Genomic DNA, 71,524 nt, shown 5'->3' on the forward strand with positions numbered 1-71,524 from the left:
CGCAGGAGGGTAGGAAGGTGTGAAGACAAGCATTTGCTTTGTGCTTTGCCCCTTTCTCTGTGCCCAAGACCACAAGGATAAGATCATCACCTACCTCACTGTCCACTGGTAATTTCTCACCACCAGAGAAGGGAAAATTGGCCTCCTCAACACCCTGTAATATGGGTGGCCCAAATATAGGGCCCAAGAGAGGGCAGAAGTAGCATTTGCAGCCTTTCCCCACTGCCTGGCTGTGTGGGAGTCGCTTGATGTGTCCCTACCCATAAGCAGCCTGCTCAGCTCCTGCAGGTACCTGGAAGTGCTCTATTTCTCATAATGGGGAAGGAGAGCAGTCTTTGATGGTATGTAGTGCACAAAAAAAGGGTAAAAATATGATTCAGAGGGTTTACAACTTAATTAAACATTTTAATTCTTTATACATAGTGTAAAACTGAAAATCCAGGGTAAGTCCATTTGAAAACAAAACAAAACAAATAAATGTGAACTGTTTCACGTTGGGCTATGTGTATATTTATGTCGAAGACTGAACAAATAAATTAGTGGTTTCTTTTCTGATAATGTAAATACTCCCGAGAACACTGCAGATCCCAGCGAAGTCATCTGGACGGGGATGTAATGCGCTGCAGATGTGAAAGTGCTCGAAGGGAAGGAGGGAGCGTCCAAGCCTTTCCTGAAACTCTCCTAGCACCCTCATGACAGCGATCTGCCTCACTGTTGTTGTTGGCATGGCTTGTTCAGCAGCCGTCACAGCCCAGCTTCATAATTGAAGCTACAGGCCCAATTCATTAAAAGAAGATTTACTGGTGGTAAGAGGGTTTTGTTATAGATCTTGTTTTCATAAATGGGGCTCTACAATGCATTATGCATGTAATTTACAGCAGAAGGAAAAAACTCTGAGTTATGGGAAGAAGTGTATGTGAGCAAGGTTCATGGAGTGTGAATAGTTTAGTATGGAAATGAGATACAGATCTGGGGGAAAAGGAAGGCCATCTCCTCCCATCTGCTGGTGTCCCAGGACATCTGCCAGCCAGATGTGACTGTGCTGGGGCTGTTAAGGTGCTGTGTCCACCACTCGGCTACTGCTGCCATCCTGTGTGCTCCAGCAGCTCCAGGGGAAGGTGGAAGGCAGCAGTATGGCACCAGCTCCCACAGCTCTTTGCCTCCAAAACAGAGCCTGTCCTGTCTGGGAGAACTGCTTGGCTAAGTGCTAAGAGCCCCGATGATGTCTTTGTACAGAGTGACTTTCCAGCTACGTCTGGAAGTACAGACCAGCATGGTTACCAGAGGGAGCAGCAGCTATAGTGACCATGAAGAGACACGGTAGACATATTTGTATGGCATAATAGATGATACTTAGCTAATAAAAACCTGGACAATTTGGTTAGTGGAGTCTTGAGTACAAAGGAAGCCAGGGTAATAGAGATGAAATCCCTCCACAGGTCCTGATTCAAGCTGAATGGCAGTGTTCAAATCCCAGTTGCCCATGAGGCAGAATATGAACAGCATTGGTACTTACAGTGTGATCTATAAGGAAGGGGCAACACAACGGCTGGATCCAGACAGGGAAATCCAGAGGACAGACCAAAACCCCTCCAGTCCCGTTTCCTGTATTTTAAACTGCTTATGCTTATTAGCCTTTAAGTCTAAAGTGCAACAGAAATGACTAAAATACCCTCTTGCTTTATTGAACCCTTTAGGTTCCTGTTATGAAGAGAGCAGCTAAATTATTATATATATATATATATATACTATGTAAGTTTCTAATTTGTATGGGTTTTATCTTTCAAAACCTATGGCAATACTGACAAACCTAATGAGCAACGCACAACTTGGTACCTGCCCTTTCAGAGCCGCTCAAAATCCACTACACCCAGGGTTTAAGGGACTTATAGTAGTCAACAAGGAAAATTGTTGTATATTTCGATTTACGATACTATATTATAGTTATTTTGCTCTTGCAATATTTGATATGCTGTAGCGACACACAATTCTTCCAGAGGTGTCCTATACACAACCAAAGCAGTTTCCCTCTCCAGATCTTGCACATACAAAAAACCACATTTTTTCTGGAAACATTCACTCACATCTTTACAATTGATTCACTTACTACAGGAATATCACAAAGGCCAAGAAGTTTGTAGGTACTTTAATAAAAAGAAAGTGTGAGGTGAAGCATTTACTGCCATTAATTTAAGCTGTTCCTCCAGCAATCAGGAGCTAGTTTCCAGAGGCCCTGCAGGTGCTCAAATGCACATAAGATTTGACAGCATCTATTGTTTGTGCCAAGCATCTTTTAAGTGACATTGGAAATGTCCACAGAAAAGGGCAATTTTGGACTTGTACAATGGGAGTGATCATGCACAAAACTTGCAGCTAGGTTTAACTTGCCCAATGGAAGAATGAGGAGCAAAAACCTCCTCATGAGTCAGGAATTCAGTCAGCACGGTCAGCGTCCAAATACTGAATACTAGTTATAGACTGCTCCCAAATTTCATTTGACCAGAAAGTTATCTACTGTGTAATTCTGATTAAGCAAAAATGTTCAAAATGGTCATAACTTACTTGTGGCCAATTCACACACACAAAGTAATACTCAAATACAAGAAGTTTATTCTGTTCTATTCACGTGCCAACACTGAGGTACATGCATCCAAGCCACACACACCCACTGGCAAGCTACCAGCAATAGGACACCAGGAAAATCAGACTTAATGCTTCAAACCCATTTTAGGGCCATCTCTGTTCAAAGTTGTTATAAACGATCTGGACACAGGACTTGAAGGCATACCAAGTAAGTTTGCAGATGATGCTAAATTAGGAGGAGCTGTTGACTCCCTCGAGGGTAGAGAGGCCTTGCAAAGAGATTAGAGGGCTGGGTGATCTCCAGCCTCATGAAATTTAATAAGAGTTAGTGACGGATTCTGCATCTGGGACAGGGCAGCCCCGGCTGTACACAGAGACTGGGGCGAGAGGCTGGAGAGCAGCCCCGCGGAAAGGGGCCTGGGGGCTCTGGTGGAGGCCAGCTGGCCACGAGCCAGCCGTGTGTCCTGGCAGCCAGGAGGGCCAGCCAGGGGTGCGCCAGGGAGGGCATAAAGCTGGCACAGAGCCTCCAAGGGAGGGCTACAAATATGGCAAAGGATCTAGAGGAGAAGACATATGAGGGTCCTGGATTTGTTCAGCCCCGAGCAGAGCAGGCTGAGGGAAGGCCGCATGGCGGCCTGCAGCTCCCTCACGAGGGGAGCGGAGGGGCAGGCGCTGAGCTCTGCTCTCTGGGGACAGCAACAGGACCCGAGGGGACGGCATGGAGCTGGGACAGGGGAGGGTCAGGCTGGGGGTTAGGGAAAGGTTCTGCACCCAGAGGGTGGTCGGGCACTGGGACAGGCTCCCCAGGGCAGTGGTCATGGCACCGAGCTGCCGGAGTTCAAGGAGTGTTTGGGCAACGCTCTCAGATGCAGGGTCTGGTTTTTGGGTGGTCCTGTGTGGAGCCAGGAGTTGGACTTGATCTTTGTGGGTCCCTTCCATCCTAGGATATTCTAGGACTCTATGATGAAACCCATGATTTTCATTTGCAAACCTCTAAAGAACATGCAGGGGAGAGGAAGGTCCTGCTTTTCAAATGCAAGCTGGCTGTCAGCAAGCAGTCAACTTGGACAATCCCCTTCCCCCAGAAATGTTCCAGGGATCCACAGATGATGGCTGAGGAATCCGCCATTTTAGATCAACCACCCCTGACAACCCAATTTCAGGGCTGGGTGTTTCAACTGTAAAGTTAGAAAGAGATAAGAAGCCTGGATAATAATTTGCTTTCCAGCCTGTCAAAGACATATTATCTCACATAAAACCTCTACTAAAAGAACAACACAAAGGTTGCCAAGTAAAGTATTCAAAAGTTGGGCAATACCAGAAATAAGGTAATTATGCTCCGTTGTAGCACTTTGAATGACAGAGCCATGTTACCCTTCTACAGGCAGCTGGTGGGAGTTGCGAAATCGTCAGCGCTTGTTCTTGTGGGGGACTTTAACTTCCCAGACATCTCCTGGAAACACAACACAGCCCAGAGAAAGCAGTCCAGGAGGTTTCTGGAGAGCGTGGAAGATAACTTCCTGACGCAGCTGGTGGGCGAGCCTACCAGGGGAGGTGCCCCGCTAGACCTTCTGTTCACTAACAGAGAAGGACTGGTGGGAGACGTGCGGGTTGGGGGCTGTCTTGGGCAGAGTGACCACAAAATGGTAGAGTTCTCAATACTCAGCGAAGTCAGGAAAGGGATCAGTAAAACCACTGTCTTGGACTTCCGGAGGGCTGACTTTGAGCTGTTCAAAACACTGGTTGGCAGAGTCCCTGGAATAGGCTGCCCAGGGAAGTGGTTGAGTCCCCATCCCTGGAGGTCTTTAAAAGACGTTTAGATGTAGAGCTTAGGGATATGGTTTAGTGGAAGATTTGTTAGCGTTAGGTCGGAGGTTGGACTCGGTGATCTTGGAGGTCTCTTCCAACCTAGACTATTCTGTGATTCTGTGATTCTGTTGCAGTCATCACTGTAGCATCTGTACTCCACAGAAAACAATTATTATTTTCAAGCCAGTCTGTGAGATTAGCATATCTGTGAGTGAACATCCCATCCTACACTAACCCATATAAATCATGACTGCTAAAACCTGCTAGGAAATTGAGTGCTCAGTTTGAAGTGTGCTGCACCCAATTTTTCAGTATTTGCAAGCATGGCACCACATCTGCAAAAAGCACTGCTCCTGCTGGCTTTCAGTGGTGCTGCCAGAGTTTCTAAAGACTATTTCAATGGTATTCCCTGCATGGCACAGGGACAGAGGGACGAGGAGAATCCAGCTTTATGCGGTGGTACTGTCTTTACTATGCATGTTCTTCCCTGCTGCAGTGTGCGCACCCTTTCTGTTTGTGCTCAGAGAAGGCGAACTCTTGGAGATGCTAAAATTGCAGTCTGTAAATGTGCCTTGAAGACTGCTCTGGTGTTTTGAATACTGTTTTTTCTGGCTGATACTCTGCATTATGTCCTCTTCTTCTGCTATACTGCAAGCCTTCTCCTGAGAGTGAAAGAAGTGGCACCTCTGCTCCCCTCGGCCTAGCAGGGGCTCTCAGATATTTCAGGGCATGAGGAAAAAAAGCATTTTTCATCCTGAGATTGGATCCTGGAAGTAGCTCAACTTATTGAAAAATTTCCCAAGAACAAAGCCCAAGATGGATACCTGACGTGGGAAATCTCCTGCCCAAACATGTTTAAAAGTTTAGTGAAGTGACAAACAAGGAAACAAGGAAGACTCGGGTTTATAAGCAGAGCTGCTAGACCTCTCCAAAGATACATTAAAAAGTTTCTCCACATAAGGTTCATAACTAGTAAGCCAGGGACTTTTTTTTTTTTTTTTTTTAAAATGAAGGCCTACGTTTTCCTGTAGACATTCACTGAGATTAGACTGACACCAAGAGTTGCTCTGAACTAAATCCACAGCCAAAAAGTGATAGTCTCTTGGTTTATGTGAGTGTTCAGTCTGCTCAGATTTCTGTTCTACACTAACAATGTGTAGGACTAATTCATGGACTATAATTTTCACTTATTAAAACCAAGGTGACAACAAATATTCCCACAAATCAGCTTCTTTCTTTCCTCAGATGGCTACTTCAAAAATGTTGGTGTTCATTTGCAGAAGCCCTGTTTGGTATAAAAAGGAAAAGTGTTATCTTGATGTTGACTCCGTCTCTGAGAGCACTGCCTCTCTTTACCTGCTTTTCCCTTCTGAAGGGCTAAAATAGAGGAACCTAAAACAGTGGCTCGTAAAAGGTTCTGATTAAGATACCTAGTGGTAGGTAGATACGCTTTCATATTTATCACCCCCAATGCTGTTTCTCGTTCTCTGTTTTATGTTTGTCTCTGTTCTTTTGGATTTAATTTTCACTGATATAAGTTTTCTCTAAAGCCTCTTGCATTGCAGGAGAGATGAGCTCACTGAAGCTGTTTATGTAGATCTCTAAAATAATACTGGCTTGCACATTAAAAGACAGACATTGCTGGGCTGAAGGGCATTAGGCTTTTGATCTCAAAAAAAGAAGAACCTGGGTTTGAAGAATACTCATTTTATGCAAGTAAATCCGCACAGAAAATCTGTGTAAGAGAAATCTGTGCCCTTTAGAGACTGGGGAAAGCATCTAGCCTGGCTCACACAGAAAGCAGCCTGCAGTTTGCTGGGAGCCAGGCAAAGGGCAAGATTCACAGCTGCTGGACAGAAACCTGGCCTTTGCCATGGGAGGACAGGACGATGTTTTTGAGGAAGCAGGGCTTTTGTAAGTGTCCCTGGAGAGATGTTCACCCCCTCCCACCTCCAGTGCTGGAAGGGCACTGTCTGGTTCTCTGCATCTAGCAAATACAGACAATTATCAGGCTGGGTGTTCTGTTTCTTTCGTCTCTTCTTGTGGAGTAAGATTTGATTTGAGACGTTTGTTCAGAGGTGGTGACTGGCAGGCATTTCCCTGGAGGGCAGCCTGCGCTCTTACTTTGGTCAGCTCAGAAAAAAAAAGTCAGATAAATGCTTCTGGGGAGCTGCAGAGTAGACTTATCTAACACTCATTTGAAACAAAAGGAGTTTCTATTTGTGGAACTTGAAACCTTTTTCTGTTCATTTCTCAGGCTTTGGTCCAGCAGTTATGACTACATTTTCTCCCTCTTCAGTGCCTTTAAATGAATACCCTGCTTTATCATAGGCAGCAGGCAGTATTAGGTGAGGGGAGAAAGAGGGACAAGGGAAGAGTAATTGGTATTTGATTTCTATGTACGCAGGCAGATCTGAAGTGCTTGGCATTCACCTCCCTCCTATAGTCTGTGATGCCAAAGGGATTGGTATAGTTAAAAAATGCTGTGTTGTGTGACTTGAAAGAGGCTGGCAATTCCAAGGACTGTCTAATGAGCTGTGGCTGGCACGGCACAGGTAATGTGAAGGCAAAAATACACTCATGGAGATGTAGCACTAGTACCACCTTTTCCTACCTCCAGTTCTCAAAATGCTTCTCAGAAGGAAGTGGGTGAACTACATCCATTTTATAACACAAAGCGGTGTCCACCAGTGTCTGTTTTAATAATGTGTAAGCCGGTATTATTTTAAAGATCTACATAAAAAAGGCACACAAAGCCCATTGCAAAGTTCACTGAACATATTTACATCAGAATAAAGGGTGAAAAATTATCTTCATGCTCTCTTGAAACGTTCTTCATTCCTCCTCCCAGCTCATCTAGTGACATGCTTCAAATACAGATGTACACTTCCCACAACAGAGGTTCACTGAGTTCAAAGGCTGGAGAAAACCTACACTAAGCCTGGGCTTTAGATGGATTTCATGGCAAAATGGTGTTATTTCAGCAACATCTCTTTCAAATTTTGAGAAAAATGTATCAGGGATGGGTGAGGTTACAGAGCAGCTGAGTGATTAATTGTTTAGTTCAGTGGGTGTTCCCAGCCATCCTGGGACCCAGCTCCCCACAAGAGAAATGCCAAGACACAGCTTTCCTCCTCTAGCATTAAGCTAACTTCCCTAATCCCTTCTCAGCTATTCTTTAGCCATTTCATCACAATCAATAATGAAAAACAAAGCCAACCTCCATAGACTTCCTTTTTACTTGCTGCCTTAAAGCTATTTTCCATACGAGCATGGAATTTCAAATTTTCCTATGCTGTGTCTGAAACCACAGAACTGGGATCGGACAATTCAATTGGGGTATCAAAGGCAAATGGGATCATGGGTCACGTATTTGGGCCTGGGGTATAGGATGCCTGGCATGGAAAGAGCTATGGAGCTCTGGCTGCTAGGGTCTGCAAAGTGGCAAGAAGCTGTGGTTAATTCAGTTTTGAGAACAGCCTCCTACTGCTTTGCCTCCATGAGAACCATCACTGGAATAAAACCCAGGTTCTCTGAACTATACATTAAAAATTAGAGATTCTCTCTTGCCAGAAGAGTCCAGCAGCCCGGAATACATGTGACAGAGTAGCCTGTTCCCCAGCTGAGCTATGGTTTAAGATTAGCTGTTGTTACACCATTCTTCTATTGTCAGTGGGCAACAGGCATAACGGGTGAGTACAGACAGGCACTCCCTGTCTCCATTTCCAACCCTCGTGGCCTGAATTGTAGCCCAGCCTGAGAAGTGCCAGCACTGTACTTGTGGAAGATACTGGAATGGCGTGGTTGGTGGAAAATACTGGAATTGCCTTGTCTAAGTCATAGACAGGAAGGAAAAGTACTAAGAGTCAATTGTCTTGTGGTCCTATAAACAGTGGTCCTAAGCGAAGAGCCCCCAGAGCTGTCCAGGGTCATCGTGGGCTGTGACCCAGGAACCCCCCTGAGTTGGGATGCCTCTCAGGTATGACTTCTTGAGATTCAAAGATCGCCCGCTCGCTAACACCAGTGCCTACAGGGTGAGTAACTCACCAAGGGGAAATCCTTAGGCACACAACTAACTTGAGAACTCCCCAGTACCATGCAGTAAGTTTTGTGTGAACCTTACCGTTCCCAAATCTTTAATTAAGTCACTGTTTTAATCACAACTAATTTTTGTTAAATTGCTATATGATATCAACAAATCTTAAGAGCTGGTAGACATCACATAAATCCAATTTGTGTCACTTTATTAAATTGGTTGATGATTAGGTGTTGTTAAAAATCACACAATACAATCTTGTGATTTACTATAGAAGTATTAATAAATCCTAATTGCTGCTAAGTTTGAGTTTGTCTAAATTAATATTTGTGACAGTACACAAACCCAAGCTCATAATCTGGGCATGTATCAGGCAGAGCAGAGTCTGGCTATCACGCATTGTCTTTTTTTTTTTTTTTTTTTTTGTAGGTTCTCCGTTATGTCTCGGTCTCCCCTGCTAAAAGTATCTATTTCGTATAACTAATTTTATATGTGGTAAGAGCATGAGAAATTTTGTCTGTATCAATTAGAGTAAACTGATTATTGTCTCAGTTTACTGGCATGCCCATTTAGAAAGAGGAAGGAATTAAAAATGAAGGGTTCTGGCCAGAGTTCAAGATGTAAAAGACAACAAGCCAGGCATGAAAACGAGGGCAGGGAGGAAGGATGGCTACAGGAGGAAAGCGGGATGCTCTGAGGGGATTTACGGAAGTCAAATGTTGATGATGTTTTTTTGGCCAAAGTGGAACTAGAGGTGTTGTGTTCAGAGCCAAAGAGGATGCTGGTGAGACAGAGGTGTTTTAAAAGGTTAGTGGTGGCCTGTGGTGACACTGCTGGGTAATTTCACATACATTTTGTCAATCACTGGCTAGTCCTGTGACTCGCATAGAGTAGTTCTGGGTCCCCACACCTTTGGGGAAGTTGCTGAAGTAGAACCTACATGTCTTAGTGATGCTACGAGATGGACTGACCGTCTGTGAAGAGAAATGCTGATCTAGATGCTGCAACTGTACCTACACAAGCCTGAAGGGAGTTGCTGTGGCCCAGTACATGTATCTGTCCTAAGGACAGTCACAGTGAAAGTAGTTTCAGGACTGAGGTACACTGATACATGCCTTACAGGTAAATCCGAGGAAATGGGAGCTCTAGTAGAAAACCTCTTTATTTTTTTCGTCTCTTTGTGGGTCTGCCAAGCAATGCTTCTAACAAACAGCATGCCACAGCACCAGCTACAGCGCAGACAGCCCCACGTTTAACCCACCTGGCAGTGGGGGTACTTCCCCACTCCTCACCCCGATTTGCCTCTGCTCCCTGCCCAGACCCCAGCTGCACGTGGATCAGAGGACGTGGATCCCACCAGCTCCCAGCCAACCCCAACCTGTCCCCGCACCTTCCTGCTAAACCCCACCGCCGTCTCACCAGCTCCCCCCGTTCCCCACGCCGCTCTCACCGCCCCAAGGCCAGGACCCGCCGCGGTGCCGAGGCCGAGCGCAGCTCCCCCGGCCCGGCCCGGCCTCGCCCCGCAGATGGCGCTGCTGCCTCGGCCCCTGCCGGCCTCCGGGGGGCCGGGAGAGCTGCGGGCTTCGCCGGCCGCTTCGTGCTGGGGGAAGCCGTGGGTGGCCGCAGCTTTTTGCAAGGCGTGTATTTTCGCCTGGATTTACCCCTCCGTGAAAAAGCCCCGCTAGCCTGAAGGACGCTGGGGAACGCACCCCCCTGAGGAGGCCGCGCAGGCTGGGACAGCCTCTTTCATCTTGTCTAGTTTTCCTCTATGTAAACACCATGAAAACACCATGAAAACACCCCCAGGCATCAAGGAAGAGTCTTCCAGGACACTGGGGAATTTGCCACAGGGTTGCACTGCACAGGACAGTCAGGCCTGGGGGGTCTGTGAGGTTGTTACTAACCACCTGTAAGGGGGAAGGCAGGCAAAAAACCTCTCCAGGTAGGTTCACGAGCTGGCAGGAGATCAGAGGTCAGCTGCAGCCCTTTTAAACACAATACTTCTGAAAGGGGCTTGCGCTTTTTTACTTTTCTGTCTGGATGTGATAGAGCTTTTTTTGTTTCCCTTCTCAGATCAAGCTCTTTGCTTCACTGCTCTGCTATGATGAACACCCTCAACTATTTATATGGTTCAAAAGTACAGATGCTGTCTGAAAAATTCTCAAGGCAGAGTTTTAGGAAGTTGGTCAGAAGTCTTAGAAAGTGAATCATTGCATAGGGATGGGCTGACCTTTGCTTTTTTTTTTTCTTCGAGCTGCCTGCTGTGTGTTTGTCAGATAGGGATTGAACTGAGAAAGGGTCCTGGAGTTCAAACAGCTTCCCTGCTGCAGCGAGGTGGAGCATGGCACAGGATGCAGCTTGTCATAGATAGCAGCTGTGTGCATCGCGGGGCTCAGCTCCCCTCTCATGCTGCTTGCTCGGCTCCTTCCCTCTCCAGTACTCACTGACCAGAGGGGGGCTTGGGTGGGATGCGGTTTTCGGACCCCTTAACAGCTCTTCATCCAGCTAAGGGCAGTGTCCCACAGTGTATCCTGCTGAGTCAGCAGGAGAGGGCAGTTCCTGTCTCAGGGGGAAGGAGAATAAAAGAAGGAAATAAATCTCCTTTACCTTTGGGGGCCAGAGTTATACCTTGCAATCTGTCTGGGAGAAACCCATGTTACAAAACACTGCTGCCTCGCTGATGTAGTTAAAGCAGTATAATTTCTCAGCAGCTGTCAAAATTGTATGGGTATAAATACAGTAACCAAGCACTGAATTGTAACTTCAGCTGGAATAGACACATTGCTCTTCAGAACTCTGCACACCAGGCTTTGGTGGCTGTGTGAAAGGTTGGGACTGGGGAAAACTTGGGGAAGTAAGCAGATCAAAAAATGAAAAATGACTTTTGTGGGAAGGGAAAAAAAGAATTTTCAGAGGGAATTTCAGAGGCTTTGAAATGTACCCATAACTGTTTCATTGTTCTCTCTACCCCCAAATCCTCTTTCCAAAACTGTTATCAGAAACTTTGTCCAGGGGGTTATTAAAACACCACAGCCAATAAGCATTAACTAATAAACATATAAAGTATGCAGGAAAAAAAGACATGATGTTCACCGTGAACATCCTTTTATTACAAGAGCTGACAACACTCATGATATTTGCTGTTCTTTTTTTCAGGGAAACAGAAGGTATTTTTTACATGAGGAGTGTTTCTGTTAAGCCTACGGTGCAGGACTGACGTGACTCACCTCCCTGTAGTGTCATTCTTGTGGTGCAGGGGAAAGGGCCCTGTATTTTTGATGTGGTGTTCTTCAGGGTACCTTTGGTTGGAGTCACTGATTTGCATGAGAACTGCTCAGGGTAAGGAGTGTGCTGCAAGAACATGGAGATGTGTCTGCGCTGACAGGGAGAAGGAACTGAAAGGTAATACAGAAGGAAAAAAAAAAGCTTTGTGGATGCTTCTCAGCCTTCAGCACTCGGGAGGGGGCTGGGAAGGGAAGGAAATAAGAAAAGCAGCGTATCACAAAGTGAAGAGAGCGGTGACATTTTACAGCAGCCGAAGATCTCCACAGTGTTTGTACTCCTTTCATGTGGTGTTATCAGAGTTCTTTGCAAGGGTTTATTATCGTGTTCTCCCAGACAGAAAGCAGACAGCCATCCTGTGACCCACATCCTGAGTTTTACAGCCCTCCTTGTCCTGTGCCATCTGGGATATTTATAGTGTGACCCACCACTGGGAGCACAGAGGACTTCCTTTATACTCTAAATGCCGTGCTGCAATAATAATGAGAAACTAGGACAAATGACAAGCCTTCCTGCCCACAGAATGTCATAACCCTGCCACTTCAAATGACACGAGCTGGCTAGGTCACCATGCTGTTTGTTCAGTGGGTTTCAGATTGCCGGTTGTTCCTGCAGCTGTAGTGAAACTGAGGCTAAAGGCTGTACCTAGGGCAGCAGCGTCTAAACACTCTGCAGGCTAAGTAGAGTGGCAAAGGGTGAGAGAACCTAAAGATTGCCAGTTAGGGCAACAAGTGTCCACCCAATCCTTCCCAAAGTGTGGCTGTTAAATCAGTGATAAAGAAAGGTACAGCTACCTCTTTAAGTACAGTGCTGCAGAGCTCAGATGAAGTGTAGCTCCTCAAAGGGATCTAAGATTTTGTTGTTGTTGTTGTTTGTTTGTTTTTGTAAACATTTACCTTGATCTTGCTTATCTGTGCAAGAAATAATCTTATTTCTAGGGGTGAAGTAAGGCAGTTGGCTTCCTATCAGCCCTCCTCCTTTCTGCATCGTTTCCCTGAGGTGTGACGCTCCTGCGTGAAGAGTGCAAGGGGATTCCCAGGGGCTGTTTTTCTTTGCACCTGACAAGATTCAAAGCAGAACACGAGGAGAGTATACAGCTTTAACTGAATCTGGGCATGCATACCACCATTACCCTGCAAAGGTCAAACATGCTCTAGGGCTGTAAGAGTTCAGTGAGAGAGATACAGAAGATGAGGTGTGTGTTGTGTAAGATAAGAGTAAGGGGTTTTATTTGATTAGCAGAGGGTCAGGGCTCTGTGGACAGGGGTGAGTGACCTGGTGGCTCCCAAACTGATGCTGGAGAGAAGGCACAGAGCCCTTCAGCAGGTTTCTGGTTGCCTTAGCAAAAAAGCTTCTGAGTGAGGGCTGAGCAGCACGCACTCTCATCCACTGATTTTCAGGGTTGTTGTGAGTGCCTACAGATCTGCTTGGAGGGAGCATGAGCTCTGTTGGCCAGCCCCTGTCCCTGAGTGGTGGCAGACAGCAGGGCATCTGCCAGCCTGAAGCATGTCAGGAGAGCTGCCTGGCTGACATCCAGGGCTGGAAGCAACAGACGGCTCCCTGCCGGCGTGGGCCAACATCAGCCTCGCTACTGTTGCCCTCCTCATTGCAGGGAGAGTGGGTGCTGGTGGGTGGGAGCAAGCACAGAAAGGTCTCTGCTCTCGTACCTTTAGCAAATGGGACGCTTCTGTTATGTGTATTGCTGCTTCTGGAAAAAAAGGTCTTAAACTGTATCTATGCAGTGATGCAGGGACCAACACTAAGATGAAGAGTAGGAACACCACCACCAAAAAATAACAGCAGGTGGATAGAACTGGGTGCCTGCCCTTTCCTCCCCGCAGGAAAAAAAAAAAAAAAAGAAAAAAAAAAAGAAAAAAAAAAAAGAGGGGAAACTTCATTTCTAGATTAAAAATGGGTGGAAGTTGGGATTATGTCAGACTAGAAATTTTAATACTTAAATAAGGTAGGCAAAGAGAAGGCACAGTGAGTTCAGAATGGCTGAGCAATGGAAAGAAAAGGAGATTAAAACCACCACTGTGATTTCCATGTACAGCCTCCCCAGTACTGTCTTGTCTTGTTTTGTAGGTAGATTTGTGACAGGTGAGGAGCACCAGGATGAATCCAGTGTTTCTCCACAGCATATGTGTGAGCATGACGGTAAGGTCTAACCTGTTCGTGAGCCCGTGACAAAAGACAGACCTGCACATTCTAACCATGGGTAGCCTACGCTTTTGCCTGAAAAAGAAAGCTGGTGGTTTTGTTTTGTTTTTTTAATATTAAAATGATAGCTTAGCTCTCTTGAAGTCTTATCAGCACAGACACAGAGCATGCCATTCTTTACTGCAGCACAGCCAAAGTAAACTACCCCGGTGCCATATCAAGTTGTGCACAGGGAGTGGGAAGTGCTCTGATGTGGAGTGGGAAATGCTGTGACGCGGTAGGTTTACCCAGTGCAAATGGCTGGTTGCCAGTAAAGGAGGAACCGACTCTTACACGGAGGCAGAACATACCCTGAGGTTAGCAAACAAAGAACACAACTTGAAAATATGTGACCTAGGGTTTATGAAGATCTGTGGACGTGGAAAATAATTTTTTTTGCAAGTAAATATGTGAAAGTTAATGACAATTTCTGTACCTGCTGGTGTAACAAGCCAGCCACAATGTCAGCTCTTGTTATAGTGAAGTAGCAGCCCCCTGGAGAATACCTGCAGCCTTTTATCACTTCACCAATGCATTTATCTTTCTCAAGGCAATGCAAACATCAGAGCACACGCTCGGTTTTGCTCTGTAACAACATCAACATCACAGAGGAGCGTATCCATGCAAAACCTTTATTTGGAGCATGTCTCCTGTGGGACAGCAGCACCCCTCCAGTTTACATGTAAGCACAGAAGCACGGTAATTTGCATTGTGCAGAAAAAAATACAAAGAAGATTCTTAAAATGCATTCATCTTCTGACATAAAATAGAAATACTATTGAAACTGCTTGCCTCCATTTTCTCTTTATCCCTCCAGCTCTCTGCCCTTGGGCTACCTAGAGCAGAAAGCTGTGGAAATGAGCTAGTATTAGTTTTGGAGATAGGCCACAGTATCTTGAAAGTCAGCGTGGAGAATTATCTGCAATATGTAAGGAAAAAGACAGGAGGATACTCTGCCTGTTTTCCTTACAGGTTAGGAATAGCTTTTGGAATGGTTCTGATTATTTTCTCTACCAGTCCAGATCTAGAAAGAAAGCTGAGATTGCTGCTGTTCGTGGTGGAAAGTTCCTCCTTCGTTTTATAATCTGTATGTTATTTGTGGTTTCTCTTGGCTGGGAAATTTCATTTTTATTTCCAATCTCAGCCATGTGTCAGTCAATTCTGCCTTAAGTTCCCTTCACCCTCTCCCTGCTGAGCAGCTCTGCAAGCCATATTGCAAACATATTTTTCAGCATGGGTGGGAGGTAGCATTGTGGTTTGGGGCTTTGCTATTGATATCAGGATTTCCCTTTTTCTTTGTTTCAAACATTTTTCCCTTTAAAAATAGAGTTGATGGTAAACAGCTTTCGTTTGGTTCCCGGGGGAGGTGGAGCAAACACTTTTTCAAGCGAGTTTGAATGAAAACATGAAGTCACAATTTCCCAGCTTTTCTAATGGATTCAATGATACAATCACCATCTCATGAAATCTCCAGCTTCATTCTTTACTGGGACTGTGCAGAAGAATAGAAGTTTAAACTCTGTGGTCTACACCTGTAAGTAAATCTCACTCCAGTAAATTAGGACTGCAGCATCATGGCTTATTGCCAGGGGAATGAAATTAGGGGAGTGTTTGATCCTTAACCAAGAAAATATCGGTGTCCTGCGAAAGGACAGCTTTACAGAAAACATTCAAAAGGCCAACAATTAAAAAGCTCGCTTATTTCATCTGATGGCTGCTCTCAAGTAAAGATGTGCTTCTCAGATTACTTGCCTCCATCAGATTGTGAGCTTGGACAAAATGCCTACCTTGCAATTGCAAGAACTGCTATTTAAAATGCAAGAACATCTCACTTGTACTTTTCTCCCAATCACTTTTCTTTTGAAAAGGGGCAGTGAAGAAAATATCAACATTTTAACCAGCCATGAAGATTCGCTATTATAAAACTAACATTCGGCTGGCTGTCCGTGTGCTAAAGGCAACAGAGTATTGACCCAAGACATTAATATTGATTTATGATATTAAACAGCAATATTTAACTAAGTTCAAATATTTATATAAATAAGCTTTATGGGACTGGTTATTTTCAAAGGGTGCACACTTGACAGATTAATTTTATTACTTGACCGCTTTAAGCACATATTGTCCTTTTTAATTTATTTTTTTTTCCCCAGCAGCTGTTGGCTGTTTCAGGGTACAGAATATCTGCTCCCAACAGCCTTTCGTTTTCACATGTTCCATCAGGAGCGGAGTCAAGGGAACTTGACGGGTTTGATACATTTTGCAGTTGTTTGCAGTAAAGACTCATCTGTGGCATGAAACACAACAGTCTTTCCTATGCCTAAGGATTTTTTTTTGAGTTAGTAGCTGACAAGTGATGCTTGTTCAGGCCCACTGCTGGGCATGTCACCTACCAATGATTGTGAGTCACACGAAGGGATTTCCCTCCTCTGCCTCTCCCATCCCACCCTATTTAGCTGCAATGACAGTGGGATTTCAAAGTCATGGGAGCATTTCTGAGCACACTTCTGTCTAGTTCAACATGCCTCTAGCAAGGGCTGGGATGGGATCAGGGACAAACTCCTAACTCGTGCCCAGGGGAACCACACGAGGGAGCACTTTCACCTCCAAAAAATGACATTCCCATCAGGGAGTCCCCGAGTACCTGCTCACTTCTCACCTCTGCGCTGCAAAGCCAACGGGACTTGCCTTTCTTGGTCAGCATCTGCGAGCAGTGCTGGAGCCTGGTGACTTCTTTCTCAGACAGAAGATGAGAGCCTCAGGCTGTGGGTTCACTGCGTACCTTCCTGGCACCAGAGCTGGTACAGCAGCACAGCCTCCAAGTGCTGCTATCTCACTAAATTGGCTGTTTCAACAGGGTAAGCAGAAGGAGATGATGGCAGGTCCTAAATAGCTATCCATCCCCAGAGGAGTCTCCAGCGGTACAGCAACAGCACAAGCTGGATACACAACTCCTAACAATGTGCTTTTTGAGGAACTAGCTCTGCTCTTCCTCCTGAGAATAAACATACATGCACCGTTCCTCACTGCTGCTCTGCAGTCACACCACTGTGCTGCAGGAGACCCTAGGAACAGGCTCCACATCCTCTGCATCCACTCAGCCCTGAGCTCCTGCCCTTGCCATTGCCAGTGACAGCTGTTGCCATGACAGCTTTATTGAAACTGAAAGCCACCATTAACTAACTGTTTTTTAACTACATCTGGTGCAGAAGGAGCTTTCTGATGACTATTTGCAACTGGCTAAAGGCTTCTGGAAAGGTGTTCATCACTGGTATCATCCCCCAAGCCCATTCAGATAGCTGATATGGCACAGGTGCCATAGAAACACTAAGTCACAGTCATTCCTACATCATAGTAGGAAATACCTAGTGCGGTTAGACTAACACAGCACGTTTAAAGCAGTACTAACTCTAGTCTTCCATGCATTGGCAGTCACGTTACTGCAAAATAAAGCTCATAAAAGTTTTAGGTTTTAATTTCTCATTCTGGTCCAATAAAACCAGTTTTTCACTATTGCTTCTTCCTGTTATATTTTTTTTAAGATCTTGGCTGTTTACATATGTTGGAAAAGTAATTATTTGATATGCGTGATGAAACAGACGCTTAAGAATCAATTAACCCCTCCCCATCAGAAGGAAAAAAATGCAGAAAAAACTCATGTTCCACACAGACATGAACTGAAGGTAGCAAGAGCAGTGATATGTGACATTTACAGTTCTCCAGAAACCCAGAGTAAATTAAATCCCTCAAGTTATTGCCAGGCATCTCAGCTTTGCTAGTAAGTGGGATGGTAAGAACTGAAGCAATTCTTTTTCGGAAGCAGGTCTTTATGGACAGAATTAGCAGTGGGAAACATGTTTTGCAGCCACTTACCAGCCCCCAGATGTGCTAGATGGAGATAGATGACTGTTTTAAAACAAAGGTGAGTGTAATAAGGATGGTAGGAACAGTTTGTCAACAAGCATTGCTAGACAGCATGCACAAGAGTTAATAAAATAAATTATACACCAGTTTCTTTTCAAACAAGCTTTAAATAGTCCATATGTAACAGAATCGTGTTACAGACAAGAAATTCTTTCTGCCAAAACACAGGATGAGTGTTCTTTCCAAATTACAGACTTAGAAAAAAATATTTCAAGAAATCAGATTTTAGAAAATAAAATTATGCTACAAAACAAAACAAAACAAAACAAAACAAAAAGGATAGTAGAATAGACCAGTGATGCACATGAACAAGTCATCTGAAGAATGTTAGCGAACAGGTACTTACATAAAATGCACAGGAGTGGACATAAAGGCTTTAAAGACACAGATCCTATGCAGGCTAATTCAGTATCAAAGAGCAGAATGCATAGGCTTTATTATAAACTCTGTAGGTCATGCATTTGTGTGTGCAGATAAAATACATTAAAGCCATGTATTTGAATGCCTCAAAGAAGACAGCTAAACTCCTCCCCAGCACCACCAGTTAGCTGCAGGGAAGAACTGAACCCAGGTTTATTTATTTTCATACACTGGCCTAATCCACAACCACAATGTGCAAAAAGAAGTTAAGTGAAAGAAAGAAACCAGGTATTTCATCTGAGCTGCTCAAGGACACCGGGATGAAGATCCAAACCCATAAACCCTTTTTTTTTTTTTTTTTTTTGGTAATCACAGTCACTGGAATGTTATGGCAGCAACACCAGCCCAGACGGTTCTCAGCTGCGCTTCAGAAAGTGGCTCCAAGAAGAGCGATCCAAGGGTTGAGTGGGGAAAAAACAGAAATTAACCCTGTAGTACATACACGCATACATACACAGATGGCTCTTTTCCGACCAAACTAAGGGAGCACTACTGGATATGTGGCAATACGGTGTGTGCATTAAGATGCACAAGTGAAATCTGCTTGGGTCACCTTCACTCAGACGGATAAGTCTTCTTAAAATATAATAATAATAATAATAATACTTCTTTATACTTGCCACTTGTTAGCAATTGTTTACATCGTAGAAAAATAGATAGTATTCTGTAACAAGAAATATAGTTACTTTGTTAAAATGGGCTATTTTAAACCAGCTACTATTCTTTCATATAAAGAATTTCTAAACAGCAAAACAAAAATAGGTAATACTGAGTGCAAAACAGCCAGTGGTATACTTTGCATTGGTCTGAAACACTAGTTGCCAGCTACTATAATTACACGTTCTGTACATTGTACTACAAAAGTCTTCATCTTTTAGAAGCTTTGGGGTTTTTGCTTTTCTTCTCTCTAGGTGGCAAGTAAGTATTTAATCCGAGTAAATTCAAACTCTGGAAGTCAGAAATAATTTCACAATCAGCCTTCGCTACCATTGTCTCACATTCCTCCCCCGCTTTGTGCAGCAGCACTTTCTACTTATGGCCAGAAATCCTTTAAGTTAAACAAAGTTTACACTATAGAGACTTAGAAGTTTAGCTTATAAATTCACATTCTTTTCAAAATCATTTCGCTAATCTCCCACGTTTACATTTACACCAAAGAGAAAGCTCAAAAGCCTCACTTTATGCACTTCATCATTCCTGCTGAAGACTGAATTGCCAACTGTAGGCATTAAGTCTTAATGCTACAAAGCCAGATGGTCCCAACGTAGAAGTCAGACTTTTCTGCGGTCTCCGCAACAGTTTCAGAAACGAATAGCTAATTCCTAGTGGCAGTGGTAAAGGCATTATCAGTACACCATGAACACCACGAATGGAGGCAATTTCCAAGCATCAAAGAACAAAAACAAACAAAAAGCACCCAGAAAAAAAAATCACTGAAACATTCTTAGTAGAGCAGGAATCTCTATTCTCCTCTCCGTTCATCTCACACCTTTTCAACTTTGGTGGGGTCATATGTGTCTGAAAAAGACCAGAAAACACCATCAGTAAGGTATTGTGAAACTTATTCAACACTGATAGGTACAGCAAGCCATGGAAATCCATCATCTTTTTCCTGATTTTTATATAAAAAGGAAGCTAGAACTGGGCTGATAGCCCTAAAGACCCATACTATGTTCCTGACCCAAATTCTGTACTTACACCGGTGTAACCTGGGAGCAACGCAGATCAAATGCATCGAGATAAAACTTGGGAAGCCTTGGGTAGGTAGGAGCAAGCTCACTGACTGCTAAATGATTACACCTGTTTTTCAGATGCTTCTAGAGGCATAAGATTTGCCCTCCTTGTACTGAACACTAAGGACAGGGAAATGCTGCAAGCTTCCTAGCAGGGTGTTTAAGGCTGGTAGAAGTGATACAGCTCAGTCATCGGGGTCTTTTCATTTGATTTTGGGTCCCCAGCTCAAGATTCATTCAGTGGCGTGGCGGAAAGCACTGCTGTGTTACATCCCTGTTACATCCCTGCTTCAGTCTGCACAACCGCAGCTCACGGTTTGAACGTTACTCACTGAAGTGAGAACTGGCTTGCTAACAGTGGCCTTCACTTTTAGCCTACCTCTTGTCAGGTCACAGGACAGACCTCACTTTGCATTTCTTCTCTGAATCCCCAAGGACGCTCTTCTATCAGGCTTCTTTATTGGATTTATCCAGATGATGGCCATGCACTGAGCAGACATGGGCCTTCTCCTGTATCCTTTTGGGGCTTCACCTTGTGAGATGTGCCTGCCCTGCAGATGTCTTACCCTAGGTGCAGCCATGGAGCAGAGGAAGCAGGGCTACCTGTGGAGGAGTCTCGGTGCACACAGGGTCTGCACAAACTGGAGCTGCCACCCGCTGCGTTTATGTAATCATGTGTCTGTGCTAACCTTAAAAGCTCCTCCCGCAGGCTGCGCTCCCAAAGCATTGCATTTAAACAGTTGAGCATGAAGAGCTGCGCACATAAATATCACACTTCAAGAGTAAAACGCTCATCCCGGAGACTTTTATGTTGATGTGAGTGAATGTCTTCATTCAAACAGGCATAAAAATCCTCAGAGGGAGATTTCTACTTCTACATGCAAGCGTCCATCTGCAGCATCCAGACCCATACCAAGGGGGGACTGGCTAAGAGGGAACTTCTAGATGTGGTCCTAGTGGGTGGATTCTTGGGGAGGAATCTGTCATTGTTTTTCTGGCCTACTCTCCTCAAGCTGGCTTGCTAGGCCAGCTAAGAAAGGAGCCTGTGCCAGCAGTACCTATGTTTTCCGAAGTGCTTATCACTATTCAGCCTCTTCTGGTATTTCCAGACTTCAAGGGCAGACACCACATGAATGCAAAAAAACTCAAGGGAAAAATAGTGTACGAGGGCCAGTGCACTCCAGGACAACGCTGCATCTTTCGAAGCTTAACGCATTGATGGTGTGAGAAGATGTCTCCAAAGCAGCGATACTTTTTCAGTTGCAAATGTATTTTCCCACTTAACCTACAAGAACATACACAAATTCTCAACTACTCTGCATGAGGTTGACCTAAGAATAAAAATGGATTCACATTTCAGGAATCTGATTTTCCTGAGGCCTCCATGGCCCAATTCTCACGCACATTCACACTGTGAGAACTCACCACAACTTGGAGGTGCTCCCTGTTTGGGGGAGAGGAAATCAGGCCACAAGACGTGGAACTGCACAGCCCGGTTTATTCCCTGATAGCTTACCCAGATCTTCAGCATCTAAACCAAGGACACAAAAGGCCCAGGCTGCCAGGAAGACTCTTGGCTGCATCAGACTGTATCTGAGGGGCAAATATTGGAATTCCTGCACTGATGCACAAACATTTATTCAACATTTGGTTAAGCTAACTTGAAATACTCTCTACAAAACAAAGCCAGATGATTAGACTCACAGAAGCAGTCTTCAAACAGCAAAGGAGAAAAGACATCCAGTGCATTTGGGAACATTTGGAGATGTTTTTCTAAAGCCAGTATTTACACAGTAAGATCAGCTTCCTGCACTGCATTTCAGGAGAGGTCTTACACTGAGATGACTGTTCAGCTGCCCAGCTGCATTGTACATGTGAAAGCCTGCTTCTCCTAAAGCCTGTAGCCTCTAAGGCAAGCCCAGTCTGCAATTATAAGACTAACATCACCCTATCTCACTCCAAATAGAACAGACTTGAGAAATATTTATGCCCTGAAAGCAACAAATACAATGCTGTTCCAGGCTTAGCTCTCATTTTGGCTTTCACTGGTACCAGCGAGCTAGCTTGGAAGATGGAGCAGGAGTTAACCGAGAAGACAAACATCGGGCCCTTCTACACAGAAATCTCCAGTCCTGCCTCACTAAGGTCACAGGAATATCTTGTGGCTCTCAGCAAACCAGGGTCTCTGTGGGTGGGAAGGCTTCCCACCCCACGCGTTATCCTGCAGCACCGCGTGGGTGCAGCAGGAAGGGACAGCCACGCTGGCCAGAGGCAGGGAAGGCTGTTGCAGCTGCGAGGGGACTGCAGCAATGGGAGCGCACTGCAGAATACAAGCCTGGCATTGTCAGCAAGGAGGATAAAATTAGACCTAATTTACTGCAGAATAGCTCTGAGTACAAGGCTCCAATAAAACACACACAATCTGTTTTGATACATCCCTGAAGTCATGTCACCACAACAGTTATTTTCTTCACTCCGGCAAAAACCCCATGGGAGGAAAGCATATGAGAGGCGTGTGGGGCGTGCTCGACCTGATGGGTACAAGGAAGCTGAATTAACCCACTTGGAAAATCGGGTCTAGAGAATACAGTGCAGAGCGGAAAGAGACGCAGAGCTGTGGGATAAAGAAAAAGACACGGAGGAAAAGGCTGCAAGACTGCAGGAGTCAGTGCTTAGAACTCATAAAAACATTTTTTTTGGTCAGAAAAAAAAGAAATACTCCTACTTTAAAGTATGCTCGGTTTAGTTTCAGTCCCTCTGTACTGGAGAACTGTGAACAGATTTACATCGATGGGGTTTAATGAATAACCTGTGCAAGTTTCAAGGCAGAATGTCAGCTGTTGCAGACAGGATGGAAAAAGGGAGAAGGAGATTAATAGTAATTGAACAATTTTCGCACCATACATTTACTCACTCCAGTTCATGTAACGTAGCAGACAGGTGGCCTGGGACATTTATCCCTTTATGCAGATCTATGGCAATGACTGATTTTCAGTTGCTCAATACGATGCCATATGAACACTGCTTTGGAGAGAGAACAGCTCATGTTGCGTTGGGGATGCATATGGACTGCACAAGTTTATGTGCTCCTGAGAGATGAGGAACACCAAAAAAAAAAAAAAAAAAAAAAAAAAAAAAAAAAGGTGTTCACTGAAAAAGACAACTTTCCACTTGACCTGGGAGTAACAGTTATTCTCAACGTATGATCTGGAAAATATTAATGAGAGAGAGAGAATTTTCCAGGCCCCTTAATGTAGCCTTTTCCCAGAGGCTTCACAGAAGAACATCAGATTTTTATTTTTAGTTTCTCTTGAACTCTGATATAGTATGTGTCTACTTAAGTATCAGAGAGGGAAAAAATGCGTATTCAAGGAGAGGCTGCCACTAAATCACCACGTGTTCCCAAGCACTGGCACAAGAGTGACTGTCTTTGAACTCCGCTGTTTGAAGCTGGCAGTTCCCTGAAACAATCAGACAGAGCGCAGACCGCAGGGAACGCTCCAGTCTCTGTGAATGAGTTTCAATGTCACAAGTTAGCTTTACAGTAACTTGTCCTAAAATAGGATCGCTCGTTACCTCTTCCACAGGGAGAGCACAGGGGGTGACAACCAGCTGGGGATAGTACCACCTACAGCCTGTTACTATTTGAGCGTCACTACGTGGGCATAGGCAAAGTGATGGTGCCCGTTACATAAGAAAGCAGTACCCACTTGGATCTCCAATATCAGGGTCTTACCTAAAGAAAAATCTCTGTCCATCTTCTTCTTGTCCATTCCAGCTAAATATCCGTTTTCGCTGAGGGAGATAACACGCTTGGACACAGCTCCCGAGTTTGCCACTTTGCTTCCTCTCTCCTCTTGTGCCCTCAACAGCTTCTCCTCGTCCACCTCCTCTCCCGAGTCTGCACTTTTAATGCTCAGGCGTCTCATCCGGGACACGGAGTCAACTTCTTTCATGCGCACCAAGCGGTCCATGGCAGTCCGGCTCGGGGGAGACGTGAGCTTGCCTTGGAGCGTCTCAATCACTTTTGAGCTCCTTCTCACTCTCTTCTCCGAATGCTGATACACAGATGACTTGGGCACCGAGCTTTGGTCTTCGCCTTGGCTGGGACTCGCAGGTTGTTCAAACGCTTGCTCCCTTACCAACGTTTTAGTGCTGCCTTCACGGTGAGTGGCCTGGCATTCATCAAGGTATAACGATCGGTTCCTCTCTCCAACAAAGAGAGCGCTCTCTGTCCAGCCACACTTACGCCTGCCTTCATAAGAATCATCTTTTTTTCCTTCTTTGCCACTTACTGTGCTCTCCGTTGATGACTCAAAGTCCTGGGCACCATTTGCAGGGCTTGTGCCCGGATGAGGCCCAACGTGGTCATCTGGAAGGAGAGACTCCACTGCTATCTCTATGCCTAAAATTCTTGCAGCTCTTGCCTGCAAGGACTCATTCACAGGGATTTCCACTGCATTTGCATTTGAAGAGTGATCAGAATTGTTAGCACCAGGTCCTGGGGCTACATCAAGTCCCACAGACCTCAAATCTGGCTCAGAGCGCCCTTGGTTCCTCTTAGTTAAGGACAAGCGTACCACTGAGCCTCTCTCTAATACTGGATCATTCTGAGGAGCTGCACCTTTGCTGAGTTTAACAAAGTCTAAGTAATTTTGGTCTTCACTCATCTCCTGTAAAACAGGATTATTGAAAGGATTACCATGGTAGGAACTGCTTGGGCTGCTGGACAAGAATCTCTTGATAGGTCCCGCACGAACGGGCTGTTTGTTTGCTCTGTTCTTGGCTTCCTCTGCCCTCATTTCTGTTATCAGGCTTCCATCTGCTGGCCTGACTCCTTCACTGCTCCCTCCTGGCTGCGAAGAGCGTTGAGAGCCAACGCAGCCCGGCTCGCCACCATGCTCGGTCCCCAGGCTCCAACTTTCAGACTTACTTTTAACTCTTCCTGACTTAAACACAGGCACCTCTGGCACAACCGTTTCCAATCTCCCACCACGCTTTGGCTCCTGGTTCTCATTTCTGGACGTCCTTCTCTGTGGAAGGGCATGTGCCTGCGGAGAAGCCGCAGCACTTTCCAAGTCTTCTTCACTGCTCATGCTCTCCTCCTGCCCTTGCAGCTCCTTGTTAAAACTCTCTAGCTCGCTTATTGCATCCCAGGGACGGCGACTTACGGGCTTCAGAAGGAACTGCCCAAACAGCTCTTTACTGTTGCAGGGAGCGCCTGCTTCTCCCTTAACCACATCGCCCTTGGGAAGAAGGCCGTTTTCCCTCTCCTGGGCAGGCACGGGCTGGCTCTGGTGGCCCTTTGGCGAGGAGGCCTGCAGGACAGAGGTGGCAGTCCTGGAAAACGCGCTGTTGCTGGACTGGCTGAGGTACGTCTGACCCTTCATGCCGTAAGCGCTCTGCCTGCAGCCTCTCTCGTCAGAAGGCGACCCTGTCTGTTTTGACCCTGTCCTGGATGCTGCACATCCGAGTTGCTTTGGAGACAGCAGCTTGGTACTATTGGGCTGCCCAGGCTTTGTACCATGGCAAATCTGTGGGCTGTTAGGTTCTTCGGCAAAACTGGTCTGTGTCTGCTGGTCTTTGTACTGATCACCTGGCCAGGAGCCAGAGTATTTGAGCTCTCTGTGTTTTGCAGGCTGAATAAATCTGAGGTCATTCATTTGTTTGAACTCTTCTGGTCTCCACAGTTCTTGTTTTTGTAACTCATTTTTATTGGTCATGCTTCCTGTAAGCGCTTGTAACTCCAAGTCCGTTGAAGACATACTTAAGAGACTTTGTTCTTGCAAAGCCCCATTGTTATCAAACCCATTCTTATCAGGGCTCTGGGTTATGTTGTTGTTCCTATCTGTATCTGGCAGATTTGATTCTGATTTAACTGGGATGGAGACCAAACAAAATATAGTTTCATTCATTTTTTTCTTTGAACTCTTTTTGCTCTGCATCCCAGTTCCAGGTTCAAACTTTTTCACTTTTGTAACGGTCTCACAGGTGCTGTCCATATGTGAATTTCTTACAGAAAGCTTGCCTTTTGTGTACTCTGTGCTGGCTTCATTACGGGGGCTGTGATTAGTTGTGCTACGACTGTCTCTTTGGTCCAGCAAGGCACAATTTTCCTGATCTCGGATGGATGGTGCCAACCATCTGCTGCTGTGAGCGGAGCTGTCAGAATTTCTTTCTCCCTTTACAGAACCAGGTGAGTGTGATGCATCCCAAAAGGCACTGTTGTACTGTACTTCGAGATCTCTCTCTTGCGAAGTACCAGAACTGGGACTACGTGCATTTTCACTGTATTTCGTGTTGTCCTGCAGACCTTCGGGTGGTGCGATTTTAATATGCCGTATCCGAGGATCGTCAAAGGGAATATACTGAACAGAACGCAGGTGGTCAGCGGGGCGTCTCGGATGGCTCTGCTTCCCGTGAAGAAGATGGTTGTCTTTGCAGGGGTCGGCCCCCGTTTCAACACTATTTGCAGGCGGTCGTTGGCAGGAGACAACCCGCTCCGCAGCGTCCTGCTGGCTGCTGCTGGCATGCGTGGCATTGGTAGGCACTTCACTGGGGGAATGTGGAGTCACGGCTTGGTGGGGGGGGGGATTTGTAAGATGGGGGAGGTACATAGACCGGGGGCTCCAAACCAGAGTCTTGAACACAAGCATCTTGCCTTGGCTCGTGTGCTTTGGCTAAGTAGGGAACGGGTTCATCCTTCTGGTAGTGGTCCTGAAAACCACCGGGTTCAGCAGGTGCCCTGCTCTGTCGCTGCAGTTCATAGGATGGAGGCATCAGAGGTCTCCCATACTTGGGTTTCACCAGGGGCAGGAAATGGCCCCCCGTTTCGTGGTGTTTGGCCGATTCCATGGCCAGCCTGCTTGGGGGGTAGGAGGGGGCCTTACTTACACTGAGGGAGTTGTTGCTGTTGGTCAGGGAGGGCATTTCCACACACCTCATGCTCTCCGGCGACAGGACTCTCGGCAAGGACTGCGATTTCCCCTTGTTGTGAGCACTCAGCACATCATCTCGCAGGGTCAGCGAATACAGCTCTTGGAGCAGTTTCTCCCTGTCACTGTCCGACATTTGCCTTCCTACCTTTTTTGGCTGGTTCCAGCTTTCCACCCTCAAACTTTGCCACGTGCAGTCGCCAGGCGCCTCACAGTTCTCCGGCAAGCCACCTCTCCTGACGTACTCGGCACCTAGCCCTGCCTTCAGCTGAGTGTCCTTAGGGTGCCGGGGCACCCCGTGGGCTGCTGCCAGCCCTTGCATTTCCACGCCTCCTTTCTGGGAGTAGCCCAGCAGCACGCTGAAGTCTTGTCCTCGCCGCCGCCAGTAGGCCAGATCCTTGTCAGCCTTGGGCTGGGAAGACCACGCTAGTTGAGGCCTGTCATACGTCCTGAAAAAGAAAGGCAGTGTCACAGGCAATTTCCGCAGCTGCCCCTTTCCCTCATGGGTTAGGAGGTCGAATGCTGAGTTATGCCAATGGGGTTTGTGTAATTACTCGCAACCACAACACTTCATGATTTTAGTGAGAGGATTTAAGTCAGTCGTTAGCATGAGCAAAGGAATGGTGAAGGAGCTGGTGCTCCGCTGGCATGTTGTTAGCTGTGCAAAGCTGTTAGAAAGAGACACGAATGCACACAGTTACACGCTCTGCAAACATGTACAACCCTCTTCAATTGGCAGACAGAAATAATTACATTGAATTTATTTCTGCACTCTGTTACACCAAAGTCTATAAACTTTAAGGGGACTACTGGGATAGGCAAGTTTAATAGGAATCTAAAAAGTAGAGGAAAGGGGAAACAGGTAGAGGGCTATTTCTTAAGATATATTCTGAAAGAAGCACGATTTGCATCCTAGTACAAGAGCTGAAATTAAACGTCATTTCCTGCATTGGTTCTTGTTCATCTTTCTGAGGGAACAAATCTCCTTAAAGGGCTTTGGGCGAAATGATACATGCCACAACAATGGCCATGTATTAGAACAGCTCTGAGTGAGGTGGAACCAATACTTAAACCTAAAACACACCAAAATGTATAACTTTTTTTTTTTTTTTAAATAAAAGAGGGATGAACTTCAACAATCCATTACTGAAATACGAAACACATCACACATTTTAGTGCAGATTAGAAATTCAGAACACAGGTTTACATGAACAGAACAGTTTCTTCATGTGTTCTGAACAGACCGTAAACTATTTTGTATATTACCGCTGAACAAAATTGGTATCCTTTCATATAAATAATCTTCTACTTGAACCATGTTCTGCTATTCTTGTACCTAAGGTGTCCAACAGTGTAACTGCTGTTATAACGTAGCTGCCACCAGCATACGACTGGAATGAAAAATCAAAATTGACATAAATAGGACAAGGTTGTAGATAGAACCCAAGAATTTTTTCCTCTTCCCTCGACCTCAAGGTATATAAGCAGTATAATCTAGCTCATTTTTCTACTAAAAGCGCCCTATTTGAGTAGTAGTTTGTGAAAAGATAATATAATTTAAAATTCAGAATGAGAATTACATCATCCAGGTCCACGGTAATTTTCTTTTATGTATATTAACTTCATCCTCTGACTACAAAGTTTAAAACTAAGCTGGGATAAGGAGCATCTTGTTCACATTAACTCAACCAAATTAAGACTTAACATCTGAGCAAAGTGTTTTGCTTCTGAAGCACAAAGCACAGTTCAGTTGCTGAACCCCACAAAGTAATAAATGTCTTAATTAATCAATGAGATATAACAGGACGCCTCCTATATTGGAAAGTTGATTGCAATAACAACAAACATTTCTACGCATTTCAACATGTAAAAACATGCAACCGAACAAGAGCTGCCTTCTTCTGAGATTATCATGAGCGGATGGGGAGATTGCTCGTTCTGTTCTGTCAGATCTGCTAGGAAGAACAAAATACCTGGTGTGATTTCACCATTCATCATTAAAGGGACTATAAAAAATCCCAGAAAGTACAGAGTCATAGATTCCAAGATCAGAAGAGACTGTTACGATTATTTGGCTTGACATCCTGTTCAATGCAGGCCAGCAGAATTCCCTTCTGCTTCAGTGGTAGCAGGTCTTCTAGAAAAGCATCTAAAATCTTGATCTTTAAATTCCGGAGACGGTGAATCTATCACAATTATTGCAAAGGTTAATTCAGACTTAAAAACAAAGAAACAAGAAAAAATAATGAAACATTAAATATAAAGTGAAAACAAATTCTTATCAACCTAAGTATGAAAACACTGGGGGAAGGTGGTATGGTGGGCAATAATGCTGCGATTTGCAGCATCTGCAGCTAACACTGCAGGAATGAAGTGGGCTGCCTGTTTAAAGGATTTAATGGGAAATTGGGAATAGGGAAGGAAGCATTACTCAACTCTTTCCTAGGAAACCACTAAAAGAACAGTTTGGGTTAGTTTGCTTTTTTAAAGACAAACAAAACCCAAGCTCAGATATTCATTAAAGTAAATTTGCTCTAAGTTAGGACAGCTTCAATTACAGAAAGGGTGTTCCTCCATTTATTAAAGCTATTTGAAAGATTACATTTATTTTTAAAGATTAAAAGATTAATAGCTAGGCTCCGTAATAATTTTCTGAGCATGAAACAAACCACCATGTGACTGACAGTCACTGCAACACGAGTTCAGAAAAGACATTTAAAAGGTGGTATGTAGGGCATCTTAAACCTGATCTTTTCTCTGGTCTAATCATTCACGAGGCAGAGAATCTCATTCTCTCTAGTGCCTGACCCAGGAGCTGGAGATGATTACACACAGACTGCTTCCTGGGCCCTGTAAGCCTCTGGAGAGGACGGCACTGCACTGCGCAGGGCAAGGGGATGCTCCACAGCCTCCTGATGGACCTCCAGCCCAGCACAGCCTGAGGACTCCTCTGCTCCTGAGGGTGGAGAACATCTATGGCACTGCTGGGTGATCTAATGAAGCGGTGGGAAGGGGAAGCATCCCAAAGTCGCCTCAAGTTCAAAATGCTTCACTGCAGCCGCAGCAGTGCTACACGCCTGGATGGAGACTGCCAGTCGTGCTGTGGTCTTTGCATCCAGGGCACGCCATCAACAACGAGATTTCACGGTACCTCTTCCAGCAGCTACTGTCTGACCATGCTGCTGCCAATGCATGAGTCTGCCTTGCTCCAGGCTGCAACCACGCTGGTGCACGAAGAAATGTGCTTCTGGACACAGCGGCTTGCGGGAGCTTCACAGCTGGCTCTCTGGTGGCAGCCAGGGACAGAGGGGTCCCATGGGACCAAGAGGAAGATTTGAACACTGTGAACTTTTTCTAAAAGGCCTGCTTCTAACAGCTATCATGACTGCTGTCATAAATTGCTTTGAATTGAATCTATATAGAATTAATCTAATAAATAATTTTAAAAGCATCAACTATTGCTGGCTCTCAATGAATCTTAGGCCTCTGCAAGAAAGGAGGCCATCAGTCCACTCTGTGCTGCCTGCACGACCGCATCTCACCCAGCTGGTACTCTCCCAGCAGCAGGTCAAAGCTGCCCCGATGCCGGAGCAGGACCCACCAGAAGTAAAGGAGCATGGCTACAAAGTCAAAACTCTGCAGGATGAGGCCATTGTAGGGCCATCTAGCAATAGCATGGCAGTTTCTGTCCCTGTTTTTGGCTCCTGGTATGTAAAGAGAAGGCATTAGGCACCTAGCTGCTCAGGGTGCAGGAGGTACACACACCAGGACAGACTTTGGGCCCAGCAGAGAGGCACTGTAAGGAACTTTTTTCCAGGATTTGGCAGCAAGGAGTAAAAAAAAAAGAGCTCTGTTCTGGACACTGGCAACTTCTGTTCTATTTTGGGATCCTACCCTCACATACTCTCATCCACGCTGTAACACCAGTACAGTTGTCTAATTTTTGCAGCAGGTGATCTCATTAATGATGCTATCTACTTATCTCTAAATTCGCTAGCTACCAACATAGTTCCTCCCACACAAATAACGAAGCAAAGTGCATCTCCTCCACACTCAGATGAGAAGCAGGAGTTCTGCGAACCTCCTTGTCTCTACCCATAGGGGCAGCTTCCTCATTCTCCTTGCCTCACAGCCTCTTCCAAACCTTTTCCGCGTGGCCTCCTGATGCTCGGCTAAGCAAGAACAGCCAGGACATTACCCTCACCACCTGCTCCCCCATAACCTGCCTGAAGAACAACAGGGTGCAGCAAAGCACATCAGCAGAACAGCGGAACATTCCCAATGTGTGGAGACAACAGCATCACCTCCTGACTTCACAAACAATGTGGACAACATCACTTACTTTTGGGGTGCTCATCAGCTCTTCTACACCCAGCACTCTGAGCATGAGTGTAGGTGATTCTGGGTAAGGAGTCTGTGTCGTGCCCTGAGCTGCTGTGGAGCAGGTGAACGTCAGAGAAAGCAGCTGGGAGATGTGTTGCCTCTTTTGGCCCTCTCCTGCCACCATGCCAACTTCTGCCACACTGGGAAGGCTGCATCAGATGGTTGCAGGGAGCCTGCTAAGCCCAAAGAGCAGTGTCTGTATGTCTGAATCTCTTCTGTTTTCTTGCACACCCGTGATGGCAAGAAAGGGATGGCTGCTACAAAGGCTCCCCCTCGTTTGTAGCTGTGAGATCCTTGTAAGAGCTCCCCACAGGCTCACGGGCAGTTAGAGTTTGCTGCAACAATAAGATTTCTATTTGTGTTCAAGTGTGACAAAGTCATCTCCAGGGCCATGTTCCCCATTTTATGTGAAAATAAAAAGCAGCTTTTTAAAACCAGGATATAACATTTGACCATGCTGCAGACTGATGGGTTCCACCCCTTGCATTTTGAGGGGTTGTAAGGAGACATAATCTACCAGAGAGCTCTGTTTTTGTATTTAGCCATCCCTGGTGGCTGCAGACACCTTTGCCACACCTCAGACATGGGGCAGATGAGTGAGCCCCCACTGTGGCGGCCTCACCTGGGGCAGAAGGAGGCAGGGAGGCAGCCAACATCCCCTGGCACTGAAGCACGTTCTACCTTACCTGGTGTGGGAGCAGCAAGCGCTGCGGTCGCTGCCAGCCTTGCACAGCCCTATCTCCTTCACACCAGTTTTTCTCCACATTGTGAACTCCGAGACCAAGTGCCACCTTCCTCGACATCCCCTCTTTCCCTGACTCAAAGCCGTTTTCCCTGTAGTTCTTTTTAATTCTTTCCTCGCTTTATTGCCGTCCAGCTCCCAGCACACCACGGAGGATCCTCCTTACTACCTGCGAACCCGTGCCCTTTCCTGCCTGCTCCAGAGGGGACGGCTCCACCCGGGAGCCTTCCCCAGCCGGGACGTGCAGCTTCCAGCGCTCCCATCCATCCTTACTGCGGCAGGCAGCTAGGAGCCATCCTTGCTCCAGGCAAGCAACCTTGCAAGGGGAAGGGAGATGAATGGGGAGAGCAGCCAGGGGACACATGCCTTTGCCACGTTACTGAAGGTCTCTGTAGGAGGATGAGATCCCAAGGCTAGAGCGTTGCGTCCTGCTTTCAGTTTCAAGCCTGTTCTGCAAGAGGAAGGGGCTTTTCCTCACGAACCACCACCGTCACAGCTGGGCTGGCTTCCAGTCCTGCTCTCGCCCCTTTCCTTTGTTCATAGGGAGCACTCAAATAGCCACGGAACAATGCCCGAGCCGTGCTGTATACACACAGCTCTTCCTGCCCGGCCTGCCCCAGCCCCGCCGTGCACGTACTCCGCGGTAAGCCAGCGGCGGTTGTGCAAGCACGTTTTATGGAGTGACGACAAGAGCTTCCACTGGCTTTGAGCTGCTTTAAAAAGAAACACACAGGCACCTTCGCATGTTTACTCCACAAGAGCAGCCTTAGGAAAACCAGAAAGTGCCCTGTGGGTGGAGGAACACCCGCCAACAGCTGCATGAGGCTGAACCCACCACAAAACCAGGGCATGAATGTGGCAGAAGAAGCTGGGCTCATTTTTTTTAAAAACTACTCACTTACAAAAGGAAGAGCTTTTGCCCCTCTTTTTATTTTTATTGCGCTTGGACTGAGCTTTCCTGAGCCCCTCGGCAAGGCCTTTCTGTGACAGACCATATGAGTAAACGATATTTCCCCTCAGGTGGCCACTTCCCACCACCCCCGTATCCTCAGAGGCCTCCCCTGGCAGGAGGCGAGCAGATGTGCCGCTGCTTCGTGTGGACCTGCGGCACATGGAAATGGTCACTAGCAGGAAAGGATCACAGGAAGATGGTGTCACGGGTTAGGGACATGCTCAGTTATCCGCCCAGAACCCAAAGGAAGAGAAAGCAAAGCCATGGCATGATGCTGAAACTTACCCCCCTTCTGAAGTATGAAAAGTGGACAAACCCTGAAGGTCATGGTGGTAACCAGGACCCGCGCGCCTCCCTTGGCTCCCATGGCTGCTCTCGGTGCTGCTCGAGTTGGTTTTCACCAGAGGCTTCTTGCTGTAAGCTCTCAAGTCTGCTTCGAACCCATTCAGCGGTCTCTGAGCAGATCTGTTCCCTGCGGTTTCACGCCGGTATCCATCATATCTGTTCTGGTATGAAGCAGGGGAGTTTTTGGACAATTTGTATCCATGAGAAATCAGGAGGTCCTCGACACTGAACATATTGTGCTGGTTTCACTCACAGCTGCGCCATCAGAAAGCTCTTTCCAGCAGGACCCATCACTGGAAAAAGAAAATCAAACAAACAGAAGACTGCTTTAAACACGGGAAGGCATCCCTCATCAGCTGGTGGGCTGCTGAAGCCAAGCGTTTCACCCCTCGGCCTCAGCCTTCCACCCTTACAATAAAGCACATCAGCTGAAGTGCAGGCAGATGCTGCTGGGTCCCATGCTGACCTTCCCCTACAACACCCCTACACGTGCTCAGCCACCGAGCAGATGCCGTGCTGCTGACTCAGTCCATCTCGCCGACAAATTCAGCGCTGATTGCAGCTTTCAGATTTCACCCAAATCCTTGCACCAGAGGTAAACCCACCGTCTGACTCAGGCGTCTCCTTAAAAAAACAGCTTTCCTCCTGTGGCGGAGAGGTGTGCTCTGTGCTACGGGAGGAGGGGACGGGTTACAAGGCAACCTGCCTCTCCCAGCAGCTCTGCATATTCCCATTAAGAAAAAATGTTCACATGAAGGACAATATATGCATGAGAACAAAAATTCATCAGGCAACCACATGAGAAACCCAGGTAATACCATGCAATACCTTAGTTGAACAGTCTTTTTTACAGATTATTTTCCTTTTGGCCTAGGCTGACCTGCTGGAAACCAGTAATGCTCAACTAGAATAACACGAAGCCTCAGATTTCAAGCGTGCTCTATTTTTACAGCACGCTTTCCCTGTGAAAACCGACTGAAATCAACCTGAGATGCCCGTGTCTGCTGCGTCTCGATGATTCCCAACACACAGGACAGTCCAGATTTTTCTCTCCGGTGACAGTCCCCAATTCTTCACCGACTCCAGTGGAGCTTCAGCAAACTGAATTAGTTGGCTGGAAACAATCTCTATTGTCTGTACCCCCTCGCAGCTTGTTATGGCAATTACAGAATACCCATTCTTGTGTAGTTTTAAAATGGCTGGAAGGTAATCATCTATTCTGTAGGTTGTGCACAGCAAGGAACCGACCCGGAGATATTCCTCTGTGCTCGAACTGCATTACCAGAAAAAAAAATGGTGCATAAATGAGAAGTGAAACATGCAGAAATAGACTTGTTATGTAAAACATAAACCACTCAAGACAATTTTTGCTGCATAAGGACTTCATCCGACATGCCTGGTGAGTGGTGTGTGTCCTTCACACAGGTCTAGCAGGTCTACCTGAGGTGTGGTAGGTCTACCTGAGGGACAGGAGCCCAGCATTAGCAGCCACTCAAACGGAGATCGTCTCTGCAAAGACCAGGAAAAGCAAGTACATTTGATACACAGGGCTCTAGTGCTCTTCTTGGGCAAGAGGTAAGGGAGAACCCTCTTCACTGCTATTAACAATAATTTACTTTGGATGGAGCACGTACCGAGACGGCTGCTGCGCATTTATTAGTGTTACACCTCTCAGGCTAGCTACCCGCAGAAGCCGATGGGTTGCCTTAGTACCTAAACCAGTTTCTGTGGCGTAGTGCTCCACATACTGCAGCCACCTTGCAGCTCTCCAGCTTTATCCCCATCCACTTTTTGCTCACGCTGTCTGCTGGATGCCCTGTGGCTGCTGGGGCCAGCCCAGTTTGTGGTTCCAGGCACACAGGGAGCCCCTGCACTGCCCTGGCCCCAGGGCAGCTCACGCTGTAGAAAAGCAGTTTTTTAATGCAGAAGAACTTGCATGTTTTAAATGCAGAGCCACGATTTAGCCGGTAACCTGCACGGCTGCAAAAGTGGCTTTGCAGCCTGAGAGCCTGCTTAGCATTTAAACCGGTTTGGCTCTGAAGCTTAATGAATCTCTTCCCTTTTCACTCATGTAACACTACACACCCTTTAAAAACAGAGAAATAAAGCTCTGTGCCGAAAATACTTTAGGAGTCTCCCTTGCTAGGACAGGACTCCACATTCCCAGTGAGCGCTCCGAGTATCCGAGCCAGCAACCAGGCAGAAAACAGGGAGGAGCAGGACCCTTCCCTGCTGGAGGGAAGGGAAGGCTTTGTGGTTTATTTTTGAGTGCTGACCTAAAAAGCTGATTTTCCATCCGCCCCCCACCCTGGACTGTGCGAGGAGCCAGGTAGGAGCAGGGCAAGGGGAACAGCTGGCTGCTAGAGCTGTTCAGCCTCTAACGAGAGAAAGATCCAATGTGACTACCAGAGACGGCAGAAAGCCCATCGGAGAGCTCACAGGTGCAAGGAAGAAATGTGCTTTTCCTGCTATTATTGTCAGGCTGGAGCACGGCTTAACCCCCTCTCTGCCTCCTGCTGTAGCCACGGGGACATCAGGGAGGCAAAGGCAAGGGGACAAGGAACCCCCAGCCGTGGGGCTCGCTCTGATCCCCCTTTCTGGTGAGGAGGAGCAAAGCCCACAGGACATCAACCACGTCAGCACCCGATGCCCACAGGGGCACCAGCCAGCTTTCCAAAACTGGTTGCAGTGCTGGGATGCTCTTCCCACCCTCCCTTAGATAAATAAATCTAAAAAACTAAAATCAAAGGGATCGGACCGGCAGGAGTAGCAAAACCATGGCTGCGGTGCCATCCTGTAAATAATCCGTGAGACTGGGCCAAAGAGTAAAGGCTGTGCAGAGCTTCTAATTTGAGGCAAGATCAACAACGCTGCAAAACAGTTTGTTTTTCCAGCGCTCATTTGTTTTGTTTGCCAATGACATCAGTGCTTTTCTGATAGGGTTTGCTTCCTGAGGATGCCTGCTATCTTGCCAGGGTTTCCGACTTGTCCCTGTCAGCCGGCACAGCTCCGCATTAAGCTGCAAACGGGGGCCAAGCTTTTCTCTGGAAACTTCTCCACGGCGCTGTCAGATGGAGAGGAGCGAGCGCGGGCTGAGCTGCGGAAATCTGCGTGGCCCCTGCGTGCATGAACACAATGGGGATAATGGGGACAATGGGGACCCGCAGCCCCGGGAGCTGGATACAATAGGAGAAAGGCCATCAGAGCACCTTGTCACAGGGACAGTGTCCAAGAGCACGGATCCCGTTGCTGCTCTGCAGAAAAGCCCCAAAGTCTCCTGATAGCCCCTGAAGAAACCTGGTGCTGGGGCTTCTTCTGCGCTGCTCTTACAGCTTGTTCCTGGAAGGGGAATCGCACAGATTTCTGCTGGTGCTCTGCCTCTATCTGCAGGTTTGCTCAGTGGCAGGGGTTCCTCAGCCTTATTTTTGGGGGTGCCACCACCACAACTGGCAGAGATGGCCCAATGTCAACACCTGCAGCAGTGGCGACTGCAGCTCTTACCTCTGGGCTCCAAAAGGGCTTGTGTGCCACTACGTCCTCTGTACGGCACTCAGGGCAGGCTGTTGGCGTGCTCCTTCGCTTGGTGCTGATCCTGGGGGAGCAGTTCAGTGGGATGCCAGAAGTGACAGGGAACTGGCACGGAGCTGGCTGCCCTCTGTCACACTTCTCCCTCCCTCTGTTACTTAAAGTGGAAGGTGGCAACCCTTGAACTGTTCGAACGTGACCCCTGGAAGTCCTTCTTGCACACAACTCTCCCTGCCCGCCTCTGCGTAACCATTTATAATATTTTACAAGCACTTCCGTCCAACTTGACAGAACAGAAAGTAACAAAGGAGCATTATTCACATTGCAAAACGAAGCACATAACCATCACGAATTGCCAAAATCAAGGCACCCTGCATGGACAAACGACTTGCTGCAGTCTGTGATTACGTGCCTCCAGGCTACTGAAGTCTGCAGGACTCCTGCCTCTTCTGATGCACAGGGCAGGTGATGCTGGTCTTCACAGGCTTTATCTACAGCAGCTACCAGACACTGCTCTGACGACGGAGTTACTAACAGGCATCTGAATTACAAAGTGTATTATCTAGATGGGTCACACGTTAAGCTAGCTTATCTTCACTCACTTCTGTTAGAGTACGCAGTGACATTATTCTCATTTTATATCAGACACGTGCCAGACAGAAGTATTTTTATGTAGACAGCATAAAGTGAAAACAGCCCTCTCCGTTCCAGGAGCCCAGTCTGAAATGTCTGCAACCAGATTTTTCTGAAGCACAGTGTTAAAACTGAACAAGGAATGTTGAAAGCAACTGCTGCAAGAGCCCAGGGGTCTGCAAGTTGTGCCATGTGGGGCAATCCAGGTGCCCACACAATGAAGAAAAGCATCCCTCTGTCCACCTAATCCAATACCAACACTTTTGGCCAGACAGCCTGCATCTCCCTCCCACCCCATTAGTTTCTTACTTCTCTGCACGCCGGTGCCTCCATTCCTGGTTCCTTGGGAAACCGAGAAAAAGCTTCCCTGGGCAAAGCTGGGGCTACGCAGGCACACTCTGCTCACACATCCGTAGGAGCAATGAGGGCACCAGCACTGCACCAGAAGTTGTAAGATGCTGATGGATATGAGGAAAAAACCTTGGGAAAACAGTGGCTGGAATCAGAGACGAGTCTGCTGAGAACACGCACAGACATCTCCGAGCCTTGTAACCATAGATCCTGTTCCTGAGCGTGATGGCACCACAGCTCTCAACCAAGAAGCTGGAAGGTTTTTTTTCTTTCCCTTTTTTAATGTGGGCAAAACAACATTCCTTCTCTCCTTCCTCCTCTCCCTAGTTTTTCTTGGAAATGGTTGAATTGGTTTGGCTGACGCTATTAGAATAAATTTAGCCTGAGAGAGACACACAACCTGAAAGTCTCAGATGAAGCGATAAAAGCCTGACAGACTATAGCAATGGAGAACAGGTTCTTGTAGTTGAAGTTACAATACTAGATGGAACTACTAGCTCAGACTAAATATAACCCTGAGCTACATCCCAGGAGAATATCCAAGTCTTTGCCCATTGTAATCTCTCCTGTTTTCTCACTCTGTTTTTGCATGTGTGCATACGAGACAGCTTATCAAAACCACACACATTCAGTGAGACGTTTACCTTGATTGTTTCATCCTTTTGGAGGCATTTGGGACTGCAAAGGGCAGGCTGCTCTGCGGCTGTACCTGGCGTGCTGAGCCCCTGCCCTCTGCTCAGAACCACGGGTGCTGCAGAAAGAGCCGGCACCACATTCAGTTGCTGACAGACACACGTTCAGATGGTGAAGAAGAAATTCATGCCATTGAAAAGTCTGCAACAGTAACATTCACTATGATTGAATATCAGATAGTTGATGCAAAGCTAGTCCAGGACACAGAGAAAAGAGGTTAGGGGACATTAATGTAAGTCGGATGCATTCAGCTCAGTGGGGCCTAATTAAGCGTAGGCCTGGAGTAAGGAGGGAGCAGGGAAGTAGCAGCCTCCAAGCCATTAGCAAATACCTCCTAGAAACTCTCAGAGGATGGGCGAAGGGCAAACATTATCTAACTTCAAACAAAACGAGGAAAGAGACGGATCTGAGGTATCATAGACCAAACAGCCTGGCTTTGATACCAACTCAGACAGATTATTCAACCCACTTGTAAATACTTCTGGTAGGTGTTGATTTATCACAGAGCAGGAGGGAGAGGGGACGAGTGCGCGGCCCAGCAGTGCAATTTCCAGCTCCCTGCAACCCTGCAGCTGCATCCACTCCCACTTGATAAAGTCATAAGAAAACAGAAAACACAGACTTGTCAAGAGCAAATTAAGTCTAATCAATTTAATTTTCTTCTTCGACAGAGTCGGTAGCGTAGTGACTAGGGGGAAAATACGGAAGTTGCACATGGGAAGGAGGAAAACTTTTGATGGATGCATGTGACAGTCTTATATGCAAAACAGGTGAATACAATTTATGTATAATATATTATCGTAGGTGGATATACAAATGTTCCAAATCTGCACTCAAGGAATAGTGAGTAAATTAAATGTCAACCTGATAAGACACATAAGGGCTCTGCCGGGGGTTTTGCTCTATTCAGTATTTCCATTAATAACTTGTAAATTAGAACAAAGATTACAATTACATATCAGTAGGGAGTGCTACGAGCATTTTCAGGGATTACAATTAGAATAAAATCTTAATAAATTAGAGAACCGATCTGAAGTGAATGACAGATTCAATACAGGCAGGTGCAAAGCACCACGCTGAAGAAGGAAGATGTGCAAGTACAAAATGGAGCGGTACAGCAGAAGGGTCTCGGGGCCTAGAGCCACACAGAAAAGGCATCAAGAACAGTGCAGGACTTGGCACCAGAGGCGAGTACATTTGGAGATAACCCAAGAGGAGCATCTCGTGTCAGGCTGTCCTGCTCCTCTCCATGCCCCCAGTTTTGGGCCCTGCCTCCAGCTGCTCCCTGCCAGCCACTCGCAGGAGCGATAAAAGGTTTACGGAGTGTGACCCCTCGAGAAGAGGCTACAAGAAGCGGCCTTGTTTAACTGGAGGAAAAGGGAGGAGGGATTGGGGTGAGAGAATGAGACAATGAGACATGATAACAAGTTTCAGATATGTCAGGCTGCTAGCAGGCAGCGATAATCTTGTCCTGCTCCCTACTGATGTAGGAGCCTGAAGTGATTGTCTCAGCAGGCCGCACGGGAGGCTTAGGTTAGACATTAGGAGAGACTGTCTAACCACGAGGACAGTCAAACACAGGAAAGCTACAAATCTCCACCAGCAATGGTTTTCAAGGACAGGCTAAAGGGCCATCTATCAGGAACGGTGGAAATAAAGCAGATCCTAACCTAGACACAAGGGATTTGGGACAGAAACTAAACAGTTTGACATTCCTCCCCCTCCTCCCCGGCCCAAAGGTATTGTTTTGTTGAAATGCCCTATACCTGTAATTCTGAATATTTGACTAGATGCCGTCTTACTGTTTTCCCACTTGGTTCCTCAACTGCAGCTTGTTGGCCTCCAATCTCTCCTAGGGGCCTACACTCACACGAACAGCGCTGCTGTACCTCCACCAGGAGCCACACGCAGGTGAGGAGGACCAGCACGCGGCCCTTTGGCAGGTGATGGCCCAAAATGAGCACAAGGCACGAGAAACACCACACGTTGAAGGAGCCTGTGCACAGAAGAGGCAGCAGATGACCTGAGCAGAGGCACGAGGACGGGTCCCATCCAGAGGACTGGGATCAGATCTGGATGCACACCAGACAGAGCTTCAAGGCCGTTCCCACTGCAGCCAACACCACACCAAGGGTTTCAAAGCCACTTGTGTTAAATGCATAATCAGCTTTGCTGACCAGATGTGAAGACGTGCTAGAGTCATTGCTGGAAGATAATTCAGTGTTATGGTGGCTCCACATGCCTTTCCAAGTGAGTCTCTCTCATTCACCTCACAGAAACAAAAAAGGAATCTGAGAATTTTGTGTTTAATCCTCATTACCTATGGGCAGGAGGGTTCAAATTTTTTTCTGAAATGCAGAGGTTCACAGAAAGGGAAAATTATAGCTCACATCCTCTCTGCAGTCTTCGAGCAAGAAGTACTCACTGAAATCACCAAGGAACCAAGCCAGAGAATAAATGAATGATCCAACGTGGCTCCAATAAAATTAGGAAGTGGGGAGGAGGAGAGGAGTGAGTGTTAAAGAAAGAGTTTATCTGTCTGTAAGAAGGTAGTTATTCCTGTCTTTTATCTCGCTGGCACAGATGCATCAGCAAACCCACCAGGGCATGAGAGAGAGCACCAAGCGCCTCCTCCGCTGGGGGAGGCCGTAACGAGTGACTGCTGCTCTCCCCCTCTGCTGGGTTTCAGGTCAGATTTCAAGGCTTGCCTTCTCAGATTTGCCAAGAAAAAATGGCACAGAGCTAGATTTATTTTTTTTAAGTGCTGTGGGTGTTTGAGTATTGGGTTCACATAATGATGAAATACATGTCTGATGGTGCGTGGCTGGGAGTTTGTATCTGAAATAGTGTTGATTTTTAAATTTGCTGTAGCCTAACCCAGCGCTGACTGAGCATTCATTTGCTGAGGCTCCAAAGCATCCAAGGAGAAATAAAGGCATAAATGGGGAGAGGAAACGTCCAGGCATGCACAGACACCACTGCTCGTATTAGCTGGTTTTCAAAATGTCAACGGCTCGCTCCCACCGACGACTGAGCAGCACATTGCTACACTGAAATCCGTCCAGATTTTCTTCAGAGAAGGAGCAATTGTTAAAGAGCACTCTCTGCTACTCTGTACAGCAGATATAACGAGTTCTTAGACCAATTGGCAGCATATGGTATATTTCCCCAAATGACAGCTTTTGTTTGTCGCAAGAAGAGAACAAAATAGTGCATTTATTAAACAAAGCGTAATTAGCTAACTCTTTCCCTCCCCAAAAGGAGCTTCAGAGAATATTTTTTAGAACCCAGATGAATGTTTCCATGCTGTTATGACACTTCTGTACAGAGAGATCCATCAGGGTTGTGGTGGAACAAAGCAAATGCAATCACATTTGTTGTTCACATCTTAAAGTCAGGATGCTAAGGGCTAATCATCTCACCTCAAATACCTGTGGGCAAAGTGCTAATAAGCAACTCCCACACTAAGACTGCATGAGCGTGTTTTTTTTGTTTTTGTTTGTTTGTTTGTTTGTTTGTTTTTTTGTAATTGTTCTTTAACAGAAATACTCTCATTTGTATAAACCAAAAAAAAAAACAATGTCAATAATAACTGCATTAAATATGTAAAAGTACAAATTTCTAATAAGGGATCCATCACGAGGCTGAATTTCTTTGAGGTGACGGTGACATGACTTATAGAGCCTGGGCTTTGTGATCAAAAGGATTACGCACATTAGCATCCTACTAATCACAGCAGGACGGGCCGGCCCATCAGGCCAGGGCTCACGGAGGAGCGATCCGTAAACAAACACTTTCTCCCGCTCACAAATGCGGCTGGGAGCGGAGGCGCTCCAAGCTTGGCATGGTCTTCTCCTCTTTCAAAGAGATAAGGATTGTGTCTGCTGGGGTAAATAAATTCTCAGCATAGTCTTACACGTCTGTTTGTTTACTCATTTTCAGACATTACCATCCTCTCCTGTGCTGTTATCCCTTCTATATTACCCTTGTATGTATAATCGAGTGCCTTCTCTTCTGGATTGACCCTATGCTTCTTCCTGTATTATAGACGTCTTTGATCTTCCTTTCTTGCGCCTGTGTGTCCTGCCTTGTAGTCTCAGCAGGATTTCCCCCCGACCCCTTGCACTACCAGAAAATAAAAGCCAAAGTAGCACTTGAGAGCATTACTGTAGACAAAATTAAGACAGCCACTTCTCCTGTGCATTGGTAGGGTATGTACAGAGGGGTGAAAGGCGGCACGGCTCCTGAGCACAGAGGAGAACCAGGGACCAAAAAGGCCAGCAGCAAGCATCATGATGGGGGAAGAGGAACTATCCTCAAGTTTCAGAAATGGCTGGTAAATTTTCCCTTCCCTTGCCCCACCATTTGAGATGGTCCAAGTTATGGCTGACGACTTCTATTAATATCCTAATTGCAATGCACTTGGGTGACAAAGAGTCTGCTGCCCATTTTTGCTCTCTGTAGGCACTGCCGTTACCAAAAGAACTGCAGGTCATCTCTACATAGATGTGAAAAGATGCCATCAGTTCACATAGAGACCTTAATGACCACATCAAGACCACTGGAAGGCTGACCAGCCCCTTCCTTTGTCGCTGGAACCGGTGAGTAAGCTTCCCCAGCAAGCCCCAGTCCACTGGCTCTTAAAACAAAGCACAATAACAAGGTTGCAGAAAGTGAGATAACCCTTTCCACTCAAGCATTGAATAAAAACAACATCTGTTAAAAAACAAACAAACTGGTGTAATGGCTTCAGCAAGAGACCCAGAGGATTTTAGAGATGCAGCTCTTGTTTGGGTCAACGCATTGTGAAAAGCAAATTACAAGAGAACAATTGTTTCATACCAAGCTCTCCCACCCCTGAACTCCCTCAAGGTTAATTAGGATGGCCTTTGGCCAAATTAATTAGAAGATCTGGACAGGACTTTGCTCTGCACTCATAACGAGTTCCAAGGTGACCGAGAAGTTCAGAAATACATCACCTCCCAAATAAAGTCTGCTTGGCAAAAACCAAGCTCACATGTGCCATGTCATTTCTCTGGCAATCAGGAGCTACACTTAAAAGTAACCTTTTCCTAACCAGGCGGCTGAGGGCAGAAGATTTTCTGCATCCTTCCCACTGAACAATATGCCCTTGTTTATTTTCTGTGTGCTTTTTAGGTCACAAGAGGCCAGTGAAATTATGCATCTAAAGAACAATATACCACTGTAACATGCCACTTGACACACACAGCCAGGCAAGCTCTGAACGATCAGTATTTTCCAAGATCTGGCAAACATGCTGCAGCAAGGAGAAAGCATGAACATCACCAGGGTGAGGATGCAGAAATGGGGCCGAACCTTTGAAACAACAGCCTGAGCTGGCATTTTGCAGCACACTGCCCAGTGGGACACCCTAGAGAGCATCCTGCCTCCAGGGGAAGGAGCTGCCTGGGGCAGCAACCTGCCTTGGTCTCCTCCTCACTCATGCTGCCCTCGGCATCCTCGGCAAAGGAGATAGCTAGCAGGACCACACTTTTTCCTCCACGTACCTTGGCGTGTGGTAGAACTGCAAGAACATGACAGGGTAGGGCAGGTCTAGCCTCAGTGAATAGACACTGGAAGCGCTGGGACAAATTGAGGCTCTCGCAGCGGCTGCATCCCTTAGCTGCACAGCCTTTCTCTGTCATTAATACAATCGTTTTCAGTCTGAAGCTGGAAGGTTGCTATTTTCCACGTGCCTGTTCCCCACAAGCAGCAACAGCTTTTCTGGGCAGAACCAGCACTTTTAAATCAATGAAAAGAAAACGCTCCAGCTCACGGGGAGAAGCACTGCTGAATGCTTCTCGCAGGACACAATTCCCATTGTCACTGGCCATGATTTAACGTCTTGCCTGTGTGGATCAGCCTGAGCACTCAGTTAGATCATATTTTCACTTAAAGTCACGGGCTGGGTAACTCAACATGCAGGGTCCACGCCACAAAAAAGCTATTATTCTCAACTTCTGACAAAACAGGAAAAAAAAAAAAAAATCTTTAATAGATGCAGGAGTCCACTGGCACAGACCCAGGGGCAGATCGGGGCCGTAATTTGTAATTCTGAGCCAATTACCAAGTGACATAGCAGCGCAGATCCCTTCTGACATAACCGCGCAGAGCCCCTCCGTAACAGCAAGCGCTTTGAAACAAGGAAAAGGGAAACAAACCACCAGACCCCCCCGACTGCCGGGCAGACTGCCGGGCAGAGAACAGACCCCCTGCAAGGGAGTGGGCTGATGCTTCTGACCCCCGGTGCCACCCCTGCTGACACCCAGCACCCCGGGGACCCCTGCGGGCTGCTCCCGCCGCGGCACCCCCCGACCTCCGCCGGGGACTGAGGGGCTGCCGGCGGACACCCCCCCCTCACCGAGGGGTCCCAGCAGGTGCACAGCGGGGTTGCCGCGACCCCACCGCCGCCGGCAGCTCCTCTCCGAGCCCCCCCGGCCCGCTCCGCTCCCCCCGGCCCGGCCGGCACTCACCGCTCCGCCGGCGGCCCTCGCTCGGGTGGCGGCGGGGCCGCCGCGCTCCGCGGCAGCCGGGAGGCGCCGAGCCTGCGGGGCCCGCCACCCGCGGCGGGGCGGGACGGGGCGGGACGGGACGGGCTGGGATGGGATGGGACGGACTGGGACGGACCGGGATGGGTTGGGAAGGGATGGGATGGGACGGGAGGAGCGGGGCGGAGCGGCCGCGGGAGGCTCCCGGGGCTCGCCCGGCCCCCCAGGGCGTCTGGAGCTCGCTTGGAGGCTGCCGTCCTGCCCCCTCTTCGGGTATAATTCAAGGGATAGGGGCTTGGGCAAGCTGAGGTAGTGGGTGGTATCCCTGCCCAGGGCAGTGAGGTGATCTTTAAGGTCTCTTACATGTTTAACGTTACAGGCTCAGGGCAGGGTGGCTGGAAAGCTGTGCCGAGGAAAGGGATCTGGGAGTGCTGATTGATCCTCTCCTGAACATGAGCCAGCAGTGTGCCCAGGCGGCCAAGAAGGCCAGCGGCATCCTGCCTTGTGTCAGGAATAGTGCAGCCAGCAGGGCCAGGGAGGTGATCGTGCCCCTGCACTCTGCTCTGGTGAGGCCACACCTCGAGTGCTGTGTTCAGCTTTGGGCCCCTCACTACCAGAAGGACATCGAGGCCCTGGAGCGTGTCCAGAGAAGGGCTACGAAGCCAGTGCTGGGGCACAAGTCCTGTGAGGAGCGGCTGAGGGAACTGGGGTTGTTCAGTCTGGAGAAGAGGAGGCTCAGGGGAGACCTCATTGCTCTCTACAACTGCCTGAAAGGAAGGTGTGGGGAGGTGGGGGTCGGCCTCTTCTCACAGATAACCAGTGATAGGACCAGAGGAAATGGCCTCAAGTTGTGCCAGGGGTGGCTCAGAAAGAGCAGTCGGTCATTGGAACGGGCTGCCCAGGGAGGTCACCGTCCCTGGGGGTGTTCAAGGAACGGTTGGACGTGGCGCTTGGGGACATGGTTCCCAGTGCCCTGCTTTCACTGTTACCATCATTGCCCTGATTTTCTTCAGGCATCTCCTTTCACCTTCCAGCAGTGAGGCTCTGTGCCTGCAGCCTCTGGCATGTGAAGCATCCCCCAAGGGCAGCACCGCTGGTGGCAGGGGGACCTCCAGCGGGACCCCATGCAGCACCTCACACCCCAGCCCCACAGGGCACCCGTGCAGCTCCCGCAGCTTTGCTGATCAGGAAGCCCTGTATTTTGCCCATGGCAAAGCCTTGTGGCGGGCAGTAAATGAGCAGAAAGATTGGATTTTGTCAGAGCACAGCTTCTTGTGGGCGTGATGGTAGCACAGGTTTCCGTCAAAGAGGCCTTGCTGACACTAGTTAAGGTTTATTATTTAAGTATCTTGATTCTGACAGGCAAATTGGGAGGTTTTTTGTTTGTTTGTTTGTTTGTTTTAATACCTGTCTCTACTGTCTTGTATGAAAAACTAAATAAAAATCCAGGATGATTTCCTCATCTGCATGGCTTCAACTCGGGGCTGTTTGCTTGGCTGTAGGAGATGGTCCTGTTGAGATCTCTCCTTCCTGAGCCCAAACCTCCCTGTTGGGGGTTAGGACACAGAGCAAGGCCAGGAGCTGCTGCCGGACTGGGAGATGGTGGGGGGCCACCAGCTGGAGCAGCCCTTCTGGAGGAGGAAGCCTGTGTCATGTTCTGAACAATGTCAACGTGAAGGGAAGGGTCATGTCCTTGCTCTCGGGAGTTCACTGCCTGCAGAGAGTGCGATAAAAGCACACAAGGCAGCACAGCCCAAAGCCGTGTGCTGTTTGCATCTCTGTGTTTGGGGGTATTTTTGTTACACCTCTTCTGAGGGTACGTGGTGGGCTGCAAAGGGAGGTGCAGCACATGAATTAAGGCATTTCTGCAAATTTGTTAGGAGTCCTGCACTCTCCAAAGGTTTTCTTAAAGTCAAAAGGCCTTGAAATGAGAAACAGCTTTCCTCCTAAAACAAAGAGAGCAGCCACCTGTGCTTCTGGCTCTCCTGTTACAGAGAAAAGCCTGAAAACACGACCTGGATGTAGCTCTGTGGTCTGACACCAGAAAGCAAATCACATCGTTTTCAAGACGATCTGGGCATTCTCTCAGGCTGGATTCACAATTAGCAATTGTGAACAGCTGCAGCCCCAAATCCCATGTAAGGGGGGCTGAGCAGAGGACTGGTGTACGGCACGAAGACACTGGGGAGCTCTGAGTGCTGTGCTGGGCTCTGCCCCTCGACAGCAGCGTGGCTTCTGGGGACTTTTTTTGCCCCTCCTACATCTTGCCCTCAGCCTGCTAGTGAGCAGACTCTTGGGGTGGATGGAGCTTCTGGTTTTGCCCTAGCTCAGTGCCCAGATCAGTGGGGTCATGGTTTCAGGTGGCTCCTGTAAGACAGGTTGCAACTGCTCAGAGGAGGGCAGAGATGAGGATAAGCAGAGGAGGGAGGAAAGCAATTCTGCTTTTATGTGTGACGGCACTAAATGTGCATGGCCGGTGGAGCATTGCTCCCCTGCAAAGCCCACAGTCCTGCGGAGATGTCCCTCTCCCGGCCCTGGAGAAGGGGGCCACAGTTTGACCATTTTCTGTTTGGCACTCCCAACCTAAAACAGCTGTAAGAACTAAATTGGCTGCAAGAGAAACATACAAATGGGGTCTGCAGAAGAGAAAAGAGCCCTGAAGCATCTGGCACAGGGCTCGGCCACTGAGAGCTCCTGAGGTGGGTGAAAATCAGTGACATGGCAGGACAACAGAGGTCAGAGATGTTGTTGCTACTTTGGGTGCTCCACATGGGTCGCAGTGGGCAAGAAGGGCGAAGGAACCACAAGTCATAAGCCATTGGACGGCGTGCACAGCAAAGGCATGGGAAGGCTGCCCCATCCAAGCAGGCGGTAAGGCCATCCCCTGTGTCCCCTGTGGCTCCGCGTGCCTGGAGGGAGCACTGAGGCTCAGTTCCTTGGGAGTCAGTGAGCCTCGAGTCTGAGTTAGTGGCCGTTATAGGGAGAAATCATGGAAAGCAGGAATGCAGGAGAGACAGGCCAGATGGGGGAAATACAGATGAATTAATGCGCAGGGAGGGGAAAAGGAAAAACACGACGCATGCTGCACACCAGCCAGCTCCTCAGCCCCAGCACTGGGCTGGCTGTTGCTGTGTGATGAGTGAATGGAAGTTCTGGTCTGCTCAGTGCAAGTTATTGCTGCTTTATGCCTTTATAATTCACTTTGGCCTGAAAGCTTCCCTCACCAGGACTCCTCTGTGTTTTGTGTCCCATCATCAGTGTTGCTGCTCAGGGCCAGTCTGGGCCAGGACGGCTGTCCTGCCGTCCCCACCTAGCTTGTTGCAAGCTTTGGGCCTTGTATCTTTAGGTGATCTCGTGTCAGAGATTTCTACCTTGAGGTCAACCAGATTCCATCAAATTTTGGTGTGGTTTTAAGTGAGTAGGTACGTTAATTATTCCCTGACATGCAGTAACAGCATTTGTCTTAGATCCAGTTGCTGGGGATGTATTTAGGAACACACGCTGAAATCACCACATACCTGAAGTTTACCATAACTAACTAGCCACAGATGTGCTATTAAAACCGTGCTTATTTTTTCCTCTTGTCCGTCCTATATGGCATGTTACAGCCATGATATATGAAACTTTCTTAGAACAGATGCTATTCATAAACAAAACAGATATTACACTTCTGCAAGAAAGCACGTCACATTACTCCTCCCGCCAGTAATCACCTGTTTATAGAATTGGCACCTCTTCAGTTTGGAACAGAGGAGCTTCAGATATTTTATAGCTACATCAAGGGAAACACTAAGCATTGCCATGGAGAGGAGATGTTTTCGTTTGTCCTCTGCACTTCTTTAGCTGTATTTTGACCTGATATTTGGGGATTCGATTCCTTAACTACTTTACCACTTCCTAAGTGTCCCAGAGAAGTGGCTGGGATGGGTGTGTATGGAACACAGGGAAATAGTTCACGATAGCGGGTGGTGACTGCTCTGCAAGGAACATTTAATACACACCATTGGTGTGTGCACAAGGTGTCGGACCAGAGGCTGCAATAATTTGTCAGCAAACAGAGCATGGGGACAGCAGGGAGGTCTCACAACGGGCTCTGACTTTGAGGGAGGGTGCAGTGGGAGAAGTGCCTTTGCCTTGGTCAGTTTCTGGTGTCTGAGCTGTGGCTCTGTAACTCAGGCAATTGCTGGCTCTTGGACACTGTTTTTTTTGGAAATAGGTACAAGGCAGTCACCGACACACCGCTACATATGCTGCCAGAGAGCAGTGGGTCGGTGCACTGATGGAGTGTATTTTCTTGTGATATAAGGACTAAGTGAGCGTCTGTATCATATGCAAATGTATGGTGGAGGCAGAAAAAAATGGATAAAAAAATAAAAGAGTAATTAACCTGGAGGAAGCGTACACACACACTGCGTGTGAAGACACCTGAACATTGAGGAGGCTGCTGAAGAGGTTAAGAGGTGTGGCACGCCAATTACCCTTCAAATTTTAGCTGTTTTACATATGGGAAAATTAGGTAGTGTTTCTAAAACTTTTGAAGTGCTAAGTATTGTTAAAATAATCCTTGCAGCTCTTTCATTCAAGGCCTTGGCTCAGGGTGCTCAGGAAATATTAATGAGTTTCTCATCACAACACCCTGGAGAGGTGGGAAGTTCTAACAGTAATTACTCCCATCACCCAGACAGGGAACAGAACAGTTAGGCCTAATTTTTCAGAAGAGTTTTCTGACTAAAATATTTGTACAGTCGTTCAGCTGAAAAGCCTTCAAGAAGGGCTGGGAACTCTGTCAGGCCTCCCGGGAAGGTGGGACTGGGGATAGAGAAGGGGCTGGAGCAGGCAGGGGTGGATAGAAGGGGAATAGTTGTGCAGTAGCAAGGAATATTGGTGCTGGATCTGGCCTACTTTTCCTACTTTAAAATTTGGATGCCCACTGCCCTACAGAAGGCTGATCCTTGCCTTAGTTCCATGAAGTAATACGGATTTGATGCCTTAAGTACAAGGGTTTACAAACAGTACACTAGAGACATTATCGCATCTCTGCTGATGTCCACAAGGCTAGGTATGAAGGCTGTGATGGCCACATCATCGCTTCTGCTAATGATCCATGTGCCCCTCGTTAGGGAGTGAAGTCTTGCAGACAATGGCAAGAGAGGTCATGGCTGAGAAGACATTTGAGATGTATACACCGGGGAAGTGGTCTTTTTGCAAGAGCAGGTGAAGTTTTAGTTTTATTTCTCTAGTCAAAAAGCAGGGCTTGGCAAGGTCTGTGATCCCACTAACATCACCGTGGAACAGTCTGATGAAAGCACGCTTCAAATAAAGTAAAAGAAGAAGGGACTCTGGTTGGATCTCATATTTTACCACAAGATCTTGATGATCTAAATGCCCACTTCACTGTTATTTGGGGTGCTTGGCTGCTCCCAGCCAACACTCAGCAGCCCCTGGGGTCATGCCTGATATCCACTGCTGGTCTGGTCAAGCAGCTGGGTGCACCCTGTCCTCTCACAGGGTTTTGCACCACAGCACTGTCAAACTGTGACTCCAGATTCACTGTGGGGAGGTCAGATGGTGACCTACTGGCATCACGATGAAGGCTGAGAGCAAATTCAAGTTGTCCACAGGCATTGGCTGAAGACCCTTTGCCTTTTTCATGAAGCTAATTACAAAGCTACCTTAAAAAAAAAAAAAAAAAAAAAAAAAAAGCAGCTTCAGAACAGCTGCAAACATGTTCTTAGCAGCATAAATAATTTAACTCACGAGCACTTTTTATCTGGGAGAATGGAGGCTGAAGTAGTGGGGCACCTGATGGAAGGGACGCACACGATGTGGGGTGATACAAGCATGCAAATTAATGTAGAAACAGGAAAGGTAGTTTGGGAATGTCTCCCCCCTTTCCTGAACATACACATATAAACAGTTAGCTGGAAGATGGCAAATCCAGTACTGATGTAGGGATTTGTACTTATTTCTGCTGCATGTAGTTAGGCTGTGGCAATCACTGCTCTAAGATACAACTGAAGCTCTGGGGTTTGTAAGGAGCAAATGAAAAACATACACAGGCAACAAAAGAACCCATGGTTGCAGCAGTAAATATCAAGAAGTAGAGTCTGGAGGGGTTGCGCTCTGCAGTAAGCCCTTCCCCAAGGACCACAGGTTCACACTGGGGAATGGGGGAACATCACGGAAATAGTGCATTTTAATACCAAACCACAGCTCACAATAAACCGGCTCTTGTTATAAATGCTCTGCGGCATAGTTCCTATTAGTTCCATAAGGATTTAAATAATAGCTATTTAACTTTAGCTCACTAATTCCAGCCTTCAGCTGTGGCAGCATTAAATTTAAATCATTTATTTCAAAGGGCAACACTGTCCTTTCTGAAGTACTGCCTCCCCACCGTGGATCTACATGAGCTCATTTTAGGAGATATCAAGGGCAGAAAACTATTTTATTTTATTTTATTTTATTTTATTTTATTTTATTTTATTTTATTTATTTTATTATTTTATTTTTCTCTAGAAGAAGCTCGGCGTGGTGGCAGGGGTGGGAGCATGAGGCAGGGCTGCCCGTAATGGGACTACTCACAGAGTTCAACAAGAGTTTGCAAGACCCCTTCATGCCAGGACATTCCCACAAAAAGCCTCACCCAAAAAGCTGAAATTACAGTCTGTTAAAGAGAAAAAATGTGAGAATGGCTTGTAATTTTTGAACCAGAAGAGCTGTGTTTATCTCCCAAAGAACGAGTGTCACTCGGGGTTGAAGGGCCACCAGAAAGGCTGCAGAGGGATGTATTTTGGACACAGAGCACAAGGAATCTGTCTCCTTGGGGCAGGCCGCTGCAGTTATCTAGCTGATATACACCAGGATGGTGCGGCTTTCTGTATCCAAACACATCTTGACACGGGAGATTACACAGATCCCCGGGCTCTGGAGGGCGGCCAGGGCAGCACAGCCGCCCCACACAGCTCTCCGTGAGGGGAACAGGCAGGGGCACTGCAGAGGTTTGTTATCAGGGAGCAGGGACCTGTCACTCTGATGTGCCGGGGGGGGTCAAGGGATTAGGGCTCAAATCCATTCTTAATAGAAAAATATTTTCAAAGTGCCTGCCTTGAAGCTGTGAAATCACCTTAGGAGCGTGCTGCTCTCTGTGGGGGCAGCACGGGCCCACCTCTGCATCAAGTGTGGTCCAAAATAGAAAAATATAGCTGCAGAAAGCATCCCCGTGACACAGAGGCATGCTCGACAAGCTGCTTTCCTTCCCCCTCACTCCCACCGGTGTACAGGTTTAGATGTGAGTGGGGTCTTTAGACCCACAGTAATAAACTTGCTTTGTGCTTGTATAGTTTGTTCTTGCAGCTAACTCTTACTCTCTCTTGTATTGTTTTTCAGGAGAGTTGCACTTACTCAAATACTGCTGTCATCCTCGTTTCCTACCTGGTGTCCACTTGCAGTGCTTCTGGAGGGACTGGAGAGGAGACGCTTCTTTGAGGAGAACTTTCTAAACAACATTATGGAAAAAGTTTTGCTTGATAACCTGCTAAATTATAACAACTGTGCAGAGGATCACAGCACCAACAGAAAAACATACAAAGGGTTGCAGGTGTGTAAGGGTATATTTTAGCATGAAAGTCTTTGAAGTCTATTCATTTCTTAAGCAGTCTTATGGAAGCTGATACTGATATTACAAATAAGCCTTCTTTGGAAGGCGGGGAAGTCCAAGCTCTCATGCTAAATGCTTTTCTTGTTAAGCCGAACTCCTCCATTTCCCCTCCGTCTGTCCAACACCAGAGGGAAAATGGAACCAAGCACCAAAATAATAAAAAACTTTAATTGGGCAAAGCTTCATTCAGATTAATCAAAAGACATCCATGTGCATTTTACTAGGTCGTTTTGGCTTGGGGCTGCCTCCTGTACAACTTATGCAGCCTGTCTGAATCACCAGAGGGCTTTTAGACTCATCAGTGGAAATTACACCTATACTTATGCTGTATTTCTCAATTTCAGATCAGAAACAACCACCACGGAAGCCTTAATTTGTCACATCCTGTCTTCCACAGGCTCAAGCTTCACCCCCTGTATTTTGGCAGGTCACAGTGCAGCACAGAAGTGTCATGCACCCTCTCATCAGGAGGCAGGCCGTGCAAAGACTGGGGAGCTGTGGTCCATTTATACCACACACCCTTTAATCACACTGCCAGCCTGTCTAAACCCGGTCATCCCCACAGACAAGTCCCCACTCTGGGGGGTCCCATGTCCCCTTTCCCAGACAGAGGGGACCTCACAAGACCCCACTTCACCTCTCAAGTATTACAAAGACCTGAATCTAGAAGGAGCCCCTTAGTTCAGGCTGTTTTTGAGAGCCTTGTTTGTCTGCAGCAGGCTCTGGAGAGAAGCAGCCAGTCCGGCTCTGAATGAACTGTCTGAAACGAGACTGAACACTCCCAGGCACATGCAGCTATAGTCAGGCAGACAACATCGGGCAAAGCTGAACTGCATCCACTACAAGGAGAAAATTGAAATGGAAATGAGTCGTCTTACTTCAGCTCTGTCTTTTGTTGTGCCCTGCAGGCAGCGTGCACCTGTGACCGTGTGTCCTCCAAAGTCAACGTACACGTGTCCCACGTAACAAAAGGTAAGCTTTCCCATTTATTTCCCCTCTTTACCAGAGGATTCTCTGTTCTCCTTGTACTTAATGTGAACACTGTGGTCTTGAGCAGCACCACAAACCCTCTAAACATTTGACACACCTCAGGAGGGAGGTGTAAGAGCGAGTCCCAAAGCTCAGGGCGTAGCTCAGCTCCTTACAAGCGACCTCTCTATATTTAAGGAAGGAGGCAAGCAATCACTACAGAAACAATGCTACTTTACACCGCTGTCCTCCTCTACCTGCCGGGAGCCATCTTCCTCCCTGACAGGGTCAGAGGCACGGATGGTGGGAGCTGCTCACCAATTTCAACACAAAGTGGGAGCTTTCTGGAGCGCCCCGGGGCCGATGGAGTTGCAGCAAAGGCAGCGAGGAAAGCACTGCTGAGGGGTGTTTCCTTGTAGAAGCGATGAAGGAAATGGCTTGGGGCAATGACACCATAACTCTGTGCAGCTGTTTCTGCACCGATCATTTGTTCGCAACCTAGGATGCGTTAGAAGAGCAGCTTGGAGCGTTTGTGTTGCTGCTTATCCCCTGACCAGGCTGTTGTTAAAGCTAATGCAACGCTCACTCAGTGAAGTGTTTGGGATGAGGTCCAAAAAAGCACTTAGGTGCCTAAATCCGAGACAGCAATTCACAGCTGCCTAAGAACTTAGGTTCTCCCTTTTGTACACCCCTTACCAGAACTCCTTTAAAAACCTGGACTTCTGCAAGGGGGTGGCTGTAGGTGCTGCCATCTTAGCAGGGCTTGGCCACCACCACCTGCCTCCTGCCTCTCTGCTCTCCAGTCTCTCAGGTGAAGGTGGCCACCTTCAGGGGCTCTCTGTTGCCCTGTGGCTGTGCCGTGGGCTCTGAGTTCAAGCTGCTTTTGCTCAAACCTTGGCTGATGCTGCTCTTCCCTGTCAGTATCCAAACCAACCTCCAACACCCTGTACCTCCAGCTCCCTATGCAGGATCCAAATAGAAGTCCTTCTGATGTTGCCCTCTTTACTGAGGGCTTGACAGGAGAAGTTGGAGCCAGGTGGACTCTGTAGTCCAGCAGCTGCTGTGTGCATGGAAGCAGGATGGGTCATGAGATGCCAGGCTCAAAGCCACTTGTACCACTACCCATCAATAAAGCTATACAAGAACAGCTTAAAGTAATTCCTAACAAGGTATAAAATTCCCCCATTAACCAACTCTTCCATGATGTTGCAGAGAATATCTGTCCATGTGCCTCTTTCCTCAAGACAGAGCTCAAAATAGTAACAGAAATCTGGTTATTGAACTCCAGTGACTGACAGGGAGCACGAGAGACCGTAGCTGCTATTCTGCTACAGTTTATTCATTCTGCTCCTGAAAAAGTCAATTACCTTTCAGGAAACTCTTTGGAGAAATGAAGAGCCGAGGTGCTTGTGCTGGGAACTCATTAGCTGGGATGGCAGCACGCCGTCCCGCAGCCCGAGTATCTGGTTGGGTGATCTGACAGAAACCTCTCAGCCTCGTTCATGTCTTTTGCTGTGAGATCATTAAGCTGTGCCAGGTTTCTCCTCTCATCTGATAAAGCAGTTAGGGTCTGCGTAACAGCCACTCGCACATTTCAGATCTGTGTCTCAGGTAGGGCTCTACAAGCAGAAGCTGTTTTTCTCATTAAGCCCTTCAGTTAATGCAGTTTACTTAAACCCACGTTGGACTGTAAAAGGCATAATCGATATAACACATTCACTCCTGATGAGGTAAGGGAGGGGCTATAACAACCTAGCAGATGAGCTGATCTGATAGCTCGTAAATTTGGGGTGGCAAGCAAGGTTTGTCATGTAAAACCGGATACTGTCAGCATGCTCGAGTCCTGCAAAAGTGCTCTAATTCTTCATAAAGCTATGACTGAGACATAAAAAGAAAATGTGAGATCTGAGCTTCTGCTCCAGTCGTCTTCACCTTGCTCCTCTTGCTACTGTCAGGGCAGCCCAATGCTGCAGAAGGGTGAAGAGGAGGGCTACAATGGGAAGGAAAACAGGTTGTAGATCTGTCCATGCACGTGTATCTAGCTGGGCCCCGTACTCCAGTCATACTGCAATCCTTATTTCAAAGGGACCATCATTCCTTCTCAAATTACTGCTGCTGGCAGAGCGGCGGAGCTGGCAAGTGAGCTTTCAGGAATGTCTTTATCCTTTGCAATCCATATGAACTAGGTCCAAGTAGTAATATTCTTGGAGAGCCAGATACACGGATTTTGCAAAGGTTGGGAACAGCAAAGCACACATATTAATAAAACAGTCACAGCGCTCTTGGTTTTGTTCTGATTGTAATAATTGTAAGCAGAAGTTTTCTTTTATCTAGTTCAAAGTCTCTGTTGCTTCAAGCCTAAAGCTGTTGGCAGCAGCTGAATAAGGACTATGATCGATGGACAGGAGTTTCTGATCCAGAAAGTGCCGTCTGTCTACTTGGGTAAGTTTAGCAGGAGCATGAAGAGGAAAGATTGTCTGAAAACTCATTCCCCCATCCACTGTTAGCATGACTGAAGCTCAGAGTAGCTTACCAAAGGTGTCTTGGCTTACAAAAACACTCAGTTCTCCTGGACACGTATCCGTAACTGCATATAATGGCAAAACCCATAACAAAGTACCTTCAACAAGGACCAAAAAAAGGACCTGTTCTAAAAATACTGGGAACCAGATACAAGAATGATGCTGCTTAAAGGTGTCTTTTTTATCCTTAGCCAAATATAGTGGAACAAAACTGGTGCCTTCTAATGGTACAAGCCTACTTAGGAGAGGAGATTTTGCTGATAGTCAATAAATTTTCCCTGCACATTTTCAAAAGGCAAGGCTTGATAGCTGCCATTAAGAATCAAAGTCTTGGTGCTCCAGAGGCCAAAGTACCCAACATTTCACCTCATCTGCAATTTCACAGGTTTACCGTTTATACTATGTTGTCTCTTATGAAGGAAATCCCGGTGGAATTAACCAATATTAGATTTCAGGTGCAGCAGGAAAATGTGCAGTGAAGCACATTTCTACTAGAGACAGAATTTTGTGCCTTGGTACACTGCAGTGGATATTGCTGAAAAGGGCAGCTTTTCTGCAAAGGTCTGTTAGATCCCCTCAGCAGGAAACAATTATCTGTAATACCAATTTCCTGCAGAATTTCGCAAATCCTTCCCTACAGGGATTTCACCTTTCATTGTTTCCCCTGTACAGTACAGAAAATCTAACTGCGGTGGTAGAAAATCAGATCTAAGCCATATTTTTCAGCCTCTGTCAGCTGAAGGGAACAATCTCATCATGGTCAGGAAGAAGATGGACAAACAAGGTGATGGCTGGTGACTGGAGTCCCATGACGACCTCTGCAAGTCCCTTCTCACCTCGCCTGTTTTATGATGCTGTGGTTCTGTGGCTGCCTGCACCCGAAAGGAGAAGGGCAGAAGGCAAGGTGGCAGGGTCCATGGCAGACCCCTTCACTTCACCCATTCTCCTTTCATTCAGATATTGCAGTGCCAGGTTACCAGGCAGGATTACAGCCATGGCAACCATGAATCATGTTTTTGGTGTGTTTTCTGCGTTTTTTTGTCTTTGTCCCTGACCCCTTTTCCAAAACAAGTTATCCTGGACACGTGCATGGACACAACTGTGACTGTGCAGTCTTGCAGAAACAACCCAAGGCATTGGAAAGAAATTGGGATTGGTGTTTGTGCAAACCCTGAAATGGGCAGCACACTACCATGTCCCGGAGACAAGAGAGCTTGTGGGATGCTCCTGGGGACAGGGTATATCACCTTCTCTCTTGGAGCAGTTTGGCATATTTGGAGCTACCATACACCAAGGTTTCCTCGCAGAATCCACCTTTTTCCACCTCTCCAGGCATTTCTGTAGGGACAAAACCTAAGAACTCTGGCTATGTGTGTAGGGTTTCTGCACGGGCAGTGGAGCAGGCAGCGCACCCTGGGGACACCAGCCACCCTCGCTTACAAGCGAGGCCATGCCCAGCGTTTCCAGTGTGGGTAGGTGCCCCAAGATTTCTGTGCCTGTGGGACAGGGCCCAGGCACCTGGCTGCAGGTGCGGTGGCCCTGGGAATGCCTTTTGGTGTCCCCTGCACCTGGCAGCCCAGTACCAGCTGGAGCTGGCCTTCTGGGTGACATTTCTGAATAGCCAGTGGGATTTTCTAGCTGCATTTTTCACCACCAAAGCCTGACCCATTCTGTCTGTCCACCCACCTGTGACAACGTGTGGCTCTGCCAGCCAATTTCACCCAGTGCTGATGGAGGAGACATCTTGAGGCCATGAAGACCCCCCAGGTTTGGGACATGCACTGAGCTGGGGTCCTCAGCACCAGCCACTTCTCACTCAGGTGAACCCTCCCATGAGGAACCATAGGACGGCATGAAGGGCCTGCAGCAAACGAGGCTCATACGTGCACAGAACAGCTCCTTCACTGTTTGTCCACCTTCATCCCGAGCTATTTATTAACTCCAGCCCAGATGACCTGACATTCAGGTAAGTCGGATCCAATTTTCTGGCTGAGGGAGCCCTCAGATCTTTACCGCTCCCAACCAGATTTCATCACGGAAAGCACATTACCCTCCAAAGTCTGATCTTCAGTACCAACAGCAGCAAGTACCGAGTGTGTGCAGCTGCTGGCAAAAAGGAAGCTTAAACCCTTTGCTAAGCCCTAGCTGAAAAAAGGGAGGAGAAGGCGTGCTGGAGCAGCCGCTGGATGCAGCACCAGGCTTGGGGTCTCACCCAGCGCCCCCATCTGTGCTGGCAGGAGGCACCCGGGCAGCTCAGAGGGACAAAATAAGGAAAAAACAAAACAAAAAAACAAACAAAAACACTAACCACAAAACAAATAGAGGCTTCAGTGATATTTTTTGAGTTGTGATGAGACAGAAAAAATCAAATTTATCAGGGTATTTTGCTCTTCAGAAATCAGAAACTTAAACTACAGGTGTCATTTTTTAAATCATTTGGAAAAGACTTGCTTAAAAGCAGAGTTTTCCTGCAACAAGTGATTTTTAAAAAGCCATGACAAAATCTGTTGTTTCAGGAGGAACATCTTTAAGTCATGACAGTCCGAGTAGCCCTGCTGCCTGCTGTGGGTGCTTGAAGCATGCCCAGAGCACGTCCATGTCCACACGGAGCTGCAATCTGCTCTTCTCTGGGGTCTTGGCTACTGGCCTGGAAGCTGTGGGACAGCTGCCTTGTTTCCTTCTCAGCAGAAAGTGGTACAAATCACGATGCTACCATCCGAGCAGTGCGAGCAAAGTTGTGAAGGCACACAGACCCACAGCACTGAGCTCTAAAGCTCTGGAGCATTTCTGCAGTGCTGTTAATATCCTTTGATATTCCTCCCAAGCCATCCATTTGTATTCATGATCTTTTTACTTGCTGGAGTTCTCTAGCAACCTTCAATCCCCCCCAAAAATTCATTTCCCACTTGAGATCTCAGAAGAAGAGGGTAAAAATGTAATTTACATGATAATCAAGGTCTCCTTCAAGGAAAGCGTAGGATAAATCGGCTGCAACGCAGGAGTGAGAATATCCATCAAAAGTTTGTTTGCTTAATTCCAAAGCCCGTGTGATTGCAACAAGCTTGGTTTGTAAAAAGTAAGAGAACAACAACCAAAGGAAAAGCATTTGTTGCAGTGAGCTCCAGAAACCTTTCTGAGGTGGTCGCAGATGGCAAATTGCAGGCTGTCCCCACTGCCCGGGGTAGGCAGGAGGTGAAGCACACCTGGTGTTCAGCCCCAATATTTAGTTCTTAATTTTAAGCCAGACCTTTTTGCTTCAGTGGTGACATAGCTGTAATGTCCCGTGACATGCCACAGCATTTACAAAAATCAAGAGCGGTCCAAGGGCAAATAGTGACGTCCTTGACCAGGAGCACTGTTTCTGAGGATAATGGGAGAAGCAGCAGGCGTGGGACCCTGGTACTACCCAGCAGTGAATGCTCAAGGAGTACATAATTAAGGAATTGCATCTGGTAGCCTTGCTGCTGCATGCCTTCTGACTGACAGCTCCGGCCAACCCGTGCTCCTCCCATTCATCAGAAGGGCAGCTTATCTGACCGCAGTGCCAATAAAGATAAATCATCTGCTGGCCTCGTGTTCTGTGCGGATGAAAACAGAGCCATCAGTGGGCTGTGTACTTCCACGCTAACTTTACGCCTATAACATTTTTTTCAAATCAGATCGCAGGGCTTTGAAGAGACTTCTGTGTGCTGGAGAGGAACAGGGGGCCGAGCCTCAATATGTGCAAATGAGGAGGTTACAATACTTCCATTGTTAAGTCTAGATAATGGTTTTTCAAATTAGGTTCGCAAGTATGAGTTTAATGTTCTCATTGAGTAGAAGGGTGCACAATGGACCACCCACAATTTGGGAGAGCGCTACGAGTTGGTCCCTCTGTAGGCGGGCATCACTCAGTTTTCCATCCCCGTTCTGTCAATGGATCTTTAGCCTGGCTTTAGTCATTCACGCTAGATGAGCTGCAAGCGTATCTGGATCACACAATTTTCCATGGGGGCTTTGTGCACACTTAAACGATGACATTGACTGATGATTCAACAATGAGCTGAGGGAGCTCAAAGCCTGGAGAACTGAGACCTGTGCCAGTGATCCCAAATCCAGCTTCAGCACTTGCCACTCATTCGGTGTATGAGTAAATCCGGAGTCATCCTTCTCAGGCTGGAGATGTACACCACCTTAAAGCAGGAAGGAGGAACATCCCTCATCTCTCAAGGGGGAGCCAGGTAGCAGGCTAAGTTTTTCTGTCACATTCTGGGGTCTCAGCTGCTTTGAAGTAATTTTGTCATTGCTCCTATTATTACTCCTGTAGTTTTGTTTTTTAGAAGTGTGTAAGCTGTCAGACAGGACACAGCTTGGGAAGGAATCCCTCCCACTCAGATCAAATCTGAGGTAAAATTAGATAAATTGAAGCCACTGTGGGAACAGACCCTGGTGGTGTTTCTATCTGGAACGTGTCCTCTCCACTTCCCCCAGCGCTGGCGGGGGAGATGCCGGGGCAGGTTCCTGATGTCAGCCCGAGCTGGTGGTACCAGCCGTGTGGGCAGTAGGGAAGTGCTGGTGCCGGCATCTTTGCACGGCATATGTATGTGATGAGATAATAGACATCTGGCACCAAGCGGCTACTGGGACTCTGTAAATCCCTTGTTTTGTGAGTTTCGTGCTGAAAAGCTACCTCCAGCACTGTACATGGTTGCATAGCCTGGAGTAATAAATTAAAGATGGTGTCGGTCCTTATAAAGCACCAAGCTGTGCAGTGCTGTTTTCAGATCCCCAGCTCAACACCTGTGCCTGGACAACCCTGAGCATGCCGGTGCCTGCAGAGGGTCTGAGGGAGCTCTCAGGTGTCCGTGGACTTGTTTGTAAGTCCCTGAGGTTTGCTTTTTCCCCTCACATCCCATCATTTTGGCTGGGCCAAGCGGCTCAGCAGCAGCTGGATGGATGCATCCCACCTGAGCTCCCCAAGCCTTCATACGTGGGCACCTGCGCTCACAGTCCCCAGCACCCCACATTGCCCCCAATCCCTATCAGTGCTCACTGCCTGGGGCACAGGAAGCCTGGGGTCACCCCTCCCTGGGCCTGAACAGGCACAAAAGCCACATTTCCCACTTCTGGGAGCGGGGCACACCCCTGAGCAAGGAGGGATGGCTGCTGAGGTCTCTGCTGCAGGCAGACGTTGCGCATTGCATCCAATTACTGCTTAGGATAAACACCCTGAAAGCCCCTGCTATTAACGCAAGGGTAACATATAGTTAATCTTATTCCAATCAAGGAAATTACAAATTCCATTAACATGCTCTGTTGTTGAGAAACACGAGCGTAAACAATTCATTAGGGAGAGCTGTGATTAGGGTGAGCCCGCTGCAGAACACACAGCACGATGAGGCATTTCCAGCTCCAAATCCCTCAGGATGGGTACGGGACCAAATTCAACTCTCACTCGCACTGCCCTATGGTTAAAGCGACTTCAGTTTGCTTGGCAGTTTGCATCCCTGTGGCTTTTTGTGGTAAGCTGGTGGGATATTTGAGCTCCTGCACCAAGAACAGGAATGATTCCTGCGCGTGGTGTCCTGTAAATATCTGTGTGAGGAGCCAGGTTCGAGTGAAAAAAGAAATCAAACAGAGGGATGTGGAAAAATCTCTTTATGCCTATAAAAGGATCACTTCAAAACCACAGGATTTTGTATAGGAACCTTTTTCCTTAAATAGTAGGAACAGTCACTGTGTGCATTCCAGCAGAGTAAGAAATGGGGGTTAGCGGAGAGCCATGGCATCCCACGGCAGCTTCCTCCTCTTCGGCCTCCCCCTCTTCCTCCCCCTGCCGCCCGTGTGCCTTGTGCTGGCCCCAGAGGCTGTGTGTTGGACGTGAAAATATATTTATCCACACGCATGTAACCAAACCCATATATGCATGTTTTAGAGTTAAAGAGGAGCTGCCCAGTGGGATTTCCCTGCGTTCCTCCAGAAACACCTTTTTCTGTCGCATTTCCCCACAGATACAAACAGCTCGGCCGTGCATTTTGCTCATGCCATGGCCAGGAGGGGGAATAAAACCCAAAGCTCTTCCGCGGTTCCCGCAGGAGGGCGGTGGGCCAATCCTGCCATGCAAAGCCCTGTTGACATCACGGGGATTAGGCGGGCTGCTAATTGGGACAGCAGGATTTGTGTCAATCCTGCTTCGGATGCGATGCTGAGTCCCCCGGTGGTTAGAAACCTGGTGAGTGTGAGAGAGAAAAAAAACCATTTTGGGGGGTTTCAGAACCAGAGTCGTGTTCTCAGTAAGAGCTTTATCAGAGGAGTCTCGTGCTGGGTCAATGCTCTGGAAGTGTCACGCAGAAGGTCCCCCAGGCTGCCCTCAGTCCATCCCTGCACCCCGTGCCTAGGGCACTGCCTGCAGACCTATGGAGAGCCTGCTCCTGAAAGCCTCTGACAGAACCTCCACAGCCTCCTGAGACAAAGAGTCTCAGAGTTTCTCTGCTCTTACTGTTTGGAACATTTCTTAAATCTGTCTTAAATCTGTATTAAATCTTTCTTAACTCCCTCCTGGCCAGACAAAGCATACACCCCCACTGAAATTTTAGCACACGGCTCCTACCTACAGTGCTAACAGAGAACAGTTTATTTGCTTTCCTTTTGCTCACTCTTTTATGAGAAATATGTTATTTCACCATTCAGCCACCTCTTCTCCAATCCACACCACCTTCTTCAGCCTACCTGCCCGCCTATACCTGTACACACAGTTTTTGAGGAACAACATCGCTATCCATAAGAAAATCTCAGTGAAGTCTCACGCTAACAGAGGAAGCTGAACAGAGGGAAGGGAGAAGCCTCACACGTTGCATTTCTATTTACATGTTCAACAACAGAGTTGTTTTTATTATTATTTTTATTTTCCCCTACCAGTGTGACACAGTAGGTATGCACTCAGCCTGTGCAGGTGCAGGCCCTCCAAGCCAAGCTGCATCCCAGGACAGGAGCGCTGCCAGCTCTGGGCAGGGGAGTGCCGTCATCCCTCCCAAACGGCACCGTACGTCTCTCCAATCCAACGGAGACTGGCAGCAGGGGCTCTGCTGTGGCAGGGCAAAGCTCACAAGGGTCTGGAAGCATGGGATAAGAACAAGGGGCCTCCCTTTGGGTGCCTGCAACTCTTTTCTTTTACCATCAAAAACAAAAGCAACCCCACGGTGGTATGGCTGGCCACCTCCCAGTGTCCAGGTTTCCACTTTGTGGAGCTTCTGGAGGTCCTACCCTCTGCAGAGGGCTCAGACCTTGTGCTGCACATCCACAGACCTCTAGTAAAATGGCTAGTGCTATTAGCAAAGGACAAAAAGTACTTTTGGAGCAGTTGCTCAACCTCCTTTCCAGAGAGCAGCACAGCATACAGCTGGAGACACGCTGCTGGAGCAAGCACACTCGATGTACTGGTCTAGCAAACACCTCCTGAACATTTTTTAATGTGACCTGGCAGCAGACCAGGATAAATGGCATGTTCTTTTTCCAGTGCTTTGGCCCAAAGTGTGTATTTCAGAGGCTTAAAAGAACAGTCAGTCAATTAAATGTGATAAACGAGGCCATTTGTCACCAGCATTTTAGCTTCTCTTTTAAAGTATAAAAGGAGATAATGAGCAGGGCTTGAAGAAATCCTTTGTGGTGTTGGGAGCCAAGGGCACATGATATATGGGACGGATTTTCTGCCTCTCCCATCATGCGAATGAGATCTGACAATACTCCCCCTCATGACACAGAAATCAGAGATGATGTTAAGAGAAAAAAAAATCACTAATGGATGAAAAAACAGTGACATGTTCCAGCGAAGATAAGAAAAGAAAAGCACTTAGTTAAGGGCAAATCTATCCCCATTTGCATTCTTTAGGTTCCCATTTTACAGGCTGGTCAAGAAGAATACAGAGAGAGCTACAGAGCACCTTTTGCTTACAAAAAATCTCCAGGTAGCACAGATAAAGACACTACAGCTACTTAGAGGCCAGAAGGGTATGTGCCCAGGAGCAGGCAATGGTTGATGGAAGAGATCATCACCTTTTTCCTTTCCTTTCCTTTCCTTTCCTTTCCTTTCCTTTCCTTTCCTTTCTTTTCCTTTCCTTCCACACACACCCATTGCACAGCACACATACACATTACTCTATGCTGGTGGCACTCAGGTAATTTCCAAATTTTGGGTTTGTATCCACTGCTGGAAGCTAGAGCTGGAGCTGGATCCAGAGCTGGAGTGTTTCTATCTTTCTTTTAAAAAATCACACTTTTATTTCTGGCAGATTCCCTGGATGCATTTCACTCTGTGCCATCCTTTTCCACCAAGGTTATCGAGGAATTAGAAAGCTTTCACTGCAGCAGGCGGAACCGCTCCGCACTTGCAGGACATGGCCATATCGCCTGGACTGACTGCATTTCACGCAGGGGTGTGCACCATCAGCTCAGTGTTGCTTCTGCATCCTTTCCCCTTTTCCCCTCTGCACCTACCCACTTGTGCTAGCACGGTAAGGAATTACTCTTATTTCACCTGTTTTCCCGTACCAGCCAGCACTGAGGACATCGAGGTTGGAGAGGCAGTCAGCGTGGTGGTGCACAAACCCGAGCAGACATTTAAGGGGATGCGAACCGCTGTCAGGCTCTGCAAGCTGTCTTTTATTTATGCCCGTACTGCACTGTCTTGGCAGCGTTTGGTTTAGTCCTGGGATGAAACCCTGCCTTCTTGTAAACACGGGCAGCCTCACACATGCCTCTGACACTAAATAAGTAATACACACCAGGCACGGAAACACGCTTTTAGGAAAACTTCCCCTCGGCACCAGCATAATCAGGAGGTACGGAAGAGATATCTCGATCTCTCAGGAGAGAAAGAATCAAAATCTTTCTAAAGGAGTTGGATGGAAGTAGGTCCCGGTCAAAAACCTAAGGAGCAAACATCGAACATGCAGCTTGGCCGATGGCTCAGCATCAGGTTAACCTCGAGTCAATGAGTTATGAAGTTTTCAGCTCTTAATGAACTTTGTGTGTGACCTCTGGTGGGTTTTGGTGGAGGACCATCCTCCTCAGCCACCCCGCAACACAGCATCAGCAGTCTTCACAGCGCCTGCCCTTCGTCCTCACACCTTTCCCTTCCTCACACCCCTGGGACTACTTGTGAGGTGGCTTCGTAGCAGCACTGCCACCATCCATCGTCACCAACCAGTATGAGAAACCAGCTACTGAGGTCCCTACACATGGCCCAAGGAGGGGACTGCCCGTCCCTTCTGCTGCAGGTGTTTGCTGGCCTCCAAATCTTTTGTCTGGGTAAGAGAGGAGGACGTGGAGAAGAAGGGGAACCTGCTGGCTCCCCAAAATGCTGACTGACAAATTCAGAAAGATAGTTTCTTGTAAGTACTTGCCACAGTTTCCTCCTCTTGGTAGCTCCTCAGAAAGTTGAGCATCTTTAAAACTGCATCAGCCTCCCTCGGGGGGTGGTTTTCAGATCCCTTCTCAGCCCAATTTGGAGCAGGGACATCAAGGCGAGGCAGTTCTGGCCCCCTGTTAAACCGGTCCCCATCTGGAGCTGGTCTGGGCGGTTGGGGCTGGTGATGATGTTCACAGTCTCTTGAAATATTTACGTATCTGACTGACAAGAGAGTTATTCAGTAAGTTATGACGCCTGCAGCTCTGTGTAAACAGTTTACAGCGCCGTGATTGATGCTGGGCACTGTTTGGAGAGCGGCAGGACCGACTGTATACACTGGGCTTTGGTTTGGAGAGTTCAGCCCCGGGACTGGGCAGTATTATCCCTCATAAATAACAACAGTTAACCATCCGGGCTCATGCTGCTTTCAGCGCTCATAAAGCCACACGAGCATGGCTGAACTAAAACAACATTAATCTGTGCAGCCCTTGGCCAGGGAAGAGTCAGGGACCTCGCAGAGGTGCCCAGCACCATGGTCACAGTGCCCAGCTCTGCTCTTGCCTCTGCCCCCCATGCCTGTGATCTCCATAACCCAACAGCACCACCTTGACCAATCTTCCTTTCATTTTTCAGTGTCCTACTTCAGATCTCCAGGGCTTCCCAGAGGTGATGGTATTTCTGCTCCAGTCGGCATCCTCAGACCTTGCTCTGGGTGCGTACCTCCCATTGCAGCTGTGCAGGGTTGAGCAGGACCGAGAACATCCCGTTCTTTGGTGCAAGAGGTGTTCCCAGCTCCACCGGAGTGCAAATGCTGCCACCCGTGGGTGCACGCAGCCCAGGGGGTGAGCCAAAGCTATTGCAGATAGCTACAGCTCCCACGAGACACCGGAGCACAAGAAGGAGGTCACAGACTAATGTCTGACCAGGAGGAAACCAGAGGTTTTGGTTCAGTTCAAGCTGGAAACAAGTCGCTTCAGCTCTGAACCACCATCATGTCTTCTCTCCAGAATTAAGCGGCCTGTACATTTTTGAAACAATATTCTCAGGGCCGTGCAATTGCCTCAGATTTTCTGTAATGTGACTTTCTGACCTGGCTGTGTACAAAGACAAGGGTGTGATTGCCAGGAGGTCCCATGAAATGGAAAGCAGGGCAGCGATGTGCAATGCAGGAGCTATGTGAGAGCTATCACTGGAAGTAGAAGAAGAAAAAGCCCTTTCATGCTATCATGCAGCTGTTCTCGACTAGTACAGGCAAGAATTTTTTTAAAAAGATGTAAGGACTTTATTCTGGAAATACTCTTTCAGACACATTCACAATCAAAGGTCTATGCCAGATGCTGTGAATATATTCAGGGGGAAATTAAAGGAGGGAATTGACCCTGACGCCAACACGAGGTGACTGGCTGGATGCGAGCAAGGGCTGGATAAAAGCCCGTCGTACCCACTTGGGGAAAAATGTGCTTCATTTTAACAGAGCAAAGTAATGAAGTATTGATTTGAATTTATTAAACTGCGATACTACATCCATGATGCTGGAGATGGCCTCGTGTGGTGGAGAGGGAAGTACAAGGAGGTCTTTCCAGTTCAGACTGAAAAAAAGGAAAAGGCTGTCTGAGGCAGACTTTCCACGTACTGCATTCACCATGGGAGGAAAGTAATACTCGGTGCCATCCTGATGTTCAAATCTGTTTCTGCAATCATCCTCAGCCACCAGGAAAGACTAATTGATCCCCCAGCCTCACCAATAGCACTCACTCGCTAAAAGGACGTGCTTTTTTATTTAGCCTGTTGAAATTTACGCTCAGTACAAGGAAGATCTTGATCAAAACGCAGCCTGCCTCTTCCTCCCCAGGGACCTGCTGGAGGAGCGCTGCACTTGGAAAAGCAGGTGGAGGTGCCAGGGGGACCGGAGGGACTGCGGGCTAATGGCACTGCTCTCGGTCTCCATGGAAATGTGCCTTGATGTAATTAATGATAAAGAACCGGGATGAGAATAAAAATGATTCAGAGAGGCTGTGGTACTTCTCCCCTGCATAGCTCCCCCGATTAAACCCACATAGAGCCCAGAATGGGAAGCCGAGGCTCAATTATAGCCGAGGAACAGCATAACGAATTACCTCCTTTGCACTTGCTTATGTGGGTGAGTAATCCAATTCCTACCCAAACGTACACTGGCTGTGGAGATTTTGCCAGTATATGAATCACCGAGCTGCTGGAATACTGTGGAATTAGAAACACAGAAGAAGGACTGTGGTTCTCCACCACTGAAATACTGATTATTTCAGGCAAACTTTTTAACAGATAATATGAAAATAACCTAACTCTTTGCTGAATGCGCACCTTTAGCTAAAATTAAACAGATGCAAAGCAAATGCTCTATTTTTATGTACAATTTCAGAATCTTTGTATGGTGAGTGGTGGGTCCTTCTCAGATCTGAGACCTCCAGCTGAATATCACAGAATGTTTTACATATCATGAAGGTCTGTTGTCCCCAGATGTCCCACCTTCGTGTCCCCAAGGTCCCCAGGCACAGGTGGGTTTGCACTTCTGGGGGCACCACCTACAAGCCCATGTCCCTGCACCCACCTGGGCACATCAGGCATTTAATGAACAGCTGCTAATGACCGCCTGCATTTTTTATCCACATTTTATGTGAAAACAACAACTGGCTGTCGATGCCGTTGCTTTCAGCCTCAGCTGCTGTGCGTGTGCAACCGTAGGAAGAGAGGGTTTCAAAGCAGCTTTCCTGTCTATTCCTGGAAGTTATGGGGTTGTTGTGTTCCTGGGACAGAAACAGTATGTGTGCTGAAACCCTGCCCTGCAGCCCTGGGAGCCCTTGGCAGCGTTTGAGGAAGGGGTCTGTGAGCCCCAAGGAGCAGGCACTGGCCTTCTGAGCAGCAGGCGGAGCTGCCCCTGGTGCGGCTGTGAGGTGGGGAAGCAGATCAAGGAAATTTTGAAATGAAAAAAAAATCTGGGGTCTTTTATAAAAGGCAATCTTGTACAGCAATTTATAAAGAGCTCAAGGGATGTTATAGTTTAAGTAAATATTTAAGGGAGATTCCTCTGAATTTAAACACAGCGAGCTGTAGCATGTGGAAAGCAGCAATGTTTGATTACATACGTGAAAGAGGCCAAAAGCAAGACATTGTGAACAAAGGCAGCGGCGAGGAAAGCAATTTCTTTTGGTTCTATTTATCCACGATAGGTTATCCACAACCCCGTTTCTGCTCGGTGCTGGGTGCAGCAGGGGTACCAGTCCTTGCAGTCACAGCAGTGGGCGCGTTGCCTTCTGCGAGCCCTTTGGACATTTTGCCTGATGATGTGGCTGGGAGTCCAGGTAAGAGCAGAGTTTAGCACTACAGGACCATGTCCTCAAGGACAACAGGACAAAGGCGGTCATGGATGGCCAGGTGTGACCCATCGACAGGTCTTCAGCAGAGACACAAACACAGCCTTGGTGGTGGAGGGATGCAAATTGCAACATGGTTTCGCCTTAAAATGCTGCTCGATTTGGTTGGGCTCAGGGATGGAAACACGGAGGACATTTTATCAGCTTCGGATCTGGAGTCACCTCATGCGGTGAGCTCAGCACAGCCAAAACTCAGTGCTGCTGTCAGAGGATTGAGACCAGGAGGCGCCTCCTGCCCTGCAGGTGGAAAACGCCAAGGGCACAAACACACAACCAGCAGTAGCAGAAAAGAAGAGAAAACGAGAGAAATTCACCGCTGAGGGACAAGGCATCTAAATAAAAGTGAAAACATCCTAAAAGGCTGTAAGCAGTTAAAAAAATGCCCTCATAGAGCGTGAAGTTATTAGGAACTTGTGTATGTCATGGTTCCATACAGAGATTTAGACCATGGGGTTCACAGGGGTATTGTAAATGATAGAAAAGGACTTAGGGGAATCAGCGACACTTGGCTTAGGGTGGGAGGCCTGAATTTACATCTGGGTAGGGGTTTCTTTGCCAGCGCAAGAGGCTGAAGCGCTCACCTTCCTCACCCTGTGCTAGTTTCTTTTGAAAAAGGTAAATCCTTTCCTTATCCTTGCACAACAAGACACGGCACAGCCCCCAGACAAAGCAGGGTATGATTTGCACAGGGCCAGGATGAGCCTGACTGTCTCCAGCCATGGGATCTGGGGACCTCGAAGGTGTGATACGACCACCTTCAGAAACCCAAGGCCTGGTGTGGCTCCGGACAGAAGACCCGGCCCACACAACCTGCAGGCTCCGGGAGTCTGCAGAGCAGATCAAAGCAGATCGTTTGGAAAACTGCATTAATTCCTGAGACAGAACAGTTCATAACTCATGATTACCTGGAAACATATGAGAAATAGGAATTACACAGAAGCCTTGTTTTGTCCATTGAGGAGCTGCAGAATGAATTTCATAAACTTTAATTTCCAGCAAAGAGCATGTCCCAAGGCATGGTGCTGTGGCTGCTGAGCTAGTCTTGTCACACTGACTGCTCTAATTTGGCCAAACCTGCAGGAAGAGCACGAAGGGGTAAAGCCAGCTGCTAGCCATGAGAAGAGCTGGGTAGGAGCAGGGTCTGGGTTTGGAGCAGGTTACAAGCAATGAAGGTTTTGGGTTCGCACCTAACTCCATTTCAGTTCTCCTGCAAAAAACCTGCTTAAAACTCTTTCTTGTGACACCTGCGACGAAGCAACCATGACCTGCCGTGGCAGCCAGTGTAGTCTCGTGGCTTCTTGGTGCTCCCTCATCCCTCAGCAGGGGTCTGTAGGCAGCTCTGGTCTTATACTGCCAGCTGCCAAGGAGCTGTGGTGCTCCTCTGGTCTTTGTTCCCACACCGTCCTGCACATCGGAGTCCTCGTGTGAGTTCCCAGAAGCTGATGAAGCATCACTGCCTGCCTTTGTGAAAGGAGAGGCTGTATGGGATGCTCCATGGCTCGTAGCCCCAAAAGAAGTGTAAGGAGCCACCCCTTCCTGCAGCTCCAGCGGGAGTGGGAGCGAGCAGACTGCCGCTGTCTACCTTTTGCCGTGGGAATCACGTCAAGTGGCAAAATGGGAACCCTGACATTTCGCCATCTGTCTGAGAGTGCTGCATATGCATTACACACAGAAACAGGCCGCAAGAATAACTTTAAGACTGAAAAAGCCACAAGGAAAGAGCTTGCAGAACTAGGACTCCCTTTTGCCATGTGTTGTGATACACTTGGTCACTAGATGACCACGCAGCATTTCACTAGAGGTCCCAGCGTTATCCCATGGGACAGGGTGGACAGTCTTCACTGATTAAGATGTTGTACAGTATTTTTTTTTTTTTTTTTTTTTTTCCTTAGTGCTGTGTGCTCCTAGGCTTTATCTGCCGCCCAGGTCCTCCTCTGTGTACAGAGGACTGATTTTCCCAACAGTGGCACACCTTCCCAGAGTCTCTGGGTGCTTCGCAAGCATTTCTGAGCTCTGGTACCCGCCAGGGTTGGGGTGATGCCTCAGCCCCTTGTCCCTGCAGAGCTGTGGGCAGGCAATGGGAGCAGCAGGAGCTTGGCAGCACCGCTGGGTGCCTGGGAGCATTGGGGTCAGTGCCGGGAGCTGCTGGGACAGTGGGCTGGGCTCGCTCACGCGGGAAGAAATCTCAGCAGATTTTGACTACTGAGCACTTGCATGTCCTTAATAAGTTGCTATTTTTTCCCTTCAAAGTCTATCACGAGGCCAAATTGGAAGAGATTTACAAAGTAAAGAAAAAAAATTAAAACAACCCACAGTCCTGACAGAAAGCTCAGCTCCTGCCAAATTTCAGATCTCTGCTCCAAAGCGCAGAGGGATAAGAACTATCCAAAGAAAGGATCACCAGGTCCCCCCTCCCGTTTCTTCCTTTCTGCTTTTTCCAGTTGGACAACAACGCCTTTTCCCCCTATGCTCATTCTTGGAAATAGCTGGACAGTTTTGGCTGAAATTTTCCAGAAAAGAACTT

At 47.5% G+C, this 71,524-nt stretch overlaps 1 protein-coding gene and 2 long non-coding RNA genes across 4 annotated transcripts; 2 read left to right on the forward strand and 1 right to left on the reverse strand.

Annotated features, from left to right (window-relative positions):
• The first annotated feature begins 10,297 nt into the window (after positions 1-10,297).
• LOC118161721 lies at positions 10,298-14,646 on the forward strand. Its single transcript, XR_004748139.1, has 3 exons — positions 10,298-10,370; positions 13,796-13,855; positions 14,460-14,646. It is a non-coding gene; the product is annotated as an uncharacterized LOC118161721 (long non-coding RNA).
• Positions 14,647-15,324: 678 nt separating this feature from the next.
• Positions 15,325-16,204, forward strand: LOC118161722. 2 transcript variants are annotated; one of them, XR_004748141.1, is made up of 2 exons: positions 15,325-15,443; positions 16,063-16,204. It is a non-coding gene; the product is annotated as an uncharacterized LOC118161722 (long non-coding RNA). The 2 variants fall into 2 exon arrangements; XR_004748140.1 differs by having other exon boundaries at positions 15,361-15,443; positions 16,066-16,204.
• Positions 16,205-17,920: 1,716 nt separating this feature from the next.
• JCAD (junctional cadherin 5 associated) lies at positions 17,921-45,151 on the reverse strand. Its single transcript, XM_035317314.1, is given in 5 exon segments — positions 17,921-19,771; positions 23,380-26,576; positions 26,578-27,370; positions 33,284-33,637; positions 45,084-45,151. Coding segments are annotated over 3 exon segments (4,035 nt in total). The 5' UTR covers positions 33,577-33,637; positions 45,084-45,151; the 3' UTR covers positions 17,921-19,771; positions 23,380-23,627.
• Positions 45,152-71,524: the final 26,373 nt, after the last annotated feature.

The sequence above is a fragment of the Oxyura jamaicensis genome, chromosome 2 (genome assembly GCF_011077185.1).
Source record: "Oxyura jamaicensis isolate SHBP4307 breed ruddy duck chromosome 2, BPBGC_Ojam_1.0, whole genome shotgun sequence".
In the NCBI taxonomy this organism is placed as follows: domain Eukaryota; kingdom Metazoa; phylum Chordata; class Aves; order Anseriformes; family Anatidae; genus Oxyura; species Oxyura jamaicensis.